The sequence below is a fragment of the Neodiprion lecontei genome, chromosome 3 (genome assembly GCF_021901455.1).
Source record: "Neodiprion lecontei isolate iyNeoLeco1 chromosome 3, iyNeoLeco1.1, whole genome shotgun sequence".
In the NCBI taxonomy this organism is placed as follows: domain Eukaryota; kingdom Metazoa; phylum Arthropoda; class Insecta; order Hymenoptera; family Diprionidae; genus Neodiprion; species Neodiprion lecontei.
The window spans coordinates 1481295-1537747 of NC_060262.1; the positions used below are offsets into that span (position 1 = coordinate 1481295).

Consider the following 56453-nt stretch of genomic DNA (forward strand, 5'->3'; position numbering starts at 1 on the left):
AGAAGGAGAGAGACGACTATTTGTGCGATGATTTTGTCCGACGTTAAACGAGCATGGAATAGGAGGTGGAAGAAGGAAGGAGAACGGAAAACGGAGCGGGATAGCCGTAGGAGCGAATGTCGCATGCGGCAGCGTTATCTGTAATGGAATAAGTTGGCAACAATGGGGCATTGTGGTATCCGTGCCCCCCTCTCCTCCCGTTGACGGACACTATCGCCGGACGCTCCCTTTGCCTAGGCCTCCCTTCCTCCTTCAACCCTCGCGGCGGCGGCGCAGCGTCAAGACGTCAAATGCGAGGAATGTATGCCACGCGATACCCGGAAACGCAACTATCTAGGTATGTCTCTCTCTCTCTCTCTCTCACACACACTATACGTCTTGCATGTACACGTCATCCGTAGACATACCGCGCGGTATCAAGTATACGCCGTTCGCAGGTGTCTCGTACGCATACATAGAACGCTACCCGGTTGTATTCGACCTGAAATTAGGCGCTTTGGATACGTAATAAGCTGGTTCGAAACTCACCCTGCGTTGTTCCCGGATAGGAGCGATGCTCTGCAATTTCATCGTCATCGGGGTACCCTTCTTCTTTCCTCGTCCTTCGTTTCACTGATTCCGCCATTTCGTTCCAAAACTGGGAGGCTGCGAACAAAAGAAAAATATCTAACCATTTGCAATGACGAAACAGCTGTTTTTAAAAACATCTTCTTCACTCTAAACAAACTTTTCACTGAATAATTTCATTCGAAAAACTCTTCACTTAGGCATGAAAGTCGAAAAACTCTAGTTTTAAAAAGTGCAACGTTTCAAACATTTTGATTGAGAGATATTCGAAGAGGTTGGCCGACCGGGCGTAATGTACAGAACGAATCGCTAACGACCGAATGATCCGTCGTCTTCTGAAATTTAACGCGCATGCGCTAAAATCCGAAATCAGTTGTTCGTCAGGGCCACCAACCTCCACGAACGTAACCTAAAACATTTTCACAGCTGTCGTTATTAATCACGACTACCAGCGACAACTGTCAACATTTTTTTTAGGCCAATTTCACGACGGTTGGTAGCCCTGACAAACAACCGATTTCCAATTCCAGCGCATGCGCGTTAAACTTTATAGCGGACGACGTACCGTTCGGTCGTTAGAAATTCAACCCTGCGTAATCCTTTACTCGTTTCCCTTTTGAACCGTGGTACAAAGAGTCGAGGACGCTCGCCGAAACCGAGACGTTTCGTACGAATACTTCGACATCGAACGAAAAATTTTCAAAGCTGTACCGCAGTTCATCCCCGACTTTCCGCGCAGGTAAATTATTCCGGGGCGTAAGAGAACTGATGGGAAATCAACAAAACCCGACCCTTCTTAGCCGGGTGAACTTTGATACCCCGGAGGCACCCTTTCCTCTCGAGAAGTCAAGATCCTCGATCCACACGCGGACGACATCCGACCCCCCACCTCCCATCCTGGCGAATTTTTAACTGATCCTGTCCGGCTGGATGACTCGGCGAAGTGCCCCGAGTGGAATATGCAATTCAGACCCCTGTTCTTTTCCTCTTCATCAAAATTCAGCCGCCGATGCTGAGGGCGACGAGCTTACAGCTTTTATACACCTATTCTCAAAAGAGTTTTCGGTTCTGCCGTTATTTTTCGAGCAACGGATAGACGCGTTCAATGTGAATGTAAAACGAATCAATGTTCAAAATTTGAGATAGGATATTGCAAAGTTGAAATTTTGAGCAAGCAAAAACTTTGCGTTGCTAATTGTTTTTTTGTTTTTTTTGGAATTCACCGCAAACTAGCCAAATCGCGCGAGAATAGTCGGAGCAGGCGGAGTGCGGTAAGAATCGCTTGACTCGCAGACTGCTTGTTCCGCTATTTAAAAGTGTCCCTGCGCGCAGGCTGCAGGGTGGAAAAAAAAAAGGTTGGAAATCTGTTGGCGTTCGATAGGAGGTAACTCGCTAAGCGCGGTACTTTGGCATTGCCGCAATAGATACGCCGGCGTCAAAAATGCCGCGACGCTGTTTAATATTAATAAGACGGAGAATGCTGCTGTTGGCAGTCACGTAGATGCATATCAAACCCTGCATTACCAAAAGACGCTACTTTACCACATCCGAACAAGAAAGTAGAGCGCAGGGAGGAGAAGAAATTTTCGTCCCTGGTTTCAATTTGAATATCCACTCTGGGAAAGAGACTGAAATCTTTACTTCCACTTCTTCTTCTTCTTCATCTTCATCCCGATCGTCAAGTCACGATTCTACCGTCTCTCGAGCACTGCCTCTTCGCCTCGCACTCGAACGTAACGCCAATTCAACGCTCTATTCAAACCCAACGATTTCCTTTTGCAGTCCCACTTACCGCTCTCCCCTTTCCCTAAACGATTACGATCGTCTCCAAATCCTTGGGAATCACCAATTCAAAACACGATTTTACACACGCTTATGTGAGAAAAAAATTTTACACGTAGGTACATGTATAATAGGCTGGTCCTTGTTTGGGGGTCGGAAAAATTTTCCTTCCACGTCCCCGGGATCTGTTCCAAATCGTTAAAAAAACAAAAAAAAAAATCTGCGTAAGGTTTCAAGCCGCTACTTCAATGGAAAAATGTGCCACTAAGCTCCGAAAGTTTTAAATGTAAAGCACGTGTAGTTTTCATAACCAGTTATTTTGTTTTGTATAACTTTGGTATAAATTAAAGGATCGATTTGAAACTTGGCAGGGTTGTTGCTTGTAATGACAGGAAGAAACCCTGAAAGTTTCAAAATTTTATAATTATTGCTCCCTCATGTATATCAGCCTAATAAAAGTGGTGGTTTTATCAATTTACTCAAAAGAATAATTATCTTGTTACTTTCTCCACGTAGGAGGAAAAAATAATCGTTGCTCTATCACTGGAAAATGACTGTAACTATAAGGATAACTCAGATCTTAAAAACCGCGGTGATGATAAATACGTATAATTTGCGTAGCGAAGGGAAGAAATCCTTCTCGCTTCACCCCAAGGGTGGAATATTGCTGAGACAGCGGCGAGGCTGCGAACTTGTCCATTAAAACACTTAAGTAGTATAACAATAAGTATACGGGACATAACTGACAGAGGCTTGTAAACATGTGTATATACATATATATATATATATACACATACACACACGTATATAATACAGCAAGACGTTTCCTCAGCCTGCAGCGACGGATTAAAGTGTCCAACTCGGTGAATTTCTCGCACTCTGATAACAACAGGCCCGCGAAATATAACTTTTAATTTCCCCTAAAAATAATAATGCTTTTATTTTTTAGTTATTTAGGTATGTTGAAATAAAATGTAGCGCTGGTTTTTTTTTTTTAGATTAATTTTGTACGCAATATATGCATATTTACAGATTTTGGTAACAATTTTTATAAAGAAATAAAATATAACGAATGTAAAACCGAATGTTTAGTTATAAAACGAACAGGATTAGTTTTAAACGAGACTTAAGCGACTGGACAAATCAAAGAGACTTCTTCAAAACGCCCGTTCAATCCTTGCCTGTTTTACTCACGTAGCTCTAAATATGCCCGAAATCATCATAAACAACAATCAGTGAGATTTGTAAATCCATATAAAAACAAGCGACAAAATATACGCGGCGTAAGAAGAATGTTTGCATTGTGTGACCGAGGTGCACGCGAAGATGAGTAGCGAGAGGATACCGAATGATAAGTATAGAGGATAAAAAAAAAAAAAAATTGGATAACAACGACGTTGCAGGTATAAGTAATCGTAATAACTCCTCACCGAGATTCAAGTTCCCGATATCGTCCTATAATAGTTTTTCCTCGCTGCATTAAGATCCTCGATAACTGTATAATACCCGATCGTTTGCACGTGCCTCGGGAATCGACGTACTATCGCAATACTTCAATCTTAACAAGAGACGTCAAGAAAACATAGGATATTTTCATAAATCTAAAGATATTTCGGGGTTCTGCAAACGGGAGATTGAAAATACTTTTCATGCTTCCGTGTAGCTACAACAATCAATCACGTCGCTTGCTTGTTACGGTGGCGTAAAAAATAGAAAAGATTTAAAAAAAAAAGTCACCAAAAAGAAAACGAACACGATGACAAACAAATCCGTGTGCTTCAATGATTTTCGTATCATAAGCTACTTTTTTTTTTATACCACATGTTTAACGCCGTCGTTGTTTCAACCCTGTTAAATAAAATTATGCATAATATACGTACCTATGTATTACATGTAATATATTGAATTTTCAAATCATGTTCCAGAGATTTAAATCGCGGTGTTTCTATTTTTCAAGCCCCAAAACGCGAAGTGTACATTGTGCAGCGTAACGCGCGGCGAATCTTCGGGGTTCGTATATGAATGTTATTACCACGTGTATATACTATATATATATACACATACTATGGTTTGTTCTTGTCTTGGGACAGAGAAGGGGGGTGTCTTGGATTTAAGCCGCCCCCGACTCCTCTTCGTAACGCGGTAATTCCACAAATACCGGAGATTAGGAAAACAACCCCTTTCGACTATACATAGGTATAGACAATATGGTATATATATATATGTATACATACATATATACCGTATACGTATATAGTACATCTCTCTACGAGTGTGCGTTGCAGGCGTGCTCCGTATAGTATGTATTCAAAGCCATACCGCCTTGTTTAACTTCCTTACATACACGCGCTTTAACGCGCAACCAGCGCCCCCTCCGTTTAATACGATATAGGTATACGAATGCGATTTGCACCAAGTCAGTTACTTGTCTTATGAGAAGATCCTGCACTCGTCATTTTCCAATCAGATTTTAACAGACCAATATGGCGTGTGATTCGATTTAAAAGGGTTTTCTTTGTCGCAGTTACAGTATTGTTCGTTCACAGGTAACCAGTGACTCGCTATTTTATATGGAAATTTGACGTGTCTACGATCAACGATCCTTCTGTTATTGATTTGAATGAAAAAATTTAAAAATGTTTTTGAAACTATAAATAATAAAGCCCTGTAACTCAAATTTCTCCAAGTGTTTTCATTTTCTTTGATATCCCCCCGACGCCTCACCATTCCGGCTAACTCGTTTTGGGTCCGAAAAAAATGTGACAATAACTCCCAATTTCACACGTCGGCTGCATCGCCAGTCATTGTCACATAATTCGTATGGAATCGAACTCGCAGTTTTGTTTCGTATCGCGAACAAGTTAGCCGAAAGTGAAAGGCAAAAATGAACGGTACCGTGCGTAAGAAACGGATCACCTGCTCGGAGGAAACAAGAAAAAAATTGTAGTCTTGAAATAATTCAAGAACCCGGACGATCGAGAGATTATAAATTTTTTCGAAATATGTACGAATCGGTTATAAATTATTGTAGACAGACGGATAGAATTTAATTCCACGGGACAATGTCATGGGTAAATAATTTAACTATTCAAATATTTAAGTATACAAAAAAATAAATTAACACACATAGAACACACTCCTGACGGATTAGAAAAATTAACGAATGACTGTAATAGAAATATGTTTATACCAAAAGTACAGCTGAATCGGTATACGCGCGATTAATTACAAATACAATTAATCACCATGAATTACCGTCGATTAAAAAAATTATCAGAAATGGACAAATATTAAAAAAAAAAAAAATGATTGTCAGGAGAAAGAATCATGGAATTTTGAAGAAAAAAAAAAAAATTTAAACACAGAGTCGAAAAGACAACGAACTCACTGGGATAGCGAGCGTGAAAAGCCGCGAGTCGGAGTAGTCGAGGGATGACGAGATGTGAGGGGTTGAAACTGTAGATGCGGAGGCGTGTATGATCAACGCGGTTAGACGGACTGGTTGAAGAAGAGTCGAGTCAAGTCGGATTTCGAAGTAGTTAAAGGCATTAAAATCAAAATGTATTTCATCTACAGACGCTTTCGCATCTCTACACGTCGGCTTGGTTATAAGTAGAACCATAAATACATACATAGGTATATATAAGTACAATATATGAAGAGAGAAAGAGATACCTCGACACCCGCGGTACCAGACTGTAATTCTAAATGCTTGGGGGCTCGGATCGCTCCCGTGCAACAAGGCGAGAGAGGGACCGAAGAGAGAGAGAGAGAGAGATAAAGGAGAGAAAAGACTAGAGTGTATAAGTGCTCAGCCTGCGGAGAGATGAAAGATGAAAGCCGTACACCGCTCCCGCTTTCTCTACGTCCAAAGTACAGAGATAGATATACGGATCTACGTACGTACATACCAAGCTCTATATATATTTTTCATCGAGGTTGCTTTACTCCTTCAGGGTTGATAAAAAGTGAAGCAAAAATATTAACAAAAAGGGTATGAAGGAGGTTCGGGGGGGATGAATATACCCCGAAAGATGCACCCGAGCCCCTGCAGGTTCAAATATTTTTCTGCAACTCTTTTGCGACGTGTACAGCTTTGGCTTTGTTCTCTTCTCCTTGTAACTTTCGCATTTTCTGTACATCGTATACTCTCCGAAGACCATTTTTTTTTTTTCCCCCGATATTACCATTATAACGCGTTATACACCCATTATCGATACGATGATCAATTTCGCAAACTCACGTTTATACATTATTCTTCGGCGATCGTTTCACCTTTACGTTACACGTAATTACAAACGTTTGAAAAGCGTAATACCCGAAGCATCAAATGCCCGATGTTCGAAATCACCGTTGAAAGCTCTCTCGTTCCCCCTTGATCGGAAGAATCGAGAATCAAAGATCCTCGGAGAGGTTCTCGAATTTCCTCGGAAGAAAAGGAAACCAAGTCGAGTGACCGTTCGCTTTTCTTTAACACCATTTCCAACGAGTGATTACTTGCCACGGTATACAGTCCGATGAAATTTCAATTCTAATTGCAAGAACTGTCCCGATCCTCGGGAACTCGGATCGAAAATTTTGGCGAAAGAATCCTTTCCCGCTTCGAACGAAGTAAAAAAGGAAGCACGGATTACAATGTGCTCGGGAGAAGGGATGAGGTGGGTGAGTATTTCGCGTCGGGATGTCGGGGCGCCCCGAGTCCTTTGGGGTACCCACCTACCCTCAGGGATATCGGAGAAGGACTCCTTCCTTCCTTCCTCTCCCTCTCACGCCTAGTCACCGCCTGCCTGCCTCCGAGGGATGAGAGAGGAACTGAACGAAGAGACGGACCGAGAGGGATGGGGATGGAATTAAGCATCTCGCCTGAAGAGACTTCAAGTCACTTCACCGCGTTTCCTCCTCCTCCTCCTCCTCCTCCTCCTCCTCCTCCTCCTCCTCCTCCTCCTCCTCCTCCTCCTCACTCTCGCAGACACCAACCCACTTTTCGCTCCATCCCTCTCCCACCACCCCGCTCACCCCGCGCCACGCACGACAAGGATTAAAATCCGCCTGCCACCTTCCCTCTTTCAACGCTTTCCAAGGTTTTCGAATCGAACGGACGTTTCTCAACTCCGGAAGAACTGCACTCGAACGATTCAAATGGAATTCAGAAACGCTTCAAGAATCGTTTCGTTCTCCCGAATCTCGTGGCTGTGAAAAGGAAAAGAAACGATTTGAAAATTGTATAAATTTCTGCCGAACCGGTCAAATCATTATTTCACATAACATGTTGTTACAAAGGGTGAAATCACCCGTTTTATCCTCCCCAGTTTCTAATGATCTAGTAGTCGTCGTAGATAGAAGACATTATACGAAAGCTCTCATACGTTATAAAATGAATAAGGTAATTGCACCATTGCAAAAACAATCTTGTCTCAGACATTAAACCGATAACACGTATCGCTAATGAACGCATCATTCCCATCTTTTAATTTCAGCACGTCTTGGTAACTTCTTGGTCGCTCAACGAACCCGATTAATAACCGTAACACCCAAAAGTGTTACGTAAAACGTATTCTTGTTCCGAGACTGTTTTGATCCAACCGACGTCCCATACATCATTTACAAATAACGAATCAACAACTTTCTAACAAAAATTCGTCAATATTTTCCACGACTCGTGTTCGATCTTTTTTCATCCACCGGCTAGACTCGTTTCTTATACCTAATTTCAACGACGATTGAGCCAACGTCACCTCCGATGATCCTCAATACGGTGCGACGCAAGATTATCGTTGCGTACTTTGTCAGCAACGTATGGACGAACAGAGATATAGAACAGAGACGCGAAGAAGGTAGAGGATGGGGAGGATAACGAACCGGTGATCCTAAAATTCCCTCGGGACGTGATCCCCGGGAGCCCGGGAGAGTCTTGCAATGTGTTTTCAATACGACCTCGGCGAATACCCCACCTTATGGTGATCCCGTATCCGCACATACGAAACCCACACGAAGTTCTTAGCCTCCTCGAGCAGAAGTACACCCATAACTCGTCTGACTCGCGGTTTGGCCTTCTATATACCAGCGTCTAATGGTATTGGATATCGAGAGCAGTCCCGAATGTTTATAAAACATTTCGTACACCTACTCCGTGCCGTCAGGATCACACACCGAGTGCAGAACCCAACCTAAACCCAACCTACAAACGTGAAATAGAAATCCCGCTGCTCCTAATCCTTCACGATTTCAAATCACTTTTCTTTTTTCCCTCGTTCTTCATACCCTCGAGACTTTTCGACATTGACGAACTCCGCGTGCTTTTCTCTCACAGCTTCCGCCCGTCGCGGAAATTAGCAGGATCTTCACGGTCACGGTGCGCGCCAAACCCAAACTTACCGATTCGCGAATGGTCTCGAACGACTTACGAAGGATGCACGGATCGTACGAAGGGTCTTTTTAAAGACCGTGAACGTCGTGGATCTGAAGGATCCGTCCTCGCGGTCTTCGTCGTATGGAGGACAAGATGAGAAGTGTGTTGAAACGAAAGCGAATCCGGTGCCCGGAGAAACATGGTCGACCAAAATTGCGCCGTGGTTGATTAAACCGACCCGACCTGAAGCCACGATCACGGAACGATCGTTTAGACGCTGCGGTGAATACAGAAGAACAAAATGATGTTAAGGAACAGGGAACAAGAGTAGGTATGATAAGCAGCGCCGTACGTACGCCGGGTACAATCTATCAAATGCAACCCTTGTACGCGGTGCAGGGATGGCGGCTGGTTTTAGGAGTGTGTTGGATTCGGTGAGGCGGGGCAGAGTACCCATGGGAGGCGGACTGGGCCACCTTGAATTTATGCCCAGACCTGGGGCATCATTTATTCATGCAATGTTACCCGAGAAAAAGATACTCTAAGTGCCCATGAAACGTTTAGTCACTTTGAATATTTTCCGCGAACCCTCGCATGCAGCGTTACGGTCGAAACGTTACTGCAGCGGCTTATTCGCCTGCAGGAGGAGGATCGATCCTGCCCTCGAATCGCACGGAAGAATGACATTCGGCGACGTTCGTCCTCGCAGAAAAATTAACGAGAGAAAAGTAAAAAAAAAAGCACAGGACTCGTTTGCAGGGATGGGTAAGAAAAACACCGCGAGAGAGTGGCTCTGGCTCGAAAATTTTCACCGTCGGCTTCAGTTTGAAAATATTTAGCCACTAAGTGGTTCCAAGGTGTAATGTAACGAACCACGCCGCTGGCCTCGCGCCGCCTCCCTATTCCCTACACTTATACACCCTGGTAAAACGTTCGCCAGGAGAGAGAACGTTTTTAGCTATGATTGATAATGCAATCAAACTTTAACCTGAGGGAAGAAAACCGTCCAACGGGGGGGGGGGGGGGGGGGGGGGTAGGGAATGAATTTCGTTGCGTTTTGCACGGCTAACGACCCATTACGCGTATACGGTGGATGCCGCAGCCGGCAACGACGTCCCCTCCCTTACCCACGGTGTATCCACTTCATTAATAATCAATAAAAACCCTCTTTCGAACCATTACCCAGTCCTTTTTCCATACCTACTTAGGTTACTTGCTCACTTACTTAAATACTTACTTACTCACCGACTATCGACTGACTGATCATTTCCTCGACGCAAGTTCGATCGCTTGTAGAAATTCTACCCATTTGATTACACCGACACACGCAACGAATAAGAGGTAAGAATTGAAAGGAAAACTAATGCATAGATCGTGAAGATTCTGCGATCGGTCCTTAAAGTTAATCTACGCTTCGTTGTAATACGATAGAGGTTAAATTACTAAACTCAAATAATATAACTAGGAATAAAAATATCCCCGTTCCGTATAGATCTAAAGCAGTCGGTATCAAAAATATTTATATAAAAGGAATATGTGATTACAATAGACTTTCGATTCAACTCGTAACTTTAAATAAAGAAAGCTAAGCTAGAAAAAATAAGCTGTTGTTAAATAATTAACTCTTACCAAACTACGATGTGATAAATAATGTTGAGGATGTTCACTTGTCATAATATATATATTCTATTTAATCGAAATTCTAGGATTTTATATCATTAGTTTTTTTTTTTAAGTTCCTGTACCAAGCCACTGAACAGATAACATCGATTACCTCTGTTGGGTTCAATTGGATGATTCTGTAATTGTTATGTAAATCTTGTTCGTTTAATAAATACTAAATGCTAAACATTTCATCATCCCTTACGATGAGGATAAGAACAGTAATTGAACAAATTCCTACGAACGATTTCCAACGATGATAAAAAGACAAAATTTATTTCATACTCGAAGCAATCGAGTCGAGGAAAATATTTACCATTTTTACATGTCTTGCACGAGTTGTATAAAAGGCTTTTGGATAGTTTTTAATTCTTTTCCAGCGTCATTCTGACCAATTATAAACTATCGAGCACATCTGAATTAAAAACTATGTTTCAAGGTCGACCAAGACGATTATCGAATCTCTGCAAGTTCCCTAAAAAAAAAAAAAATAATGCTAAATATAAAAAAGTACCGAACAACAATCCGCGAGAATATTTTCCTCGGAGACCGGTGACAAGATTCCGTCGCGTTTTACCGAAACTGCTTTAGGCGAGCAAGCGTGTTGGTAATTTAATAAATAATTCGCAGTACAGAAGATGGTTTAGATACGTTCGTAGCCGGTTTTATCCGAGCTTTTACAACGGGCAAGGGCGTTGCGGAGGTGAGCAGTAAACAATTCGAGGCATTTTAATGCAGCCCCCGAGGGTGCCGTAAGGCGAGCGAAAAAGTCACACATACGGCTCTCTCTCTCTCTCTCTCTCTCTCTCTTTGCTTCGTCTGCAGATATCGTACGGAAGTAGAAGGAAACGAACCGCGTGGCGAGCGAAGTAAGCGCAGCGCGAGGCGTGATGCCTGGCGTAAGGCGATACGCGGACGTCGCGCGAGCTTTTCTCTGCGGAAAACTCCTCCGAAACACGGACGACTTCGTAGATCTCCTCTAAGTCCTCTGAACGACTATCGAAAAAGTATAAGGTGTCCTTCGATGCCTCGTATATTTCCCTCCTTCTGATAGTCTGCAACTCGTATTTTCCAAATGTCTATTCCCCGGCTTATGACACGTCGCATCAGTTTCCCAAACGGCATTTCCTCCTCTCCCCTCCAGCCCTCTCTCGCCCTTCTGATCTCTACCTAGGATATATCGAATTTTCTTTACCCTTATACTATTTTCTATCCCTCTGCGTGTCGTACGCAGCCTTACGGGTAGCTTTTTCTATTTTTCTATTTTATTTTATTTTTTTTCTTTTGCAAAAGGGCGTATAATTTTCTTTTCTTTTTCACCATTCGCTAAAACATGAAAACACGAGGTCGTCGTCACCTGTTGATTTTTTCTTTTTTTGTTAGTTTTGAAAAGCCCTCTAAAAACCATCGAGACGCAGAGATTAATCGAAATATGCAAAAATTCAGTAATCGTAGCAAAAAATCCTCGAAGATAAAAATAAAAGGTTGTAATCGCCAAATTGTAATTTTTTTTATTTTTCAATTTTTCTCAGGAACGGCTTAAACATTACTTATCCGATTAACGGTAATCGGCCGTGGTTGATCATTTTTTCAATTTTCATCAGAACCAAATCTACCTGCACGTACGAAAACATTTGCAAAATGCAAAATTCGGCGATAATTAATCAGATGCTTGATTACAGTTTTCCTTTGAAATAGATATATAGTTGTAATTTCGGGAGCGAAAATCTCGTAGAAGATTTAAGGTACGAAAAATTACCTTCGTGCAAACATCGGGACAAATTAAATAACAACGGAAGGTTCAATATAATCAAAACTTAGTGTACCTAATCCTACATAATATTCGAAAATTTGTAGTTTCAATAAACATACCTACGTGTCACGTAGAGAGATTATCGTTAAATTTTAGGAAAACGCGTCTCTGCAACAAGAATTCAAAACGCGCGACGCTCGATTGGCTAGAAATTTGTATTTCCTCCGAAGCAGTTGAATTTAATACGTATGTGTGTAGATTATGCGCAGAATTAGATTTGTCAAAACTTCTGTCGTAAAATGTAGACTTTATATAGAGACAGAGAGCATCTGTGCGGGGTGGGCGATTAAGGCAGGGGGCGGGAAACCTGGGGAACAAAGGGGGTAGCGTGGGGGGCTGGTTTCAATTAGAAGCCAGTCACTCTCCGAGGCATTGTTCGTTTCACTCTAGATTTGTATTCCTTGTTTGTTTGTTCGTTCGCTCGTTCATTCGTTCGTTCGTTCGTTCGTTCGTTCGTTCGTTCGTTTGTTTGTCCGTGTTTCTCGTAGCACTGGCTGCATGTTCGTTTGTGCGGAATATCATCTATCTGTCTGTCTATCTCTCACCGCACACACACGCACGCGCCCACATTTTTTTTTCTCATTTTTCTCTATTTTTAAAAAATTTTATTAGTAAGAAGAGTTTTCTTACAACAAAATATACATACAGTGCTGAAATATACAATAATAGATACGATTTGAAAAAATTGTTTGTTCGACATTTTTTTCTTCTCTTCCTGCGTACCCTTCAAAAATTTTTGGTTCTTAACCTCAAACGAAACCTCGTGTAACCGGAACTCGGTGTCAAAATTTTAAAAGTTGCAGCCTCATGCTGTTTGAATTTTTCAAACGTTCTAACCGAAATATCTCGGTTCTTCTCACCTTTTAGGTTAGCTTCGAAGGAAAATAGGGTTAAAAAAACACCGGCTTAATACAGAGATTTATCTAACGCGAGCATGTTTTACGCGTTTTTCCATGCGTGTTTTCCGTACACAAACTACCCATTTTTATGACGATCGAGCGAGTCTGCGAATACGCATGCGCGGAGTACAGAAAAGACAACTTTTAACTCCTCCGCGCATGCGCCGTCGCAAACAAATCTGACGTTACGCGACCCTAACCTCAATTTCGTGCAGCGTGAAAATAAGTCGAGTTTGCCTCTTTTTTGCGCACAATATACCATTTCGCAATAATTTGTGAATATAGACGAAGCCAAGTGTTTTCCTCAGAAAATAACGATCTCCGTACAATATTTCTCTATTTCCAAAAATATTTTTACGAAGTTGCAATGACTATAACAAACAATATCCGTGCATTCGAGCCGCACTCAAGTATTACGTCGATAATATCGGGCGGGATATTGGCTAATGCAAGCTAAATTCATGACGCCCAGAGTAAAACCGGTATATATGTATACGTATATGTACATACATATACGTAACATTGAGTATTTGCGCTTCGTGTTGCAGATTTGGCCCGGTCGGCCGTTTGATATTAATATACATATAGTTATATAAGTGAAGGTTTTGGGTGTGCGTTTGTATCATGGATAAACTTGACACGGGATTGTATATACAGAGTTCGCGTGTAAATCGTTGCACCTGTGTTCGTCAGGGGTATAAAGCAATTATATGTGAGTACTTCTGTGTTTATGGTTAAACTGTTGGAAGGTTTGTACCTATATTAGGCGAGGGCTGTAAGCCTCGTAACCAGATCGAATAAAGCCCCCGGTGCGATGCAGGAAATCACGTATTGCTCGAAACCGGGTACAAGCCTTACGCCACGGTTGATTCTCCGCTTGAATTTAATATCAACGTTACAATTTTTCCACCGTTGATTTAACAAGGAAAATAGTAAGGAACAAGAGGAGAAAATGGCATTTTACAAAAGTCGAGGATAACAATATTATCGTCACTGTGTATGACAAATTGTTTGAAAAATACTCGAGTATCGAGTATAGATCACTGACGTATCGTTTCAGAAACAATTGCAAAATCGAGGATAAAAATCGCTCGTCAATTTTCTATCTCACAAATCACGTCGTCAAACCAACCGCAAACGGGCAATACAATTATTATATAATTTTAAATCGTTATTTTATAGTAATATATATATATATAAATATATACCAGTATTCGTATTTTAACCATCAGCGGATAAGAGAGAATTTGATACAAGTTATGAAATCGAGGAATGCCGAGAGACGATGAAATGAGACTTTCGTAGCGACAGGTAAGAGAAGATTATACTTCGCTGTATTCTCAAAACCTCAAAAACTAGCGAGAATGATTTTGTCGTAAGAAAGGTACGATTTTTAGACAAGAAGAAATTCTACAAACGAATAGAGACGGAAATAGTTTGTTTTATTTTTCTCTCTTCTTCTCGACTTGTACGTCATAAGAATCTGAGACGAGGTAGATGGTCGGAATAGTAAAAAATACATCGCAACACGGATCTCCATCCCGATTCCAATCTTTCCGCTCTGCTTTCAACTTTCCTCAAAGATTGCAGCTCTGCAGAAATTCTGCAGCCTTTTCCACCCCTTCCTATTCCTGCATTTTTGCATCGAAACGCGAAGTTATCATGGCTAATTTTCCACCTTTGTTACCACATGCTCTCAGAGCGCTCCAGGTTCGCTCTCTTCCTTTATTATTATTATCATTATTACTTTTTCCTTTTCCTTCTTCTCCCTTTTATTATTCCTTTTTTCTTCTCCTACGCTCGAGAACCACTCGCTGCCGCCGTTACGAGTACGATAATAAAAAAAAAATCAAGGGTATATTAAGAGAAAAAAAAAATGGAGTGGTACAGGGGGTGGAGGAAACAAGGATGAAAATAACGGAACCCTTTCTCCAGAACCGCCTTTTTAATAACTTAATGGCTCGCTTGTGTACCCGAAGCATCGCGTGCAGTTCACCTACCCCTCCAACCTTTTTTTTTTTTGGTTTTATTTTCCTGCATTCACTTGTAATCGTCGTTCAGAGAACAATGCGCCTCGTTGTCAAACTTTCCTCTCTATCTTTCCATATTTTCCATTCGTCGACGTTTATGTGTCGATGAATTTTGCATTTGTACATACAGCAGAGAAGATAATACCTAGTAAAAATAATAAAAACGATAGCGACCGAGATAAAAATTTCTCCCGCCACCCTAAAATGGAAAGAAAAAAAACATTTTTTTAATTTTGTCTCAAAGTCTGTCGGACGATCCGAACGACTACGGGATCTTCTCGTATAGAAAAAGAAAAAAAAAAAACAAAAAGAAACGAAGACTGTTGAAACTCGAGAGAGATTTTTAAGTTTATCGTAGAGTTCTCAATTACAATTCAACAGGGTAGCTCAACGATATTTCATCAATTTTTTCCACCCAGTGCCGAACGGCGTTATTCGCGCTAAATATTCGGACGTTTTTAATTTCCCTCCCCGGGATAATTTTCGACAGAATATCCATAAATCTCCGTTCCAGTTACATGGTCGAGAAAGCGACGTGCAGTTGCAAATCTAATTCAAACAAGAACGAGCCAATTTTCACGGATATATCCTAAAAGAGTTTATACAACGTAGGGGAAATATCGAAAATAGAATGTAAAATCGTTTGAGAAAAATTTGATGACAAAAAGTTTTCCCAGTCATATTTTACTGGAATTATTCCGTTACGCTGCAGCAGGAAGAAGAGGCGACTGATTGGGTGGGAAAAAAAAAAAATAAAAAATGCGTCTCCAGATTTTATCGGCACCGTTTTTCGCGCTTGCGATATTTTCTGCGATCGTCGCAAAATCGAAGGGCAATGGAAATCCTACTGACGATCTTCAAGGGACGAAGAAGAGTCGAGAAGAATCTCAACCGATCGTGCCAAACGATTCTAAGAACCTCAGGATCGAAGTGAGTTAATTTTGAGTAACATCGAGATGTGAAAAATGTTATTTGAAAAGAAGTTTCCAAGATTCGTTTCTTGCCTTTTTTCAAAAAATATCTTACAGCAATAAAAAGCACGGTAAACCCAAAAATAAAAAAAAAAAAAACATCGAATGTTAGTCTGAAAAATGAGATAACATAGAACTACGGTCTTTTTGTTTTGTTTTATTTTTTTTCTTCTCTTTATTTACAACATTTATTCCCGATCGGGAAAACAAGAGTGACAAGACCGACGCCGCGTGTTAATTTTTCTTATTTTCCTCCCAACTTTTCCCGTCTTTCCCCCTTTCATTTTCTTTTTGTATTTTCGTCTGTTTCGCGTGGCGGAACGGCGAACGGCGAACGGCGAACGGCGATCGTGTTTGCTGGTTGAGGGGTGTGATATAGGTATATATATATACATATATATATATATACATACAGAAGGCAGCCAAAATTGCGGCGAGTACAATCAATCACGAGTTCGGTGTGCTGCAGCGGGCGCAGAGTAAGAGAGAGATAGATAGAGATATACAGATAGATAGATAGATGTATAGAATATCGAGAGAGAGAGAGAGAGAGAGAGAGAGAGAGAGAGAGAGAGAGAGAGAGAGAGAGAGAGAGAGAGAGAGAGAGAGTCGGCACGTCGTCGTCGTCGACGTCACTGTGCTCGGGGAGTCAGGCAGGCAGTCAGAGCAGAGCGTTGCAGACAGCTCGCATAGTTCGCTAACGGTAATATCGCAAGCCCTGGGCGACCGACTCGCTTTGTCATTTTGTCATATACTAGAACGAAAATGAGAAAACGCTTGAGAGCTTGCCGCCGCCGCCGCCGCCGCCGCCGCCGCTGCTTATACAAAGAAATTAATGCTTCCGATATTAAAATATGTACCCTACCTTTTTTACAATCATCATGTGTGTATGACAAAAGAAAAAAATTGGCAGACACCTAACCGTTGACTCGATCCGCGATAGCACCGGTCAACACGAATTTCGTGTCGGATTTCTAAATGTCATATTTTCGTTTCTTCTACGCGATAAATAAAAGAAACGAACAGTTTTATCGTGTAAAGTTTGTTTTTGTAGTAGCTAGAAGGATATTTCGGATTTTTCAGAAAACTTAACTACTTTCTCAAACTTAAACGAACTTCAATTTTGCACTTAAATGACTTTTATTCAAAAGTAATCGTTGATAATAAACTAGAAATGTAAAAGAATTGATAAACAAAGTTTAAAATTCAATATTTTTCGTACTTCTTCTGTTTTCGCATGGACTTTCTCCCATCGCACTCTCACTATACGGCACCCATATTAGACATCAACCAAAAACTTCAGGAATTATTTATCAACGTGAGAAATACAAAAACAAACTTTACAAGTACCTAACAAACAAAGGTTTTCGTTATTATGCGGTTTATCGAATTGAAATTTATTTATCTGAATAGAAATTAAAAAAAAAAGAAATTACGATATCTTTTTAATGACCTGTGTAATCATCGGTTTTCTCACGGGTTCCGTTGGCGAAAACCACATTTTTTTCACACTCCTACAGCTAGTATTATCCAGTGACAAAACGGAACAACGGCACGGTCAACTTTTAATTACTCGCCACTGCACCGCGCGTCTTACTTTCCTCTTTCACTTATAATATGTAAATAGATGAAATCCCTTCGTGTACATAAGTTTATTTTTTTTTTCTAATTTCTAAACAGATTCTTAATTAACCGACGACAAGAGCAGCGAGTATAATTAAACTTTGAACGAGTAGCACTGACATTCAAATGAGAGCACAGGTTATAATATGCATTTTCGTTCTTCATTATTATTGTCATTGCTATTATTATTATCACTATTATATTTCTCTCGCATTACCGCAATTATATTTCGGCAAAAGATAGGTCTACATGTACAGTCCTTTCCGTTTTTCTTTGTCCATTTGTTCACTCGCGTTTGTTTGCTTTTTGTTCTTTGTTTTTTTGTTTTTCTTTTTCTTCCTATCTCGTCTATTTTTTTTCTCTCTTTTACGCGGGTCGCGTTCATTCGTGGGTGAGGAGGAGTGGGGGAAGGAATAGAGGGAAGCGACAGTCCCTTCCTCCTGGGCGAGCCTGCGGGAATGAGATGCAGATTGCCAGGAGCCACTTCATTCACGAGGAAAGGGAAAGGGAGAGGGAGGTGGATTTTTAATAAAACCCGTTCTATGCAGATATGTACCGCATTGTCTTTTTACCGTGTGTCTAACGCAAGGAGCACACCGTCGACGAAAAGCACAGGATTTTGTTACCCGTCCATCAACGACTATACGTATATTATTTTCACCTAAATAGTTTTCAATATTGTCCACCGAGTGATCGCCGGCTAATACATTTAATCGTTCAATGAAATGAATATTAAGTAGCTCGTAAGTGAAATCTGACAGATAATTCGATAGACGAACTAGAAGGGAAAATTTTTTTTTTTTTTTCTTACGTTTTCGAAAGCTAATAGTCTTCCAATTTCACGCAGTCAGAGCACGAGATCATAGATCAAGGATCACCGCCGAGCGGTACAATGAATCGGGAAAACAACCAGGCGCTGAATTCGTTTTTGAAAAATGTCCTGCGAGCTCAGGACGAGCTCAAATGGATCGACAGTCGTGTGGACGGAGCCAAGGATCCACAGGAACAGTAAGAACGACGAATGACTGTAATAATTCGGTAATAAGCGAATGATACAAATTCTACGTTTCAAGGTCACCTCGATACCAGCGAACGTCTCGTCGGGATCCGGATCCTAAGGCTCGTTCCAAGCGAAGATCGGGATACGAGCTCGACGAAAACGAGTCCTGGCCGTCGGCGAACAAGCGAAAGGTCTACTACGAATACGAGGAGGCCGGAAATCGAGCTCAAGGAGTCTACCCCGAGGACGAAACGGAAACGAAACGTGAAGCGAAAGAAGGTCCTCGCGTGTCTGAAGGCTGGTTTGAGTACAACGACGACGATGCCGAAAGTTTGAGAGACTCGCGTCAGGCAACTGACCTTAAAGTCCGTAACGAGTCGTCGTCAACTAACGATTTAGAGTCCCTGAGGAGGACGGTTCTGGCCCTGAGCCGGAGCCTCGAGGAGAGTGACAAGAAGGTTGACGAGATGGCAGAAAATGAATTGCAAGGAGTTGTCGAAGAGTCGAAAGACCGTGAGAGACACGTGGGGGAAATTTTCGAGCGAAAGAAAAGTCGCGGTAAGGGTGCAAAAGAGATAGAAGATCCCGGTGACTTCGGGCAGGCTTTCGGAGCCTCTTCTTCAGGTACGATGAGGTGTTTATCGGACCAGGATGGGCTGCTACTACACCTGCTATTGGCGTTTCGATTTCCAGGGTCGAGCTGGTGGGATGACCCGAGGACGGCGGTCGACATGTTCGACTTCAAGCGTCGCGACGATGACGAGGGAATGGACGACGAGGACGAGGACGAGGATTCGGAACCCGGGATGTCCGAGTTTGACTACAACGCGATGCGGAGGGTGAAACGGGAGAGGGATAACGATCTGGGTGAGCCAGGGGTGATCAGGGTTTACAACCGGGCGGGGTTTGGGGCGTCGTACCGTGAAGGTGGAGGAGGATACGAGAGGAGGAAACGGAGAAGCGGATACGAAAAAGATGCCGAAGAGTTGGAGGGAAGCGGGAATGTGTCGAGAGAGATAAGCGGAGAGTCGATGGCAGCGGTTATGCGAGATAAGGTCATTAACGAGGGTGGTGATGGAGCTGAGATGAGGAAAATCGTGAATGCGAATGACCGCTCGGGGGGCCAGGCTGAGGTGGTGAATAAAAGCGAGGCAAAGAATTCCGGGGACGATAATCCTGCGGGAGGAAATCCTGGGGAGGTGAAAGAAATCGTCGCTGAAGATCCCGGCAAACAGGAAACACGGAGGAACGAAATACTCGACGATGAATTGGCCTCGAAAAACGAAGTGATAAAAACTCCTGAATCGGAAACACCGAACGAGAAAACTGAGGAGGCTAAGCAGGAGGCTCAGAAATCTCAGTCGAATGGCTACGAGGTTGTAAAATCATCCACAGACTCTAACGAAGTGAAGAAAGACGAAGAACAGACGAAGAGAAGAGAACAAGAGACTGGAGTGAATGGTGATTCCAAAACATCTGGCAAAGTGAAAATGACCGATGCAACGCGAGTCGAAAAAAACAAAGAATCGATCGATGTCAAAATGGCAGCGGATAATCAGCCCGATTCAAGAACTGAAAAGAATAATGATGAGTCCGAGGATCGAAAACCAAAAATCCAAGAAGATTCAAAGTCTGTGAAACTAGGCGAGGTGAAAGAAGAGAATGCAGACGACAATGGACTCCACTCGAAATCTGATGAATTAACGCGGAAGCTACTGTGGCTGTCGGAGAATGAAGAGTCGTATTTGAAAAACGATCGTGAAAAGTTTGCCAAGAGGTCTTTAATGGCGACGAAGGAGAGAAAGATGAGAAGATGCAAGGCGTTCGCCAAAACCCCGAGACGCTCGGTTAGATCGTATCCCGAAAGCGTAGAAGCCGACAAATCGATGGAGGAGGCATCGAGAGAGGACAAAGAGGACGTGCATCGATCCGAAACGAGAAAACGATCCGTCCGAAGAATCATCGAACGCCGAAGAGATCCTGACCTGGCCGCAGACGTCTACGAGGTTGAAGTGGAAGACGACGGTGTCGCCGATCAAGACGACGAGAACGACAATCTCAAAGAGTCGAGAGCGTCTAATGACGAGGGTGAGAAATAAAAAATCTTCTTTGACTCTTCTGTTTAACATGGTCTTATTCGTTTTCGTTTTCGTATACAGACGGAGAGGCCGAATTGGCGCTGGTGTCGTTTGCGGGTTCGGACGCGGATCGCGATCCCATTAGAGACAGAATAAACATGCTGATAAAACAGAAACTCGACGATAGAGAGAAGGGGAAACTGGTCCACGTTAAGAGGGAGGTGAACGACCCGACGAGGATCATCGAGTACTACGACTACGACAGCGATGAGAACGTGATTGACTCGGAAGCCGATCCATCGTTGGCAGAGTCTGATCAGGCTCAAAATTCCACTGTCACTGGGGAAGGTGAATGGCGATGAGTTTATTTATTTATTTTATCGTTACATACTGAATATCGTGTTTTGATAGTCCACGGCAACGACACAGCAGAGTCTACAGGAGGTGGGAACACTATACCAAAGAAAGACGAGAATGCCGAGGAGGAAAAGAAGCAGGAAGAGAACCAAAACAACACGAAGATCGAACCTCCGAAGGAGGAATTCATTTCTAATATCGATACAAGCAAAGCGGAAACGACGAAACCACCCTCGGGGGTCGACGTCACAACAGTTCCACAACCGGCCTTCGAAGAAGGCCAACGACCCTACGGCGAGGATAGAAATTTACAGGACGAGGAATCTAGAAACGAAAGTAACGAACATCACGAGGATCGCGCGGCGAAATCAAGCGACAGTCGGTGGTGACGATCTGAATGACCTTCTTCGAGCGACTTTTTAAAGTTCGATGCCTTCGCCAGTCGTTATAGTTTGACCGTGTGCTCTTCATCAGGTTAGGCGAGTCGCAGGATCAGGATTCAAGGAACGAAAAATCGACGGATGATCAGCCGTTCGAGTACAGCGTAAACGTTCATGGTAAAATAGACCCAGACTCAATCGGCAATGTGAAGGACAAGCTAACGGGTAGCGACGAGGATTGGAAATACGAAGGACCTCAGGACGGCAAGGAAGTCGAAAACGAGGAACTCGACAAAGAGCGCGCGGCCCGACGTGATTGGCGCTACAGAGATTCCACCAGGTGAGAATATGGACGAGACGAAATGATTGAAAGTTTAATTTTGAAAGGGAAAGAAAGAAGCGATGTTCAATGTTATGTATCAGGACAGAAGAGGGAAGTAATTCCCTCAAATCCTCGAAGGATTCTTCTTCTTCTTCCTCCTCCTCCTCTTCATCCTCGACTGACGATAACGAACGCGAACAAATTCCCGAGGATAAAAGATACTTCGAGGAGACAGGCGACCAAGAAAATTTATCGTCCCAGGAGTCGAGTCTGACCGACGACGAGTCCGCCGGAGGTGAGAAAATCCGTCAAAGTTGCTTTCCCCTCAATATCCACCAAAATACATCCCACCGGATAAAAATTGCCGGGTGTTTTCATAGATTCATTGCGAACTATGCTTGACCGCAGCGGATCGAGGCAGCCTGGACTTTCCGGAGAGAGAACATACCTGGTGATAGCTCCGGCGCAATCGCAATGCCCTCGGAAAACAGGTGACGGAAACGACAAAAGCGCCTCTTCGTCATCCGGTAGCAGTTACTCGGCGTTGAAGATCACAGACGACATGTTCAAAGGCGGTATAGAGCAGAGCAATCCGGTCGACGAGGGGGTCACCGATGGCGATACATTCGGAAGAACAACTACCGAGTGGGCAGTGCTAAAGGTAAGAGACTTTACGGGTGAATTTACCCATATTATGAATACCCGCTTTTACCTTCAGCCCGGAGTAAAGGAGGAAAAGTCGAGGTACCAGGACCTGGTCATGAGCCCACTTGACGTCGTCCACGAGTCAATCGTTGACCCCGACGAGATGGCCGCCGACTTCGACGACGATACAAAGCCGAGACTGGGCAGGAGTCTGCAGTCCATTTCTTACGCCAAGGACCCCTTTTACCGAGTCGAAGTAAACGGCAACACCGAGAGACCTGTCGAAAAGTACCTCGAATACACGCAGAACGGTTACAGTAATGACAAAGTGACGGTTCATAGGATCGTTAAGCGCAACGCGGACCCTAGCGGCAGCGAAGAACAGGAATCATCGTACAATACGTCCTTGGGTCAGCTCGCTCCTAACGGATCCGATCAAAGCGACAAGGATAAACGAGGTCTGACAAACGTTGAAGAGTGGGAAATGAACGCCCCAACGCTACAGAAACAACCAGAAAAAGCCAGGGAGACAAGAAGCGTCAGGCTGATAGACGACAGTCTCGAACATAACCCAAAATCGGTTGAATTGACTGACGAAATGCGGTCGAAGATTCATCGAGGTTTCGATGATCCAAATGTTCGAGATAATTCGCGCGAGAGCGACGAGAAATGGTCGAATTTTCGGAGGAACTCAATCAGGCGGGATCATCAGAGGGAAAAATTCAAAGGCAGAGAATCTGCCGATGCTGATTTGTCGAAGCAAAACGACGACTACCGGCGCTCGCGTTACAACTGGCGAAAGTCTGACCGTGGATTGTCACCGAGTCGCAGACACCATTTGAACAGGTTAAAGCAACAACGTAGCGACGAGACCAGAGATTTCATTCACGAACAGAATGGTCTGGAACATGTTGCCAGGAATCCAGACGAAAGTTCGAGATTCAAGGACGCGCGATTCGTAGATCAAGGCAAGACGATGCCCTTTGACGGGACGAAGAGAGTCCTTGACGAAAACGCTGAGGATCCTGCCGTAGGTTTGAAATTCTCTATATCGATCGATCCTGATTCTGACCCAATTGACTCGTCCTTGTAGAGTATAAAACCGAAGGACGATAACCAAAAGAAGAAATTCAAGGTGCTTTTGGCCGCCGATAATATGGAGGACGAATCTCAGATGGATTTGGCGCTACACGGAGAACTGGCTGGAAAAATTGTCGAGAGAATATTTGATCAGGTATATTGACTCGACTTGTTTGTTGTCTGCTTCCAATATTATCCTGATTTTTCATCTTAATCGATAACTAGGTACAGGTAAACAATGCGCTAAAAGTCGCCCTGGGACCTGGATTGTTCCGGAAACATAAATCCGAGGACGCTGTACAGACTGACAAAACTTACCGTCGGGGATTGGACGAGGACGAGGCGAGTGAATTCCACACTTAAGTGTGATGGGAACGCGTTCCGAGCGTTTTTAAATACTTGCGATCCGTGATTTTCAATGTCCGAATTCTTAAATTCAGGTTAAGCATACCGAAACAATGATGAGGAGAGTTATGGAGCTTCTGGGCCGCCTGATACTCGACGAAGTTCAACGAAAAACTTGCGCTTCACTTCCACCTGACATGCGTGAATTTTTACAGTGGATGTTAAGAGTGGATGACGACGATAAACCATCGGAACAGGTTATCATGATTCCTGAGTGCGCGACAATTTACGAATATGATAAAAACGAAGGTTTCCCATCCAACAGGTCCCACCTTTGCCATTGGTGCATAATCAAGAACCACATCAACATCGAACGGATAAATTCTTATTCGGAGATTCTTCAATTGGTAACGAAAGCGCAGAGCTGGACGAGCTGAACAAAAAAGTCAGATTGCTGAAACGTCTCATCGAAGAATACAACGCGCTCACTACTAAAGAGAAGACGAAAGTTCAAGTCGTTCACGACTACCTGGTTAGCGATTGTTCGAAATCAGGATTTTGCTCGATACATTTGTCACAATCACATATCATGATAGGTCAAACAACTGCGACTTCTACTGGAGTATATAGAGTCGAAGCAGGCTGGTGGCGTGAAGAACGAAGGGAGTACATTAGGAGATGCAAATATACTCCAGTACCAAAACGCTGTGCCCAATCCAAATGAAACTGTAACACCGCAATCGACTCTCTCTCCGTTAGTGAACGCACCGAGTATCGGGATGCTCAGCAACGCGACGTTCAACATGGACCAACCGTACAGACGTTAGTCGAGGATAAAACCATTCTGTTAATTCCATCTATGAAACCATACCTCTAACATCTTTTTCGGTTTCAGCATCCTCGAATCGCCTATTCGGTCAACTTCGTCCACGTCGTCGCGAAGCACGAAGCTCGGTGCGGGACGTTGAAAAGAAGCACAGGAAACATGACCACAAGCACCATCACACTGATCACGAAAGCAACAAGAATAAGAAGAAGCACAAACACAAGCACAAGAAAAAGCACAAGCTCGAACGGCACGCGGGTGGCGAAAGTGGTGCGGAAACTCCGGAGTACAGAAAGCTGATTAGAAGAGCAGCGATGATGCGTCGAAAGCGGGCGAACCTCTACGAAGATGCCTGGGATCCGGTAGACTCGGGTTACGAGGAACCCGTCATTTATAGCGCATCGGGCAAGCTGACAAGCGGATCTGGGAAGCGGCGAAGGTCACCGGAAGAGAAGGATGAAGTGAAACGAGACGTAATCAGCGCCTCGGTGGCGCTTCAGCCCTGGCTTAATCCCAAGTCGGACGACCCGATGACCTCCGGCTACCTGAACCAGCTGACCAACCGATTGGTCCGTGAGTCTCTGACGCCTCCGGTGTACGAAGAACGGAAAAGCGCAAACGGCCGAAGCCTCGCCGACGATGAAGTGATGCTTCTGAGTAAACGGGAGGCCTGGAGAAACGAAAACGAGCAGCAACTCGAGGAGGTCGCCTTCGGCAAAGACATGAGAGGAAAATGGAGGGACGAGGAACGGTTTAAAAAGCTAACCGACATCGACAGGAAGAAGAAATTCGACGACGATGGGATTGGCAGGCAGAAACGCGAGGGTGATGAGAAGAGGAATTCTAATTCTTCTAATTCTTTGGGATCAGCTCAGCTGTCGCAAGTTGCAAAGAACGAAAAAGTCGGCAACAGCACACCGACTGTTAACGACGCAAATCTAGTGAAACGATCGACGAATTTAGACAATGTGATAAACCGGAACTCGACCAAAGCAGTAAGCCTTCAGACTGAGAACTCTGAGGCTAAATTTCTGGACTCGAAACTGAGCAGCCTTGTCTCTGGTGCAAAAAATGAACAAGGTTTAATTTCTGGAGTCCACGAACGTGGAGAATCGCAAAACGAGGTGGACCGAGTTCCGAGGACCGAATACAAACAACGACACTCGACACTTAGTCGAGAGCTCCAATCTGGAGGTCCAGATCAATCGACTCAAAACCCTGATCAAAAAGAAAGTATCACACGGAAAATCGCGATAATTGACAAAAATTCCGCAACGTCTGAAGAACCGATTGAAAAACGAAACGGGAAGAGATCCTCGCCGTTTGTCATTCCAGAGGCAGACGGGTCGGCGATACTTCCACATCTCGAAGTCTCCGAGCAGAGACAGCAGCAGAAACAGGCAGCGAAAACTGAGACGGACGATCAAAGAGACATTGCCAACCAAGTACTGGGACTTGATAACCCCTTGATTCTCGGCTTGAACACGTACTGAAGACGATCGCGTGCCGTTTGAAAACGGATGTCGAGACGATACCGGAAACATCTTCTGTCGCTTACTCGAATTAATTAGATCAGAACAAATATAACCATTCGAAATTTTTTCACATAAAAATTCACAGGTTCAAACTAATTCGTAAGTATTTATGTGACGACTCACCGATTCGTTTCTGAATCTCAGTCCATCGATGTGATCGATCAGCGATTTCAGCAACCCACCTGTATTGAAAAGAAAAGGAACAAAAATGAATACGATCATTTTATCTATAATATAACTTATACAATAGAATTGATATACGATAATAAAACTAATAAATATACTAAACGAATTGTACTCAATTTACGGATCTTTTTCTTTTTTAATACAAACTACAGTAAATTATAAATAAAAATTCATGAATTTTCAATAATGCAACAATATAATTCGATGACTAGAAATTCAAGGAATCACACAATTATCATTGCGATCACCCTAAATAACGATCCAACAGATATCAAAGAAATCGATCAGCAACCGGAACGTTAAAGCCTTGTAATATTGCATCGTTTTTTCCAAGATATTCTTTGCCAATTGCATCATTGTATGATAACCAAATATTTGTCAAACGACTGTAAACCACTGCCGTTGTCTTTCACACGTTCAATTTACTGTCGATGGAGTAATAAGCAAGCCTCTGAGTCGCATTCAAATGGCAAATATTTTCCGTCTAGAGATACGGCGTTCCATTTTAACGCCGGCGATTAGCTGCTTACAATTGGCGCGGTGTTAATAGAATTAATTTAAAACCGGTCAAAAAATGCTCACAAAGTAATTGAAAATTGATTGAATTTCAATTGCCTTCACCCGAAAATACGTCACACCTTACAGGCGATCGACGTTACACGTAGAACGATTTTTCTCCCATCTCTTTTAACGGCTGAATTGGAATATCGAACGATAAAGAGCCAACGAAATGGAGAAAGACAAAAGTTATGTAGAAACTGAATTCGAAAAGATAAAAAAAAGTAGTGGTTCGTTTTTCACGTACAGTCATTCTGACCAAACGTGTTTAATGAGAATCCTCCTGAGGTTACAAATTTGAACGATAGTGTCAGGCATGCCGTTAATATTAAAGACCGACGGATGGGTGACTGACTCCTAGACTTTCACCTTGCGAGCGGTGCATATAATCCCGTAACATCAGCATAGGAGGGGAAAGAAACGACTGGAAACAAATACAACCGCCTAAGCACGCGTGTTACAGAATCCCGATCAAATTGGAAAAACCACATTCAACTGGTAGCCTTCGTCATCGAAAACAAAAATTTGAACCGGTAAATCGAATCAAAGTCGGATTGAAAATTAGGTCACATTGACACTCACGACACTCTTATTTTTCATCCCACCCAGATCCCTTTGCTCGGCAAGGTCGGAATGCCATTGTACCGAGAGTGAAATAAAACAAGATAAATGATGAATGCAATAACCGGTGAACGGCCTCGATCGACTTTCTACAGTTTCTCTGCAACGAAGATGCAACGCAACGGCGGGGATTCCCGATGACTATACGCACATAACATTTACGTCATCGTGGAAAATCTTCAAGTGCCAAATAATACCGGAGGAATTGTGTTCATTTTTCATTCTTCGATTTTTTTCTCTCATGTACTTCGAGTTCAACGAATCCACTTCCTTCAATCGAGGTGAACAAGTTCCGCATGACGTTTGGTCAAGGGTGAAAACATTACGGGGAACATTCGAGTAGGTACAAGACTGCGTCACTCCGTCACGTCGACTGGCCCACTTTGCACCTTGGACACGGTTAGTAAGAAATTGCGCAACGGAGCGATGCGACCGTCTGCCGTGATATCTGGCACGCAATAAGGAGTGACATCAACTCTCGAGACAAGTAAAACATTTCGTTACTGTTCCTGTGCTTGAAACTTCCTTCCTTCGCTGCGTTCGGATTGATTAGTACTCAGCGAAAGAACAGGACGCTGAGTGAGTTGGTCAATGACTCTGCCTAACAAGCCAGAAGCCATGTCGAGCCAGTAGCGCAAGTTTATGATGTGGGTGTAGAGTAGGCGGGTCGAGATAACTGTAGAAAAAACCAAGCTGCGTCGACCGAGCGACGGATCATTTCGATCGATCAAACGGAGCAAACGCACAACTCGTATACCAATATTATTGGAACAGATTTCGCAATCCATATACGACGTACAAGATTACACGTTCAGCATGTCAACGGAGAAATACCGCCTAGGTTTAAGGGGTTATACGCAGTCAGGATTCCTCAAAAATCAATTTTTTTGTGCTTTTTTCAACTTTTGTAATGTACAATTATTCAAGTATATACACAGAAAATTTCGTGTCGATCCGACAAATATTCTCCAAGTTACGCGCACATTTGCAAAGACGCCCCGGAGCGTTTGAAAGTGCTTTGAAACTTTGAACGCGTTTTTTTTCAAAACCATGCTTTCAGAGTCGGTGAACAAGATTTCTTGGAAACAGCTGAACCGATCAGTTTCAAATTTTTACACCAGCTTTATGAATACATTTTTCACTCCTTGACCGAAGCTTTTTTCTCACCAATAAATATTTTTCATTCTATTTTCAATGCAAGAAAAAAGGAATATCGCACTTGGCTAACGATCTCACGTTTAAGGATAGCCAACGACCGTATAAACGACGCCAAAGGGACAGCCGTAAAAAAATGTATAAACTCGTTGTGAGAATTAGCCTGGTAGAAATAATGCAACTCCCAATTAATCGTATCAGAGTTCGACGCCCGATGTGCCATGTTGATGTGGACACATTCCGTGACCGTGCCTCTGTGTACATATTCATTGGCACATATAACGTGAGTATAGACGCATGCACCTCTATACATGTAGGTAAATACGGGCTGCGCATTGTATTGTTGGCCAGAGTAAGCGGGCGCTCATTATTATTACACCGAAGTTTACAATACACCTTTGTACGGATCTGCCTGGAGGTGCAATCTTACATTGTCATCAGGAAAACGCAGCGCAGCTCATATATCAGTTTACTCATTATGCAACCCGATAGCCGCTGGTTCTCGCACTTTTATGCTATACGATAATTACTGCGATACTGTATAACAATGTGAATTTTTCATGCAATACGGAAATTAAAAACACTGAGACTTCGCCATAAATATTTTTACCCCAACGGACCACTGCAAAACCTTGCCTGTAGTTCGATCAAACTATTACGATCAATCAGCATTTTTCAGACCTATTTTGGAAACGATTTTTAATCTGTATTCCTAATTCATACCTGAGAAATTCGAGTCTGGTTTTAGATTAATCGCCACCATATTATTCCGGGATTTTTTATATAACAAGGGGTTACATTTTTACACAAGTCACGTTAGTAGGCGTACCTTTCGTCGCACGAATCCAGGCTCAAGGTACTTCCCAGAGGATTATACATACTTGTGTGATTACCCGTCAACACAATTGCCGATATTTCAAATGAATCATTCGTTTCTTTCAATACCGAACAATTAACAAGAGGTAATTCTGCGTCAGGAACGACTTAATACGCAACCGGAAAAGTGGCGATGTTGAATGCACGGGAAGTATCTGACAGCACGAAGTGATCAAGCACTTCCTAAATCCGTAAAACAAATTTCTAGACGTTGCGAATATCATTCCATCACACCTTAATCGTTTGCAAAACATTTCCGCATTAATGATGCAATCATACAAGAAAAATCTGAAGAGCTAATTCACTGATGTCGGTTCTCGCAAAAATCGTTAAACAGACGTGACAATGATGAGCGAGACGAAAGGTGCAATTGCACTTCGAGCACGTTCTCTCTTCAGCAAAGTGTGCCCCGGTCGTTGAGAACCGAGGAGCCGGGTTTCCCCCGTCGATTCTCCCACTACGAGAGATCTCGTTGGCAGCTATATAAGCTCAGCATATGTCACATTGGCCAGCATAGAGCCAGCCTCAAAGGTATCATACGTAAAACCAGAAGCAGCCGTGTGCGTCAAGTTTACAGATCAAGAACGCCAAGTGCGAGTTCCAGTCCGTTTCAAGTCCGTTGTTGAAAGTACGGTTGATTCAAAAACATGAATTCCAACCTGGTCATTTTCCTCGTCATCGTCGCTTGCGTCTGCGGACTCGTCGTCGGTCTCCCTTCCGACTTTCGTTACCAGGGTGAGTTTCCAAATGTATATACATATATACGTATACCGGGGTCTTGATTAATTAATTGCGACGATAGAAGAGCGGTCCAGATTATCCCGACGGTTTGGAAGAGATCGTTAAGCATCTCGTTTCGGTGTATTTTGGTTTGGATAAACCGTGGCCAAGGGTTCATTTTCTTCTCTGAGGAGTGAACCAAGACGAACCAGTTTATGACACTGGCGAATCGTCTTTCCGACCTCACTGTCAGTCACTTTCTGACAACGTATATTTCTTTTCCTCAGAATCGGAACCCGCGACAACCAAGGAGTCCTGTGTCCTTCCAATGGTCACTGGTATATGCAGAGCCAGAATGCCGAGATGGGGTTACGACCCCGAGAAAAAGGACTGCGTGAGCTTTTACTACGGTGGTTGTTTCGGCAACGCGAATAATTTCTTGACCAAGGACGAGTGCCTGAACGCTTGCAAAGGTAAATTTCAAAACGTTTCTTCAATTCGTCCACAGCTGCGTCGTAACTCGATATTTTAACCATCGAGCAACGCTTTCATGCAAATTCATACTCGAGCAATAACATCGTGGTTTCAACCGAGTTTGAGACAACATCCCAAGAGAAGGACGATTTATTTATTTATTTATTTTTTGCCCTAAATTGTTTCTCTTCTCGGTGAGAAGAAATTTGTATCTTTGTACCCGGAATGCTAATCGCTCGCGTGATTGTTATTATTATACGTCCATAAATCTACCAGCAGTCGTATGATATACAAAACGACGCGCGACGAAGAGAGAGATTTTCCAAGGCTATTTTATTATCCGAATCTTCTCGTTCGAATTCTATGTATATTCATGGATACCGCGTCAATTCGTATATCTATACATGCGTATGTATATACACATGCTGTCTCTCATCTTTTATGGATGACTCCGAGCATGGTTGACACCTGACCACAACCGCCACTTCTGTTGATACTGCAGCTAGGCGCTTGCTCAGCTTTCACTGCAGGCCAAACATCCACTACACCTTTATAAACCGGTCATAATTAACATTGTGACAACGTGCACACCGATGTTCACCATTCTTTTCTCTTCGTTTGTTTCAGATAATTGATCACCCAATCGCACACAATTAATGCACATAGATTTACCGAAGCTATACAGGCAGTTGCTGCTTAATCACCCACCTGTAAATACCCGCTATATTAATAACGACGTTAGCATCGAGATAAAAGAAGAGCAGAAGAGACAACGATAGACGATAAACAAGAACAAAGCAAGAAAATAAAATATTTAGAAAATAAGAATTGTTATCCCACTGATTACGATTTATAAATATTGTTACCTATGAATGTATACATTCAAAATATGTTTGTTGAGTTTGAATAAAAGAAGAAAGTAAAAAAAAAAAAACAAACAACATTGATAATTTCACCAAAGTCTTCATTCTGTTCACTCTCGTCACGAAGATCCGCGACCGTCAAATTCGTTTGTGTCTATTTCAACTTTGTCCACAATGCAATATATTCCGCATATAAATTGTCGGCACAAAAAGATAAGCGAAAAATTGTATAGCAGCGGTAAGGAGTGCAGAGTATAAAGCGGCGAAATCGTCGAGCCAGAGAATGCTCATTTATGCAGCGGGGCCAAAGAATAGTATCTCTCTCTCTCTCTCTCTCTCTCTCTCTCTCTCTCTCTCTCTCTCTCTCTCTCTCTCTCTCTCTCTCTCTCTCTCTCTCTTTCCATCTCCCTCGTTCCCCAAGCCCGGAGAGTCTATATCTCGGCTATTACTTATTCGATTTAAAACGTTGAAGTTATTTAGATATTCCAGTAGCGCATCTGGGCTCTCGCCTTGCGGAAGAGAGTTTTCTCCCCTCTCCTCGCTCGCTACGGTGTATATTAATATCTCGAACAAGGTATAAAGCTTGGGCAGGTAGGTATACAGCACAATATTCGGTTGAAGCGGATCACCAAGACGCAACAACGATTATGAAGGCGGTTCGAGGGTGTAGATATAAAGCCAACCACCCTCCGGCATTTTTACATGCGGCATTAACTCGCGCCGGGAGTTTGCCAGCGGAGAGAGTAAGATAGAGAGAGAGAGAGAGAGAGAGTTTTCCTTCGGCGTCGCGTGCGGCGCTTCCTAGGCGTCGTCTACATGCCTCGCTCACACCGCATTTCTTGCCTCCTCCCCCAAGGGTCACTAATGGGGGTTAAAACGCAAACGGAGACGGCGACTACGCTTCGCTACCTCTTCTCATCCCAACAACCAACACCCGGGATGCCGGGCTCAGGTACGTCGCCAATCCACCCCAGGCAACACCCGGAACTTAACCCACCCTGCACCCTTTGCGATTTTTCAAGCTTCGGATTGATAACTCTACCCTGGAACTGAATTAATGAGACAATCGGCTTCGGAAACTTATGGAAATAAGTGAAAGTGAAAGAGGATTTTATACCGGACTGAAATTAATACCTAAACATGAAACTGAACCTGACCGACGCAACGAAGTCAAGAACAAATCGATGATCTTCGTCGCGGAACTAGGAACAAAGGGTTACACGGAGACAAACAAGGAGAGAGAAAAAAAGCTGGTGGTATACATTCATTCCGACTGATTGTGACAGTCGTGGGAACGAAAATTGAAGAGAGTCAGTCATGAGGCTGATACAAAATCGATCCCGATGCCTTTCAAGTGTGGATGATTTCTCTGCCGATGAAGATAATTAGAATAGTATTTTTATTGTTCAATGTTTTATCGATCTTATCATGATAATAAATGGCGTAAGGTTCTCGGTGTCGAGGTTGAAAGGAACAAAGTAAAAAATTGACGTTGCGACACTGAGAGGAGCCCTCCTCAGAAAAGCTGTAACACATTTTATTATTAATAAAGATGTCATTTAAGATTACAATGAAATATTCATTTAGCGATAGATATAAATCGGCACTTACAATTAAATACTCCGAAGAAAGAACCGAATAAAAATTTGTAGACGTTTCCTAAACTGGATTAAGAATTTTGGAACAATCGAACCATGGTTCGCTTTAGCTTAGTTGTCAGAGCTAACGTGTAACCTTCGTCATTGTTTAGCTCAACGACTTTGGCTACCACACGAATGAGGGACGATAAATGAACAATACCGACGATACAGTGTTGTTTTTTTCCAAGTCCAAGTCAATATTGAAAGTTTCACCTCATACATGAGACTTGGGAGTATTTAATTTTAATTGCCACTTTGCATCTATCAATAAATGAATATTTCATTGTAACCTTGAACGATATCTTCATCGATGATAAAAAATATTAGGAAGAGGGTCCCCCCTCTCTTTCCTTCGACCTCGACACTGAGAACTCTACACAATATTCTCGTTAACTCTGACTAAAACCACCAGACCGACCCAAGGTTGTTTATAACTTCGAAAAGTCACTCTTCGAATCGTGTAACTTCGATGTGCAGTGACAGATGGGTCTGTATATTTTTTTGCGCCATAGCCGCATCATGCACCAGCAGCTTCCGTGGAACGAACGGTTCCCCGCATCGTCGTCCTTGCGGAGGTCTGGTTGTACCTGCAACCGACATGTCGATACCAGCCCTCGCCGATAGGAGCTCCGATACTGCCTCCCATCCAACCCCATTTCACCCCATGCCTCGGTCGGTAGTGGTGGTAGTGGTGGTGGTGGTGGTGGTGGTGGTGGTGAACTCTCCGGAAGCTGGAACACCGCGGATCGCAGGTCCCAGCTCTCCCCTCCCCCCCCCCTCGCTTTCTGCCCTTTCATTTCGCACACAGCGAAAACCCCGGCAGTCCGCTTCGCTCGACCGCTAAATGGCCGACCACCCTACACTGCTCAATTATTGATACTTACGATATCCGCCGACCTGCCTCCAACCCCCGCCCCGCCATCGCTGACCGCTCATTTTCTAGTGCATCATGTTCGCGTGCTGCATTCGACCAATTGCAATCACATTTTTCTCTCACTTACTTCTCCTTTTTCATTCCATACCGAAGGTATGTGTTGGGGGAGAGGCGGGTAATATGGAACGTAGCGTAAAAAATTGCAAAAAATTTCGATAACGCTTGAAATGTAATTTTTGTCCAACTTTATTCCTCCCGTAACGTAACGGGCACATTTTGCCCGCCTCTCCCCTACATCTGGACACTGATGACGAGGTGATGCCGATGGGGGCATTTCCCGAACTTATTGACCTATCCCAAGGAGAAGAATTAGCAGACGGCACCGATTAACCCTACGTGGTCACTCGGAGTAAATTTCACCCCAAACATTTTTCAAACCCCTCATAGACTTCCTGAGTCGTGGAAATGAACCTCTCGACGTCATCGTTCATGCGAAATAAATTCCTTTTTTCCACATTTCTTAAGTAAAATATCACGTTTTGGGTGAATTTCACCAAATGTGACCGTTACGCGACTCTACAGAAGTGTGACCAATTAGGGTTAATTATATGTTATCCGATACCTGCTGGAAACGACTTTTCTATCACTTGCTCTAATGACACTGTTCCACCAGTTGTGAGAACTGCTGCAATTAATAATAACCTCAATGCTCCCAATCTTGTGTAAAAAATAAAAACAAATTTGAAGACGATTTGGAATGAAGAAAAAAAAAAAAAACAAATCACCGCATCCACGCATCTTAAGCTGGCAAAAGAAGGAACGAATCAAAATTCACCTTTACATTTTTGAGATATTAAGAAGCGATCGAGGGATCGTTTTAGGGATTGAGGATTGAAGCTAGCAGCGAGGGTGTGATCCGAATCTGATTTCAACCTTGATGGGTATAGGTTCATATGTATATGATACACGTATACGTACAGTGCGGCATTTTCGACGAGTATAACGGCAGGGTAAGAGATTTTTAACCGAAGATCCCTTCCATCTCTATGCCTCTATCTTTTACCCTCTTTTTCCTTTTACCCAAACTGAACCGGCATCGGTGGTGGAGTCCGGTAGTACATTTAAGGGACAGGGCTCGAGTGGGTGATTACATTTAAGTGCGCACAAGGCACGATAATCGCACGATCAAAGTTAAGTGTACCCAAAACCGTCGCAACGAGATAATGCAGGTAATTATTTCATCGATACGATTTTCACCCCTGTCCTAATTTCCATTCCTGCTTGTAAAGGATCGATCAAACTTTTGCCTAACGATGATTTCGCGGAATTTCGAAACAGCATTAGCTCTTCTTACGAAATAATTCCTCACTGGTTCGAAAAGTAGAAGCGGAAGATTCGACAAATTATGGATATTCAACGGTGAGCCGTGCAGCTCGAAAGGCGACAAAAACCGCGGCGAGGGAGGGGAAAAAAATGGGTATTCGCGAAAATGGCGATCAGAGATGGATTCAAGTGGGGCGGAGGAGTTATGCCACGCGCGTGTATGTGTGTGTGTGTGTGTGTGTGTGTGTGTATGAGGAGGTTGTACGCGGGGCGAATTCCCCCTTGCCATACTTTCCCATAGACTACGTGTCTTGCGGAGCGCCCTAAGTGTATTAGACCCTGGGCCAGCGGGGGTTGGGCTCCGGGTGGCGGCGGCACCGGGGGGTTTGCGCCGTGCCCCGCTAATGGCACCCTCGGGGAACCCCCTGGAAAACCCTCTCCTATTTATTATTTAGCGCGGTTATATAGCTATACACATATCCGCAGCGAGCGGATCCATGCAGGCACCCGCAGCCGAGGATTTATCCGCAGACATTACACATCGGTCCGGCGGCATCCTCCCAAAAAAAAAAAAAAAACGAAGAAGATGAAGAAGAAAAAGAAGAAGTAAGGAACCAAATCGAACCATCGACATCTTGTAGCGACGGTTTTCCAACGGAACCGTAAGAAAGTCAAGATAACTACGGTACGTGTACCGATTATCGACCTTTTTTAATCGTACCGATTTGATCCTTGGTTCTAAAGTGACAGAAAGAAAAAAAACTTCTCGTGTCTAACCAGGGTTCGTACGCTTTTTGGAACCCGAAATTCCTTGACTTTTTCAGGTGTTCCAGCCTGAAAATAGGATTTTTTTCAGTAACCTTCCAAGAAATATGCCGCTGATTAAAGACAATTTTTTTGCTTATTAATACTAATACCTTCGATATTACCTAGTAATTAATTTATCGTCCGACTACTAATTTATAAACAACAGCCAGCGATTTTCAGTAAGACAAAAACGAAAGGAGGTTTGATATCAAGTAATGTACGTATAAGAACGCGTTTATTTCTTCCAGAAACTTAAAAATTCCAGTCTTATTTTCGAAATTCCCTGACCTTTTCCTGCTGTAAGAAATTCCCTGAGTTTTTCCGGTTTTCCAGGTTTTCCCTGCGCGTACGAATTCTGTCCAACCCTCTAGCAATTGAAGAAATTCACTATTTGTGCCGTAAATTTATAATTTTGATAAACAGAAGAATCAACTGACGGGTCTAAACTCGCGTCAATAACTGTTACACTTGCCTTATTGGGAAAATTTCAACTCGACGCAAAAGTTATTGATCACAGTTTCCAAAGTTGATTTCCGCGCGTCATTTCCACTGGCCAATCGTGTACCTCACGATGTGTTTAGGGAGTATAGTGAATACCGGAAGTCTCTCCTTTCTCTCCTTCCATTAGTCCATTTTCTTCCCGGGCCTCTCGAGCGAAGAGGAAACATTCTCTAATTTCTCGCTCGGATGATCCTCCCTCGCTGCGAGCTTCGCGAACGGTTATAATCCCGTCTCTTTCTTCATCTCAGTCCTACAACGCGCTGCCAGCATTACGGGCGAAAGTTATGGGTGGTTATAGTTTTACTGGAGGCAATAATTTCCCCGGTATTCGACCCCCGTCCGTCCGTCCGTCCGTCTCCGGTGTATCCGAGCCATTAGTCTAGTCCGCGGGCAATTCGTCAAATTGGGCGAAATGTAGTATCAATAACACCCTGCAGCTGGTGCCGGCCAACCATGCATTTCTACCCCTTAACCACTCGCCCTCCGCGCTCCGTCATGCTCGAACCTTCGATTGCTTTCGGGTCGAGTCGATCGCCACCCACACTCATCAACCATCGCGTATAAACATTCGCGCACACGCCGTCTCTTTCGACGATTTAGACTTCATCTCCGTACGCCGAGAGAACAATTTAAGCGTGAAGGATCATTTCGAGATAATCGACGACGATTATAAACGATTTGTTAAAAGCGATATGGGGTTCTTTTTTTTTTTTTACAAATTTGATGTGCCGTTTTATTTTCACAATTATCAATTCTACAAGAATACGGTGTGCCTGCTTATTGTTGACTATATTTCTGTGACGTCACAGGCTCGAAGATACTCGTGGCGGGATCTATACCGGTCTGGTTAAACTAGATTCGTGGTATACCGTTCGGTCGTACACCCCCGCCTTACACTCTGCGGCGATAAGTTACCAACAATATTGGAATACCATGATTACTCGAAGGAGCTTGGAATATCACCTAATGATCCGTCATTAATTAACGACGTGATAATCCCGAGGTTGAATTTATTCGAGTGGGGGTTAAAACTTGGAAGAATCAATATTTCGAATGGCCGATGTGTAGAAATTTCAGACATGCGTAAATAAAATAACGAAAGATGAATTGTTCGAAACCTTGATTTTCGAAAGTGTCACTGATTGAAATGACTACTGATCGATGACGCTTTCAAAAATCAATGTTTCGAACCATTCATCTTTTCGTTATTTTTTTTCACATGTTTGAAATTTCGATATATCGACTATTCGAAATATTGACTCATCCAAGTTTCAACCACCACCCCTTTATTTCACTGTTCATTGGTGAGTATGAAGTTTGAAGGTGAAATTTTTCAACAAACTAAACTAAAATAGTTACTGTACCTAATGTAGCAACTGAATTTTGCCCTCGATGTCAAAGGTTTTTGAGTCGATTTCAAAGCGTTTTGATTCAACCCCGAACTGAATTATTACCGTCGCGAATTTTTTCAACAAACAAACCGATCTGGGCGGAACGTAATTAGTTCGCAAATTTTCTTTAGAACTAAGTAAATATTCTTCAAAAACTAGAAACGGGTAACGTTTTATTGTAACAATCTTCAACCGTTTCGATGAAAATTGTTCATCTATACATCTGCCGTTTTAATTCAAATAAACAGTATACTAAAAACGCGTTCATCTGATTCTAGATAATTTTTCCTGCATCTACAAGCAGCGTCATCTTGTTATCTAAGAATTTCATGAATGACACCGAGGATACCGGTTCATTCATACCTCTGCCGATCGCTGCTCAAGAGCGACTATACATGAAATAGCGTCATCGTCAGTTTGGCCAGTAAGTCAGATCTCTGTCGGTGCAGTTTTGAGGATCGGACCGTCCGTCTTTATCGACAAAATCGGGGTCCGAGAATTATACGTGAACAAAACGGGGCCCCGGTTGTACTTTCTCAGACAAGGTAAGTCCCAACGGCAGCGGCGGGCGTGCAGGTGATGGCGTCGATGGATTGTCAAGGAGGGGGAAGAGGAGGGCAGCGGTGGGGGAATGGCGTGGGACTGCTGAGGCCCGTGGCGTCTGGGCGCGCGGGCCCTTAGCGCGAACCGAATCGAGACGAGGGGACCGCGGAAGGGGCCGAAGGCGCATTCCAAAGCAGAACGCCTCCGAGTGAAGGCGGAGGGTCGATCGTCTGGACGGTTGTCTTGCGCGTCCGCCGTTTAAGACTGAATCTTTGCAGTGTGGGAATAGCGATTTAAAGCCAGTGCCCGGTCTGTTCGGTTCTCGATACACCCGGTGTTCGCTAATCGTGAAATCGAACGTAGATAATCCGTACCTCGTGGAGGAAGATAGGAGTCTTGATAGACAGCCCAGAGTCAGTCTCGGAATCGGTAAAAACCAACGGATACCCGGGAAGATACCAAAACCGAGACAAAGACTGATTCTCCAGACTATTGTTTGATCACTCGTGGATAATTATAATGCGAGTGTTAAGACGTGTTGAGTAAGAACCATTTTTATGTTACTATCCAACTCCGTTTTGCCGGACCGAACCCTGACTGTGAAATTATCCCCGATACTAATGTTGGTCCATGGACGCAATTACAAGGATGCGCTGCACGTTCGTGATGTGATGTGGACGAGTGAGTGAGTGAGTTAGTGAGTTAGTGACTGCGTGCGTGTTTGACGCGTGCGAAGTGGCCGGAACATCCTCGTCGTCGTCGTCGTCGTCTGTGGGTCGTTGTGCTTGGCGAGGTTACACGCGGGGGCCGATATGGGGCTAGCAAAGTCATGGGTATAAACGTTGCGTACGGTGAGATCTACTGTGAAGCGTATACTACGACAACATGCTGGTGGATCCGATCTAACAAGCTCCAGACGACTGATGCGGGAAAAGAACGATTCGCAGACCGTTAGCCTCAGTCGAGCCCAAGAGTTAAACCACCGACTCAGGTGGGTTATAATAAGCTGGGTATAGGCTAGGCCACGCCGTTCTCACTGTGTACCGGTGAAACGAAGCATCGGTATTGTTAAATTATGCATGAACAAGAATTATAATACAGGTATGGACATGGTTATAGCCGATGCCTTTCCAAATCGTCAGTAAAATGAAAAAAAGACAGAATGTGAGACAAGTGAGCGTGGAAATAAATAGTACTGAAAAGAAAAATAACGTCAAGTAGAGTAATTAATAATTATACATTATCCCTTGCGTTTAGCTCATTTCCTTCAGTTACATGAAGCGCTTCATCAGCTGCTCGGGAAACATGTCACGACTTGAGTAATTGATCGCTAATCTTTGACCTGAGCAATTCGGCTGCGTTCGTTCTGTTTACGGGTTCTCCGAATTCAGTCCTTTGGGTGTAGCACAGCTGACCTGAGCGGCCACTTTCGGCTACCTGCTTTTGAAATCGGTCAACTAATATCTTACCACACGGAAAACGATCCGTTCAGTCTGTAACAAAATATTCGAAGGGCTATCTACGGTTCGAAATTTTTAGGACGATCTCTGACCGTTTTTCATTGGCAGAAATTTATTCTCAAATACCCTGCTCTACTTGAATAGCCCGAATGATTACGATTTACCGTTATCCGTCTAATCAGACAGACATGCGTAGCTTAGTATTTTGGTACACCTCCTGGGTCTGTGAATTTTTGATGGTTACGCTTCAAACGGTTCATCGACCAATATCCTATTCTTTGACAACACCGTCCGACTAGATTCTAATCGAGTGATTGTTCCGATTCCAGGGTGTGACCGACGGAATTAGAAAAAAATGTCTCAGCAACAACCGCCGAGTGACCTGGACCTGGTCCCAGAAGGGTCACCGCACCCTTGCCAGTGTTCGGCAATGTCTTCGGTGGACTCGGTGAGAGCCCAGCGTGACAGAATTGAGCGAAGCCTGGTAAGCAATCGGCTTTCGAGCGGACAAGATCATCAGCGGGTGCTGGAAACGATGCAGAATGCATTCGTACCGATAAGAAGAGGTGACTCGGGACCAGAGTTGCAGCAGAACATAGAAGCGACTAGAATCGCTGATCCCGGAACTAACCTCACCTCGAGTCCAAGGTCAGCGGGAGGGAGGAGAGCCCACAACGTGCCGTGCAGTCCTAGGAACCTTGACATATCCCGAAATCTGGCTTTCGAAGCCGCCCGGCGAGTACACGAGTCGTCGTCGAGGCCAGGCGAGCACCAGCACAGCTCGTCGTCGAGTCCGAGTCCGATGCTGGACGCGAAGGAGTTGGACAAGCAATTGGCCGAGCAGCCGGGTCAGCAGAAACGGCCGAGCTTTACGACGAAAGAGAAGGTAAAAAACATCCAGCAGATCCTGAGCCCTTACCAACACAACCACGAACAGTTCCACCCAGGGGTCGGTAGCGACCCTCACGTAGCCTCGCACGCCCCGGCGCGCAGCCTCGAGGGAAACGAGACTCTCCAAATCGCCTTCCAGCAGCACCCGAGGCAGCACACTCACCACCATCACGTGAACCCGAAAGTGTCGAGCGTCGGGCATCACCCCAACCACCATCACCACGCGACCAGCACCCTCTCGGCGTCCTCTCTCATCAGCCACCGCCACGGTAGCTCGTCCGGCAGCTTGACCACCGCTCCACTCTCCCCCGGCAGTCATCACCACGCGAATTCGGGCATCTCCTCCGAGTCTTCGTCCTCCAACGCCAACACCAGAGCTCACAGCAGACTCGAACACGTCCACGAGCTCCACAGTCATCATCAGGCGCAAACCCTCCATCCTCACCCCAGCCTTCAGCATGGTAACCCCATACCGGAGACCAGGCAACGCGCGCCATCCAGCCTCGAACATCATTCTCACCACCATACGCATATTCACTCGCATTCCCACGCTCACAACCAAACTCCCGGCGAAACGAAGACCACGTCGTTAATCGGGGTCAACGCCATTCAGGTGGGCAAGCGGGGACCGGCACGTATTTCGAAAATCGGACAATCTTTATTTATCATTTTTCAATCCTTACAGGTACCTTCTCCTGCCAAGGGCAAGTGCCAGTGCCACGCTGCACAGCAGGATGGCTCCAACAAGCGAGGCTCCGAGGATGATTGTGACGAGAATGAGGTCGCGTTGAGGACCCATCAACCCCCAGCTCTACCACCCAGGCCCCCGCCGAGGCCCACGAGACACTACGACACCTCGACTTCCAGTCACCGTGAGTCTAGACAAATTGGTTAATCAAATCTTCCCCTTCCATGACGAGAAATGACTAGCTATCAGTAAGTCAGCACTTTCCTGTATCCATCCAACGCGGGAAGTCAAAGCCTCGGGTCGGTAATTTGAATCACCATAGAAATTATAAGGTAAGAGTTTCCTTATCAATTGCTGAAAGCGTTTTATCAGCAAGCACTCAATTTGTAACTCTCGCGCTGGGTTTCCATCCCCTTCGGGCTTCCAAAGTCAGCCGCGACGCGGCGCTAACCGTTTAGCGAATATCGATCAGTTGGCCGTCTCGCTTTTGGGTGAGCGAAAATGAACGCAAGGGATGGCATAGATTCCGCTCTAAGTGATAAGTAAGCAAGTTTATCTCTCCACGGGTCGAGAGAGATGTGTCGGGAAACATTGATTTGCTGGAGTGTCGTGAGGTGAAACTTAAGTGCTCTCAGTGTGTTTTGATCTGTCCGTATCTACCCCAGTTCGATTCTGGCGTTTTCTTCGACGGATGTTCCTATCATTTTTTTTTTTTTTTTTCCCCGTTTACATCTTTCTCCTCCGCTCTTAATATACAAAAAGTGAAGACGCGCTGCAGCCTACAACGGAGATCCTGAGTGTTATTTTTAATTGCTAAACATGTAAACCGGTTATCAGTGTCCAAAAATGCCTCGGAAACATGGTTTTATTATCAGATGACGATACCGAGATCTGAAATTCGTCAAACCTAAAAAATTATTTGGAGCTTGCAGCTGCTTGATAACAAAGTAAAAATGTTGAAATTCGTTGTTTCAATAACTTGAAAAACTATGCCACAAAATAAAATGAAATGAAATTTGATACCAGTTCTAAAAGAAAAAAGAAAACAAACATAAGACGTAACGTTGTAAACTTTGCCTATACCTAGTGCCACACTAAAACGAAAATAATACAATAATAATACAATAATCGTACACTGCCAAAGTGTGAAATAAAAAAAGGCCCGAGCCGTGCAAGAGGTCTGAATAAAGTAAAAAGAAAACAGAGTATTTGCTTTTAAATCAACGAAAAAAGCGACGAATGCGATTCAAATAAACGAAGGATGGACGGACATCCGGTGCTGCAAATAGTGCGGTGTCGTCTAGGTGGTGAGATCGACGGTGGAACAACGGGCTACCCTTTTTCTTTGGGACCCCACGCGCACTTACCATCGCGCCATCTGGGACACGGGCACTTTTCACATTTGCCGAGACCGCGACATCCACACCCTTGCGGTAGGAGCTACAAACCGGCCTTAATTCTCCTCCTCAACCCCTTTCCCTCAAACCGACGACCACCGTCTTCGATTTTACCGCGCGATCACACCTTCCGACAAGCCGTTGCGTTCCTTTGCAGTCGCTCGCTTTCTCGGGTTACCCGTCGCTGCTGGATTCGATTACCATAAGGGTTTAAACTCACGTTACGAAATTGTCATGTTGTTTTTAGTGTTGTTTTTCTTTTTCGATAATATAGTCTCCCGGTTCGTCGCGTCGCGCAGCTCGACGGAAGAAAATCAACTGACAACGAAACACGTTTGCGACGTCGAGGCTTCACCCCGGATTGGAAGCCCGAATGTTGTAATAGGCGCTCTGGGATTACCGTGAACTTCTCATTAGACTGATTGGTTTAATCCATCGCTGCGCTCCGCAATTTGTTCAAGCGCATGCTATACTTGAAAAAAAAATTAAAAAAAAAAAACATAAATAAAATAAGAAGAGCACGGCAGATCGATTTTAACGGTATTTCTGAATTCTTGGTGTATAGACGGATTTTTACCATCCTGCACAAAGAATATTTACCTAGTCGAAGCGAGTGAACCGATGACAATGCCTTGCGGGACACAAAGCCAGTGAAATTTTCCCATGTTCCATGGAATGAGAAATACGCGAGTAACGTCGTAGCAGTTGGTTTTTCCAGTGAAAAGAAAGGTTTAGTCTTGTTTACAAAAGCAGTTTCTTTATCGGTTAGGCAATCCTCGCGGGAAGATGAAAGACGCTTGCATAGGTGGTCAGAGACGTAACAGTGCATCGTGCAGGTAGACGCCACGATCCCGGTAACCTGTCATTGTCATGGATAAAATACCATAAAGGCATTTTCCGCGCAGGTTATTTCTCGGATCTCGAAACGACCTACCGCGTTAGGAATTTGGCCACAGAATTTATCGACTTTGAACAACCTGACTGTGGGAAAAACTCACGTCTTGTACACGCTTCTACGAATTCACATTTTACTTTACAGTAAACCAATCGCCTGGCGGTCACTTACTCCCTGTTGTTGCACAAGATCCGGTTTCTTGAATGGGCATGAAACATGAAATGGAAAACTTTCACGAGCTTCCTAACCACACAAGATAAACGTTTTTTAAACCGTTTTTCAGGACATTCGGGCGACGGTGGATGCTGCACGAAGTACGTCGTGCTCTGCTGCCTCTGTGCAGGACTCAGCGCTGCGGTCGGAAGTCTTTTTATAGCGGTACACGTAGTATTATCAGCGCACACAGCCAGTTTAGTCCTTTTCGAAACCGTACCTTCCTACATCCCTGGGACCATGGTGAGAAAATTTCACGAAAAACTAGTGTTCTCGAACGAACATTCCGTGTAACTAAGCGGTTCAAAACCGCAGGAAACAATCAGACCTGATAACACATTTGATTTCTTTTCAGCTAATTTTTATGGGCGTGTTCACTCTTCTCTTGGCGATACGAAAGCTCAGATACGGAATCCTTGTAAGTAAAACAGTTGTAATGAAAGTTTCGCTACCAAATGACAATTCGCAATCGTATTCAAAGTATTCCAAACAGTCAATAAACACAAATATAACGTGAAATTCTTTTCTAAACTCAACAAAAACTGGGATAGCTGGTTAGCTGATACTACCGATTTGTATAAATCTGCATAATCAGATAGTAAATATGTTCAGGAATTCAATTTGTTCTAATCAAAATTGCAAATATCCAAGAAACGAACATAACGAATCTCTTTTTAAAAGCGGTCGTTAAACGGTATAATCAGATAATTTCATCACCCTTGAAGACTATCGTGAATCAAGTATGACTGTTGGTATGATTATATTATCGTGATTAAATATAGGCGTGAGTCTTAACGTCATAAAAATATCTCTCATATTTTTCCAGATGAAAGTATGCGGGTCATTCGGCGTAGTTTGTGCGCTAGTTTGCGTACTGGTTACGGTAACAACGACAGTCGTCCATATGTCGAGACTCCAGGGACTCCGCGAGTGCGTTTACACGCCAATAGCGAGGTACTGTAAAAAGATATGAACAATATATAACAAAACTAATGTCATCGTCAATCAACCACGGCTTAACGGACAAAAAAATCCAGATCCTGCACGTGCTACAGAACGCCACAGTCCCGGGGAGATCCTGGGGTGCTTTTTGAGGGCACGTCGGACTGCGAGGTGGTCGACGGGGCGTTGTACGCCTGTCTGAGAGCCTTGTTCGGAGTATCGGTAGCTGGTATCCTGGCGTGCATATTCTCCTGCATGCTGGTGTACCAGCTGCTGAGTCACGAGAAGAAGAAAATGTACTGGGAACAGCTCGAGCTACGGTGCCGATCACTGTACGGCCAGGGCGGCTCGGTGGGCCCAACAAGCGGGACCTGTGGCTGCTGCAACGACTGCGGAGGTGCGAGTCCTTGGTGGGCCCAAACACCGGGGAACCTGTACACTCCGAACCCGGACCTGGCGCCGGCCAGGTGAGAATTCTCTATCTAAATGTCTATCCTTGGAATGATAACTGCGCAACCCGCACGATGGAGTGAACAGTCGCACTCTTTAAGAATGAACTTTTCCACTCCAAACGCTCGGAGTGAATCGAATCATAATCAAACCCGTGTAAACCCTTACGAGAGAAATTCGCTCCGTTTTTCACTGCTTGCCGCTTTTCCATCGCCCTAAAGTCTCGCTCTTCCTATTCCTCAGACGGTGGCGACTCCCCTGGTCCAGGTCTCGCGGCCCTGCGCCAAGCCCCGACTCCAACTACGGTTTTCACGTTCCGTCCAGGCAGGTCGAAGCCAGCGTCGAACCCCCGGGGCCCTATAGTGTCCTCAACGCCCAGAGCGCTGGGCCCTACAGTGTTTTAAACGCCCAGAACGGACCCTATACACCCAGCACCGCTTCCTACAGCGTTCTCGAGACCCCCGTTCCCCTCTGGGGCCCACCACCGCCATACAGCGACCCCAACAGTCCCGCGAGGAGGCCTCAGGTCCCCGAACCGAGACCCAGGATGGCAAAGCGGCTTGAAAACTACGAGGGTGTCAACGAAGGCGAGTGATTTTTGGACTTGGTATTGCCAAGTTGTTTCCTGTAACTTTTCAAGCATTGTTTCCAGTATTGTTATAAAAAACTACCGTTACGGTTAATAAGCTGGTGGATTTTTCCGAACTTTGATAATTCTCATGAACAGACCACAGACCGAGGGCGACTAAGCGTTCTTCGGGGAACTACGAGAACGCTGAGGAGATATCAAACAGCACGGATCCAGAGGGTGGGAACGAGGGTACGATGAAGGGAAGAAGAGCACGGAAGCCACTCAAGGGTGTGGAGAACAGTGCGTTCCAACAGGAACCAGCCGCTGTGCCTAAACAGTCGGAGAGCGAACTTTACTTCGGCGATGTTTCGTCGTGCTGCGGGCCAGAGAGCAGCTTCTACGACTTGGCAGTCGATAAAGAAGGTGGGTATTCTACCGGCAATTAACTATCCCTCAAATGGCAACAAAGCCCAACGTTATCTCTTTCGTAGACAATTAATGCAAGCCAATTTCTTTTAAAAATTTACGGATTCTCTTTTGGTTGAATTCTTGAGTTTCGTGTCTCAGAGAAGTTGATCACGGTACAAAAACTCGGACACGCACATTACACACAGATCAAACAGCAAAGCGATAGAAAAATCTTTCAAGTTAATTTCACTCTAAATTCATTTTCGAATCACTCCTGGAATCCGAAACTGTTTAAAAATTCTGACTTGCGTGATCTGACAGGTCAGTGTAAGATTACCGAGGGGTTAATCACTCGTGAAATCTAGTGTAAACTTTTCCGCTAATCTTGTGAAATCCCTTAAAAATCTCCCGAAATCTTTGTAATCCTACAATCAGGTGTACATAAAATCAATGAGTGCATGCGTTAACCCCTCGGAAATTACCTTAAAAAATAAAATTGTCCTAATCAGTGTACACCGCAAATAAAAGTACCTATATTTTGTTCACCGATGTCTAAAGAAATACCTTGAATGAAGGTTGAGATTGACGATATTTGCCGCATTTATCTGGCACACTGTCGCATAAACCACGAGTTTTAACGTCATCGACAGGCGTCGACAACGGATCAGAGGGAATCGACTACCTAGCAGCGCGTCTGGGCAAGCGTCAGCTGTCAAAGAGATCCAGACTGCCGCTTCCGCTTCCTGCGGAGGGTGGAGACGCGGTGTCGGACAGCTACGCGAACAGCGACGAGCCGCGAAATGTCCGGGGTCCGTTTTTGGCCCCGGACGCGCAGTACGAGGTGATACAGCAGGGTAGGTACGCCTACTACACGCCTCAGGGTGTCGACGAGGGAAACCCCGAGAGTCCGACGGCCTCCGGCTACTTCCGGGAGGACCAGTTCACCCACGGCGAAGATCCGGAGAAGGCGAGGAGCCTCGATCCGAGGGACCGGGAGTACCGGGAGGAAGAGACGCCCCAATGCTGCCTGAGCGACGCGACCACCCTTGATTCGGGGTGGCAGAGTGGCGAACAGCCCCAATCGGACGACAGCGTCCGCCCGGTTAACGTTTAGTATTTTTTACAATCTTTATTTTTCACTCCCCTTGATCGTATTCTCACTTCTCCGGAGAATATCGTCAAGCTGCGTGACGCAGGGGGAATCTCCGAATAACTTCCTGCCCGTTGACTTCTCGTTATTTATAGAAATGATCCTACACCCTCGACGTCGTTCCGAAGGCGGGAAGTTACGCAGAGACCACTCTTTATCACAATCATCTAGGGTCAGGTTATTAGATCGCGATTGGTATGTGCAAAATACCTCTGTATTATAAATTAATTCATCAACTCGACAACGGATTTACATTTTATGAGTTGTAGTTTGATTTTATTGTTGTTACTATTATTATTATTATTATTATTATTATTATTATTATTACTATTATTATTCACATTACCTAAGCCTGCTGAATTCTTGCCCTCTTTGTTTTGACTCCCTCCTCTTCGTCTTGGCGTTGATTAATTTACCGTGTATGAAATATGTCGAAGACAAGTTTTCATTAATTATATTATTTTTATATCGTTAACAAGAATTGTTTTTTTTTTTCCACGTAGACAAGGATGAGAAACTTTATTCTTCTATCCGCAACTATATGTGCCGTAGAGTAGACTGTATAATATAAAGAAAACGTGTATAATGTACATATATTTAATTTTTAAACTCAAATGACATGCCGGTAGAATTCGATTACGATATTTTAATTTAATTAGTAAGTTTCATCCCCTATTTTTAAAATTTTTCATTCCGTGTAACTGTACTTTCAATTTCATTCCTTCTCGTCCGAGCCATAGTTTTTGACAAAAGTGTCGATGCTTTATTTCTCCCTCTCTTTCTCTCTTTCTCTCTATTCCTCTGATTTGTATCGATAAGTTAATTTACTAAATACCTACGCAACATTATGTACAACATTAATATTATATACACGCCGCGTAATCGTAATTGTGTACGAAGTCTGTAGGGTAATAAAAAAAAAAAAAAAAAGAAGAAGAAAAAGAAGAAAAAACGAGCGATAACAAAACGAAGAAATTAATACTTCTCAATTGATAAAAAATCTAATCAAAAATGATCAGCGCACCTACTTTCACATCAGTTCCACGGCTGAGCCGATATTTCGGCCCGTTCTTAAATGTCTTAAAGCTATAAAAATCGACGAAAGAATCTCAGTATGTAACCGATCTGTATCATTTATTTTTTCAATTGTGGAAAAATGTCCATCTATAATTGAATTTGATAATACCAGAGATAGATGCGTTACAACTTTCGAACGGGTATATCGTACGTATTTCAATTGTAAAGCAGCCGGCCGTTGAGAATAAGCAAGTTACGTCCATATAATAATTATACAGACGGGTGATTGATAGTACATTTTAATTTATACGTTACACGTCACGTATGATTTTTCATCCCTTCAAAAGTACACTGTATCGTAATAATAATGATATAATAATGGACCAAGGACAATACCTACACGTAATTTAGTACGACAAAAATAATAATAATTAAACAGCAAGAAAAAAATAAAAATCGTCGCAACAATAGCGTAACGATATATACATATAGTATACCACGTAGAATGGTTAGGTCACAGGTATATGTATATACCTAATAAACATATTATTATATAACATTGTTGTTGTTGTTGTTGTTACTATGAGTATTATACATACGGTATGTATAACGATTATGTATTAACGCGTTATACTTATTGACATAGTATATATGTATACGTATGCCGTATAACCAACTGATATATTGTATGATAAACATTATAGAAGAAGAAATATTTTATAAAAATATTTTGAACCGAAGAAAAATGACGATCTCCCGTAAATATACCCTAAATAATAACCGTAGTGAAACTATTATGAGATCTTGTATATTGAACTGCGAGAAAAAAACATGATCGTTATGTAATGCGTTATAATTGTATGTGTACCTACTCAATAAATGAATGTATAATAAAACTTAGGTATATGCTTAGCCTAACGTTCTTTACTGAATATTTAATATTGAAATATCTACTCGAATATCTAGAATTGTAATGATTTATAGCCGATCGATGGTCAAAGAGAGACTAAATTACCGATAATATCGAATAGTGTAATTTTAATCATACGTCAAATAAAGCTTTTGTTATATATATATACATATATAAAAAAAGAAAAAAAAAAAAAAAACAGAATGAAACCAAATTCTCGATTCAATTATCACTCTTCCCAAACCCCGATAAGAATCAGCAACGAACAAGTAATTAAAAAAAAAAATGGGCTCACCTCTGACTGAGATCGGCCGTGGTAAACAGCGACTTACAGACTAGACAAATAGATCGTAGGAAGAATTGATAATCTATTACTCTCTCAAGCGTCGAACAAAGGAAAGGGAAAGTCGCGAGTACCATCGCCTTGGAAATTGATCGATACCTGTCTCTTCTGTCGTATTAAATTCCAACCGCAAAAAAAAAAAAAATAATCATATCACCGGAGTAATATTCTATTAACATCGTGGATCCATGATATTTCTTATTCTCACGATACCTAAAGGCTATATTTATTATTCACTAATTTGTTACGTTCATTTCACACGAATCAATAGGTATTTTTTCCTTTTTTTTTTTCAAATCTCGTTTTTTAACTATTCTTGTTCCGCCTGCGGGGAAAACAAAAATTTCAACACGTCATTACGTACATATATATATATTATATGGCGTGCGAATTGAGTGAATAAAAAAGGCGCCCACGCCTCGCGGTGAATGTGGACCATGCGGTCTTTTGTTGGGTAATTTCTTTCCCTTTGCGCATTAGCCAATGTACAGTAGGCATGCCTTCTATATTCTATCCCCGCCAGGTTTCGTAACGATACTCTGTATAATATCAGACGACAAGACTTGCTCCACGTTACCGTATTGTTAATATGTAATACATATAACAACGATCGAATTTTTGATACGAATAAAAAATAAAACTGCGCGCCAAAAATCTCGTTTGCAAATTATTGCAACATGTTCGTTGACATTTGCCAGCACATAATAATACACGTATACTTGTTGATAAGAATCGCGTATAAATAAAAATACAAATCAGCATATAGGTTGTACATGCATACATTATACGTACGTACAATTTTTGCAACGCGTATATATATATGTATATACATCAGGGTGGTTTTTTTTTTTGCATCTTTTTTTGTCTCTCGCGTACCCTTCGAAAATTTGGCAAAATTCTAAAAGGTGACTCTCGTCCGGTTTGAATTTTTCACACACTCTCACACAGAAATATCTGGAAAATTATACAATTGGAGAAAATTCTTTTGGTTTCGTTTTATAGGTAATCAAATGTTCTTTAACGTCTTTCGAAAATTCGCTCAACGCACGGTCATAATTCCTAAACTTTTCCACAGTCCAATCGGCACATACTGTAAGGAAAAACCTAAATAAAAAAAAAAAGAAATAAATAAAAAAAATCACTCCGCACCAAAATGCCAAGTCTCAAGAGCAAGATCCCTCGACGATTCTGTGTGCAGCCTGATTGGCCAAAAAACGTTCAACTCTCTCCCTGAACTCCGTGTTGGACTCGGGCAGCGGAAGTCTCGGTCCGGAAGATATTTCAACGTTAGAAATATCGCGAAAACGAAATTCGTTGTCGTCGATGGAACCGCGACGTTCGATTATGAGTCGTGGATTAGGCGTAGGTGGTTTTTTCCCAAAACCATTGCACGTGATCCGTGTTATTCGATCATTCTCCGATTCGTTACAATCACGATTAGCTGGACGTTCGCTACCACCGAGGTTTCTCATACCGCGCAGGGAAATCCTGACGCTGAGTAGGGACCAAAATGCCTCGAGTACGCAGGCGACAAGAAGGTTGAGATCAAGGACGAAGTTGGCTGGAAAATCCGTAGGATCACCCGCCCTCCAAAATGTGAAAAACCCTCCTCGAAATATCCCCGAATCAGTGACATTTAGACCGATCGTTTCCTCGTCGTCGTCGTTCTTGCCAAAGGCGAAAACGTTCTCCAAACGCCACTCGGACGTCGCCGATACACCGGACACGACGGTGATGTCGAGTAAAGTCGCGAGGCTGCAAAGCAGGGCCAAAAGCGCGGAGAATAAACTGCCGTAAAAGAATATCGATATGTTTCTATCGATGTACCAACGCCGCCATGCCAGCAGCCCCGATGAGAATGGCACCAGGCTTGCCAGGCCCAAAATCGGGCCCTGAATCGAACGGGCCAGGACCCCGAGCAGCATCCCCAAGAGACCGAGGCCCAGGTGAACGAGGGCGAGGCCACCGACCGTGGAGGCCGAGTATCTTCGTTCCGAGGGGTAGAGAGACGAGAGGGGTGGACGAGTCTTGACCTTGATCACGTACACGTCCTTCATCCTCGATGTATCGGCAATCGGTGATCGCTCGCGTTATCCTTCGCTTCCTTTTCACCCTCGGTTACTTTTGTCGCTCGGTTAAGCCGCCGCATCGAATATTTTTTATTTTTTCATTTTCTTTCCTTTTTATTTTCTTTTGTTTCTTCAGGAACCGACGAACCAGAGGTCGACGTTCTCCCCACCGGATGTATGTTCCGACCTGCACTTCCGGCCTTCCGTTGTTTCACGTTTTGTTTTTCGTTTTTTCCTTTTTTTTTTTTTTATACAGGCAAAGAGCTATCCTGTACAAAGGTGTTACCTTTCGGCAATATCTTTCACATCATACATCGATTGTTTTATTTTTAATACGCGATAATTATCGAGCCGTCGATTAACCGAGATTATTTAAACGGATTCACAAGTATAATCGATCGATCATTTCAACGCAAAGTTTGTCGTCCGTTATTTTCAGAGTTTGTATATCACGAGTAAACCCCTTTCTCTTTACCTCACTACCAATCATAATTACACGTCACATATACATGTGCAATAAGTATATCAGCACTCGACTTTGAATTATTATTACCGTTCGTATGATAATTATCATACTCGCACTGTATATTTATACCCGAAATATCGCCTCGGGTAAGATTGAGAAAAGCGAAACCGAAACCGCTGTCACACAGAATTACTAAATTGCGGAATACGGAGGTGAACCAGGTAACCAGAGTTTCGATTGTCTTTCGCTTCGGGTAAACTTCTTTCCCAATTATCCCATTATTTTTTTTTTTTCTCTTCTTCTTGTTTCTTCTTTTATTTTTATTTCTACCCCAAAGATCCTCAAAACGTCAACAACAGAGTTACATCATATCCACCACAGTAACAATTATATCAGCACCTCGTCTCCTCTCTTTCGCACGAAACGATTTTTCCCGCCACTGAGCGATCACCGATTACTCTTTTCTTTCCGGTACCACACTTTGTCCCAATTATAGCGATAGAAAATCCTCCGAATCAAGAAGAATCGTCAACGACGCGCAAGTTGCGAACAAGGCTCAATGACTCAATAATCACAGAGTTGACGTCGAGTCGTCAAACACAAAAAAAAAGAACATCAAAAAACGTTTCGAACTTGTTAATTTTCGATTACTCGATTCTAGTTCAAGTTCAAAACTTCCACTGGTAGACCCAAAAGAGACCTGATAACGACCTTTTCGAAATTTTTCGACGCGACGAACCGACGTTTCGATTCGTGAATAATAAAAGCTGTCACCGTTCCTGCTGCGCCGGTTGTTGCACGTAGGTCGGCGATTAAGCACTCGCGGTCCTCACGATCGGTAGGTCTCTTTAGTTCGTAGCAACTAGTCGGAGAGCCGGTCAGGTACGTAACACTCGTAGACCTCGTAGTGAACCTCCCACGCCAGTTTCGCGTATACAACGCTAAACCGCGAGCAGTGAAAGGGACGAACAGCAAAGCTAGGCCGCCTTGCTCGATTGCTCGATTGCTCGATTGCTCTACAGATGCAGCAGCCTCCCAATGTCCCGGTGTTCAGGCTCCGTTCACAACGAAAAACCAACCCGACTTGCAATATTGTTACGTTTCGTGGAATCGCGCGATCAAGTCAATTCTCCCCCTTTCTGATATCCTTCATTTTTCAATCGACAACGACGGAAACAGAAATTTTCCAATAATGTACGGACGCCGTGAATTTTCATCGCTTAACTGTCGTGTTGAAATTTTGAGTTGGTGAATCGGCTGGACAGTTTCGATATCGCCGATAGATGGACAAAAAATCATACCGTGTATTTTCTTTTCGACGATCACGATGATGACAAAAAGTCACCAAAAAAACTACGGTCCAATTAAAATTTTTTAGCGATGTTATACGGCATTTCGCTACAACGGTCTTTTTTAATTACGGTACTTTTTCGATTTACAGCCCACAATATTTCGTTATACGGCAAAAAAAAATAAAAAAATTATTCGTACGCAAGCATTTTCCTACGAAATAAAAAGAATAAAATACTTTCTCAACAAAAAACTATATTATTTTATAAAAAATTGGATTAGATCCGATTGAATTTATACGGATTTGTGTAAAAATATACAATTGATACGGTTACGTTATACGGCTTTTCGCTTTACGGTCAACTTTTCCGGAACGTATCTAGGCTTAGTAAAGCGAGTTACGGGGTTAGTCTATTAATTGCCAATTTGAAATAAATACATATCGAATACAGATACTTTTAATCGCAATTAATGACAAGAATTTTGTTGATTTTGAATAAATTTATACAGCGAAAAAAAAAAAAAAAATCTCGTATGAATTTCGCGAATTCAGAAAAAAAAATTTTTTTTTAAAAACAATTAATCGACTGATAGATCAGTTTCGCTAGTCATTTTTTTTTTTTTTTCTTCAACGACGGCAGGTGTGAAGGCAGCTTTACCACCCATAGAGCATAATATGGTATTTCGAGGATCACGCTTGTGTATACGACTATGTACACTGTAACCTTTATTGTCGGTGCTGAGAGACCTTTGTACAGATACTGATTAGAGGCAACTTATATCCGCCGGGCGTCGTGGAACAAAGGATACCGCTTGTATAAAAATATTGTCCACGATACGTTGCAAAGACACATATAACATATAGTTTGTGTCGAAATAATTAATTTTTTTTTTTCATCTCAATTCACGACTGCATCGCAATGCGTACATTTATTTCTTTGTATTCGTTTAATTTTCGTACATCTCTACTCGCTACTGAATTCAAGTGTAAAATAATCTTCAATAACGGCGTCTAATAAAATCGCGAATTTTACACTCGTGTAATTAATGAACACTCACCGTACTGCCAAAAGGTAAATCAAATCCAAATCGATGCTCATCGCCCGACTAATCTGAAATCCAAGTAAAACAAACCATTAGTCGATGCAGTTAGATGATCGTTGAGCAGCACTTGACCCACTTATCGAACGTCTTACACACCGAATCTTTTTACGTCTTCGCCTGAATAGATTGCACATCTACAGTGTCACGTACCGTCAATCGCTAGGTGCGATTTTTAACGTCTCCAAGTCTCTCACAGTGTTGGCGAAATCTGTGAGAAGTGTATTAAATAAATGACTTGATCATTTTATTTTTTTTTTTTTTACATATACATCTGTTTGTCTTTTCTTCGTCGTATTTATTTCTTTCTTTCTTTAATGTCGTTTAAAAATCGCGCGACAAAAGTCGCGGGAACGGTACTCTTGAGCATTTGGAAAACGAGGTCATACCTGGACAGTAATTACTTATATATTACACTATTTAAGCACATCTGTATACGTATACATAAAAGTTTTTATATACAAGAAAAGAGATAGGAACGAAAATGAAAAGAAAAAAACTAACAACGGAAGCGTGAAAATGATTTAAACTAAGTTTAATCCAGGTTTATTATCGGATTTCTTTGTCAGTATGTTATTATATGCGTTGAATTTTTCTTCTCTATTCTTAACATCTAAATACGAAAGGCTCATCGCGAGCATACAGAATGCGCGCTATCTGAAGGAATTTCCGCTCGCGTATGATTATAACCACTGAGTTTCAGTGTCATGACTCGTGACTGTAACAATAACTCGTGAGACAATCATTATACACCATAGCATACGACCATAATAATTTATTCTATCCAATTTTTCATTGACAAAGAATTACAAGCAGGTACGGAAAAATAAAAATATATATATATAATAATAACAATAATCAACATAACGAATCAGGAAATCAACGGGAAACAAGTTTCTGTTTTCCGAAAAATATATCACGTTGGTCACTTTATACCGACATAAAAATTCCCCCGACTTTTCTCTGACGAGTTGTCAAATTTTTCCTGAGACTAAAGGTCTCACTGTCTTGATTAGTGCTACGAATACATTATAATATACGCTACGCGGTATTGTTCGTAGTGCCGAAAAGTTTCACTCCTGTCACGTGTAGCTGTCACACATGTTTTTTTTTTTTTTTGCAACGATAAAATAAGAATTTTTGATTTTCCTTTCCAGCCATTTATTAGAAGTTTGATCATCTCTTTTTTTCCCTGACCAATTTTTTTTCCCCAAATTTATCGGTCTTCCCTGACGTAGCCACGATATTACTGAACACGATAGTCAAGAACAGACTGTTGCAAAACCAGATTCCACGTATGCGGTTTCTTATTCCTGAAATATACGGCAAAATTCTTTCTTGTTTTTTTTTTTTTAATAATAATCAAGTCAAACTTCTTCCCGTTACTTATTTCAGA

The 56453-nt window shown here is 43.0% G+C and overlaps 7 protein-coding genes and 1 long non-coding RNA gene across 8 annotated transcripts; 7 read left to right on the top strand and 1 right to left on the bottom strand.

The window, feature by feature from the left end:
* Positions 1 to 15861: 15861 nt before the first annotated feature.
* LOC124293716 (PWWP domain-containing protein 3-like) lies at positions 15862 to 21855 on the top strand. The gene is made up of 7 exons (XM_046735801.1): positions 15862 to 16032; positions 18544 to 18704; positions 18770 to 19320; positions 19390 to 20784; positions 20856 to 21122; positions 21186 to 21516; positions 21606 to 21855. Exons 1-7 carry the CDS (start codon positions 15862 to 15864, stop codon positions 21853 to 21855), a joined length of 3126 nt encoding a protein of 1041 aa, XP_046591757.1.
* Positions 21856 to 22059: 204 nt separating this feature from the next.
* Positions 22060 to 22676, top strand: LOC124293527. Its single transcript, XR_006903373.1, has 3 exons — positions 22060 to 22128; positions 22242 to 22494; positions 22552 to 22676. It is a non-coding gene; the product is annotated as an uncharacterized LOC124293527 (long non-coding RNA).
* A 1-nt stretch (position 22677) lies between these two features.
* On the top strand, positions 22678 to 23980 carry LOC124293525. The gene is made up of 3 exons (XM_046734631.1): positions 22678 to 23508; positions 23572 to 23712; positions 23784 to 23980. Exons 1-3 carry the CDS (start codon positions 22963 to 22965, stop codon positions 23919 to 23921), a joined length of 825 nt encoding a protein of 274 aa, XP_046590587.1. The 5' UTR covers positions 22678 to 22962; the 3' UTR covers positions 23922 to 23980.
* Positions 23955 to 24627, top strand: LOC124293526. Its single transcript, XM_046734632.1, has 2 exons — positions 23955 to 24160; positions 24229 to 24627. The coding sequence occupies exons 1-2, from the start codon at positions 24017 to 24019 to the stop codon at positions 24625 to 24627; spliced, it is 543 nt and encodes a 180-aa protein (XP_046590588.1). The 5' UTR covers positions 23955 to 24016.
* Positions 24616 to 26495, top strand: LOC124293524 (serine/threonine-protein kinase PRP4 homolog). The gene is made up of 2 exons (XM_046734630.1): positions 24616 to 24725; positions 24799 to 26495. Exons 1-2 carry the CDS (start codon positions 24683 to 24685, stop codon positions 26220 to 26222), a joined length of 1467 nt encoding a protein of 488 aa, XP_046590586.1. The 5' UTR covers positions 24616 to 24682; the 3' UTR covers positions 26223 to 26495.
* Positions 26496 to 30161: 3666 nt separating this feature from the next.
* LOC107223608 (PI-actitoxin-Axm2a-like) lies at positions 30162 to 31778 on the top strand. Its single transcript, XM_015663343.2, has 3 exons — positions 30162 to 30395; positions 30668 to 30853; positions 31482 to 31778. The coding sequence occupies exons 1-3, from the start codon at positions 30308 to 30310 to the stop codon at positions 31487 to 31489; spliced, it is 282 nt and encodes a 93-aa protein (XP_015518829.1). The 5' UTR covers positions 30162 to 30307; the 3' UTR covers positions 31490 to 31778.
* A 7218-nt stretch (positions 31779 to 38996) lies between these two features.
* Positions 38997 to 49778, top strand: LOC107223613. The gene is made up of 10 exons (XM_015663346.2): positions 38997 to 39787; positions 40586 to 41760; positions 41833 to 42019; positions 44411 to 44583; positions 44696 to 44758; positions 45167 to 45294; positions 45378 to 45749; positions 45976 to 46319; positions 46460 to 46726; positions 47362 to 49778. The coding sequence occupies exons 2-10, from the start codon at positions 40612 to 40614 to the stop codon at positions 47823 to 47825; spliced, it is 3147 nt and encodes a 1048-aa protein (XP_015518832.2). The 5' UTR covers positions 38997 to 39787; positions 40586 to 40611; the 3' UTR covers positions 47826 to 49778.
* Positions 49779 to 49901: 123 nt separating this feature from the next.
* LOC124293388 lies at positions 49902 to 53580 on the bottom strand. The gene has a single exon (XM_046734213.1). The coding sequence runs from the start codon at positions 52186 to 52188 to the stop codon at positions 51295 to 51297; it is 894 nt and encodes a 297-aa protein (XP_046590169.1). The 5' UTR covers positions 52189 to 53580; the 3' UTR covers positions 49902 to 51294.
* Positions 53581 to 56453: the final 2873 nt, after the last annotated feature.

Bases quoted from the DNA above. Each gene is read 5' to 3' on its own strand.
- LOC124293526 (XM_046734632.1), top strand. From the start codon at position 24,017: ATGATGAGGAGAGTTATGGAGCTTCTGGGCCGCCTGATACTCGACGAA. The intron at 24,161-24,228 runs GTTATCATGATT...CCCATCCAACAG, and splicing joins ACGATAAACCATCGGAACAG to GTCCCACCTTTGCCATTGGT.
- LOC124293716 (XM_046735801.1), top strand. From the start codon at position 15,862: ATGCGTCTCCAGATTTTATCGGCACCGTTTTTCGCGCTTGCGATATTT. The intron at 18,705-18,769 runs GTAAGAACGACG...CTACGTTTCAAG, and splicing joins GCCAAGGATCCACAGGAACA to GTCACCTCGATACCAGCGAA. The intron at 21,517-21,605 runs GTGACGATCTGA...GCTCTTCATCAG, and splicing joins AAATCAAGCGACAGTCGGTG to GTTAGGCGAGTCGCAGGATC.
- LOC124293388 (XM_046734213.1), bottom strand. From the start codon at position 52,188: ATGAAGGACGTGTACGTGATCAAGGTCAAGACTCGTCCACCCCTCTCG.
- LOC124293524 (XM_046734630.1), top strand. From the start codon at position 24,683: ATGCTCAGCAACGCGACGTTCAACATGGACCAACCGTACAGAC. The intron at 24,726-24,798 runs GTTAGTCGAGGA...TTTCGGTTTCAG, and splicing joins CATGGACCAACCGTACAGAC to CATCCTCGAATCGCCTATTC.
- LOC107223608 (XM_015663343.2), top strand. From the start codon at position 30,308: ATGAATTCCAACCTGGTCATTTTCCTCGTCATCGTCGCTTGCGTCTGC. The intron at 30,396-30,667 runs GTGAGTTTCCAA...TCTTTTCCTCAG, and splicing joins TTCCGACTTTCGTTACCAGG to AATCGGAACCCGCGACAACC.
- LOC124293525 (XM_046734631.1), top strand. From the start codon at position 22,963: ATGAACGCCCCAACGCTACAGAAACAACCAGAAAAAGCCAGGGAGACA. The intron at 23,509-23,571 runs GTAGGTTTGAAA...TCGTCCTTGTAG, and splicing joins AAAACGCTGAGGATCCTGCC to AGTATAAAACCGAAGGACGA. The intron at 23,713-23,783 runs GTATATTGACTC...ATCGATAACTAG, and splicing joins TCGAGAGAATATTTGATCAG to GTACAGGTAAACAATGCGCT.
- LOC107223613 (XM_015663346.2), top strand. From the start codon at position 40,612: ATGTCTCAGCAACAACCGCCGAGTGACCTGGACCTGGTCCCAGAAGGG. The intron at 45,750-45,975 runs GTGAGAATTCTC...CCTATTCCTCAG, and splicing joins CCGGACCTGGCGCCGGCCAG to ACGGTGGCGACTCCCCTGGT. The intron at 46,727-47,361 runs GTGGGTATTCTA...CGTCATCGACAG, and splicing joins CTTGGCAGTCGATAAAGAAG to GCGTCGACAACGGATCAGAG.